Below are 72,089 nucleotides of genomic sequence, written 5' to 3' on the forward strand. Positions count from 1 at the left end.
AGTTGCTATAACAACTCCCTGACTAGATTAACACGTTCGTACGTGGATTAAACTTGTAACTAATACGTACACAAACAACAAACAGAAATTGGGGCTTCCCCACTGTTCCATGATATTGGAATAGGGCAAACCTTCAAGATCAAAAGTTCACAAAGAAAAGTTTTCAACTATCAACAAGTCACCACGTGTTTGGAACTTTCAGACAAGAACAACGTAACATAGGGGCTACGTAAATACGGGATTATAGACTACATACATGACAAAGTTATTAAAAATAAAAAAAGGACCCAAAGATAACTATAAATGACATCGTGGAATCCCCCGCATTAATAAACGAATCCATTCCATTACAGCATCAAATCCCAAGTACCGTACTGCACTTTGTGTATCAGTACCGTACCCTAGGCTATTATAATATACAGTCCCGGGTGAAAAAAAGGATTTAAACTGGATATACTCCCTGCGGTTTTGGCTAAAAAATTATGAAGTCGTTAAAATTAATATACCAAAATGGGGTCAAATACATAAGGGTAAGATTTTGTACATGGGAACCTTCACAATCATCAATTGAAGGAAGAATTAATAACGAAAATGTCAGAATAACTTTTTGAGTCCCGCAACGTGCTGAGCCCAAATTAGAACGTGAAAAGTTGATTCGTTAATATATAGATCTAGGCCAGTACGTTAAGTGATAAGATATTATTAAAACTAAGAACACAGGAACTAGAAATAAACGTGTTTTCTTTTCTGTATTTCAAATAGTAACACGTAGGCCTAGATATTTTTATTATGTCCGGGAATACTACCGAATCGAATGTAACAACCGGTTGCTTTCCCACTACCGGTAGAATATACACATTGCACTGTGATCGGGACAGTCGATACCAGTACAATTAAAAACAATAAAAATGTAAATCTGAAATAAGCTTACCGAGAGAATAAGTCTTGTAGTCAATCGGTTTCCGTATTTCCTCTTTTCCCGGTTGAACGTTAAACTCTTCACCCCATCCGATAAATTTGACGGTGAGGTGATCGTTCTCGACCTTCCAAGTTCGTCTACGGCTTGTACCTTTTCTCCGGTCTGGAACATTTTGATGGATGATTTTTTAATTTCTTCTACGGACACATCTTTTATGATTCCATAAATATCTGTTTGGAAAAACAAATCGTTTAATCGCTTTTGATAGCTAAATAAAGAATATATACGTTATCATATAGTATTGCACCATACAAATTTAGAATGAAATTGTAATTTATGAGATGTTAAAGTTATTTTGGTAAGACAAAGAAAGAAACTTCGCGGAATAATATCTCTAGAAAAAGTTTACCTATACCGTAGTAAGTTACGTAATGGGGAATATGTGCCACTCGAGCATGGTTAATTCCATTAGGGAAACAGTCCCCTTACACCGAAGGTGCAAAATTTTCCACTTGGCTATACCCCACATGGTTGAGCAGGTTTTGTAGGATGAGCAAGATAAGAATGACCACAAGATCAGATCGCTTATGCGAACTAATTTAATTAAACCAGTTTCACAGGACATAAGGGATTATATGCACTTCAATGAGCAATCAAGACAGTATTGAGTGTATAGTTGAAATGATATTGACTTCTTAACATGTACTGTGTTGAGTGGAAGACTTGCATTTAAAACTCATCTCTGTACATGTCAAGACCTCAACTATCTTGTAACTATGTTTCTATGTAATATATATCTTTAGTTTGTTTTGTTACTCCTCTGTGGCCCAGCCACCTTCGGTATCATGGCATCGCGCCGTGATTCCAAAATTGTTAAGTTAACCTTCACCGGTTCCACCGGTGCAAGTTTTTAGTATTTTAAAGTGTAAGGGTGTTGTTGTGCCTGGAGAGGTTGGTGCGTTGCAAGCTCTCCAGGGTCGTAATACTTATGATGTACGTTTTACAAGTGACGTGACCCGGCAGAAGGGTGTCACGTTGCTGAGTGGGGTTGAAGGTTTGACAGTTACTCCATACGAGCGTTCCGTATGGGTAACTGTCATCCACGTAGGACTAGAGGTGCGTCAGGAACTTGTCGCAACTGTTTTAGGTCGGTTTGGGGCTGTCAAGGCCATCAAAATGTGCTCCTACGCACAGGCCCCTGGGGTGTTGAACGGGCACCGACAGGTTCGGATCGACCTCAAGCAGGACATTCCCTCCTTCCTTTTTATTGCCGGGCATAAAGCTCACGTGCGTTACCCCGGTCAGCCCCGTACCTGCTTCAGGTGTGGGGAGACCGGGCACGAAGCCAAGGGCTGCCCAAACAAAAAGTGTGGGCGCTGCCTTCGTCTTGGGCATGATACCTCTGCTTGCCCAAGCGAAGTTGTGTGCTCACTCTGTGGGAAGGAGGGGCATGTTTATCGCGCTTGTCCCTCTTATGTCTTTATGACAAAGAGTGGGGGTCAATCAAAGGCGCCAAGTTCTGGCGCACCTACTGCCTCGGAGGAAGCTCCACGCGTAGTTGCAGACCCCAACCCCGTGCCCGCACCGAGAAAGTCTCCACCAGCTTCCCCTATCAACTCGTCCAGTTCCGTCCCCAGTCCGCCGCCGGTATCGCCAGATCCGGAGACTCTGTCCGACGGCGACTCCGGGGACTCGGTGGTCATCGGGTCTCCGGAGGCTCTGTCTGACAGCGACTCCGGGGGCTCGGTGATCGTCGAGCCAAAACGTGCCACTGGGACGAGCTGGTACGACGAGATGGGGGAACCCTCTCTAAAAAGGTCGGCCTCAAGCGACGACTCAGACGTCGTCTAGAGATCGCTTGAAGCTTACAGAATCGTCGTCGGCGTAGTTTTGCGTCATTGCCCTCTCATGGCCCATACTTTTTCAGTTGCCACTTTCAACGTCAATGGCATGAGGGATCATCGCAAGCGCAGTCGCATTTTCCAATATTGTATTTCAATGGAAGTCGACTGCGTTTGCCTGCAGGAAACACATATTTTGGAAGAAGATGTCCCTCTATGGGCTTATGAGTGGGGTGGTGGGCTGCATGCTTCGTTTGGTTCGTCTTCATCCTGTGGCACTGTCATCCCTCTGTCACCTCGTCAGGCGGGTTTTGCCACTAGGGTGGAGACGGATCACGAGGGCCGATTGGTTTGCATTCTATTCAAGTATCCACAGGGTAACATCTCCCTTTGCAATGTGTATGCTCCCAATCGGCCTTCTGCTAGACGAGAATTTTTTAACACGCTACCTTCCTTTGTTCCTGGTAGTGCACCATGTGTCATGGTCGGAGACTTTAACTGTGTCCCAGACTCGGGTCTTGACAGACTCGGGCTTCTGTGTCTGCTAGTCCTGACGCTGGGATCACAGAATTGGACAGATTCACTTCGGCACACCATTTAGCCGATGTCTGGAGGCATATGCACCCGTGTAGTACGGTGTATACGTGGATGAGGCCTAACGGAGAAGATGCCTCCAGGATAGATCGAGTGTATGCGCCCGTAAGTTTTAAATTTTCGGGTTGCGAGACGCTCAGCTGTCCGCTCTCTGACCATGACACTGTAGTGCTTTTTACGTGACCCGTCATACGGGATACAAAACGTCACGGCCAAACGGCACTACCAAACCATCCCATTCTTACAAACGAACCTCAGGTCAAAGCGAGCCAAAAAAAGTACATACGCTCACCGACCTGCAGAGACAAAACGCCCAACCCCCCCCCACTGAAATATTAAAAAACTAGAAAAGGACGACCAGCACGCAGCGAAACAAAACACCCTTCCCCAGCACACCACCGTCCAAAAAAGGCAGCCCTAGATAAACGGCGAAAATCGCCTTCGACCTGAAGGCGAATGTCAGACTTCACCGCTTCCAGGACTGCCTGCCAACTGGCAAATTTCCCCCTAAAAACAACATCACATCTATTCCTCCAAATAAGTTTTTTTACAACAGAACAAACATAAATAATACGCTGCAACACAGCAACGGAACAAACTGGAGGATCTAATCCATACAAAACAAAACCCTGTCCTACCGACCAGGAACGGTCTCCCGTTAAACGGTCGGTCCAGGACTGAAACCACTCCCACAAGTTCAAAACAAAGGGGCAATGCCAAAAAACATGGGCAGTACTCTCTAAGCTGTCACAGCCGGTCCTCGGGCACAGTCCATCACCCAATCGCCAGTGATACCTTTTCAGATTGGTCACCAAGGCACCGTGTGCAATTCTCCATGCAAGGTCACGGAGCCTGCAACCATTCAGCCTTGAATGCACCGAACGCCATACTTCGACAGGATGACGTCCCTGTACAAAAATTGCATTCAAGGCCCTATCCCGCAACGAACTGTGAACGAGGGCCGGCTGTGACATGTCAACAGGGGGCAACTCAATCAGAGCGGAGCAAATGACACGCACCACCCTGTTTGGAGTACTACTATGCGGTTCTCTGTTGCTAAACAGCGCCGGGACCCATCGACGCAGGTGCAAACCGCCCCAAAAACGTACAAAATATGAACAAGGCAACCCTGGGTCAGTTACCGCTACAAACAACTGCTTAAATAACAAACAAGTTAACTTACTTCCCAGATGAACCACCCCTAACCCACCCTTCTCCAGTTTTTGGTACATTACCGCCCTTTTGACAAGCTCTGTACCACCCGACCAAATAAATGAAAATATCGCTCTCCAACCGCACCAGGACGCGACGCGGAATTGGATACACCGCGCCCGGGTACCACAAGATGGGCGAAACAAAACGATTAACTACGGTGACTTTCCCTAGGATCGAAAGCCAGCGGGTGCCAAAGGTTTCGAGCCTGCTCTCAAATACCTCAGCCCTCTCGCTCCAGGTGACATCACCAGGTGCATCGTAGCCGAACCATATACCATTAATTTTGATATTCTGATCCGACCACGACGCACCGAATGGTAAGTCTCTGTATCTCCAGCTACCAAGACGAAGGCCCTTTGTCTTTTCTGGATTCAACTTCGCCCCGGTAGCTCTCTCAAAAATAGATAAATCCTGCGAGAGTGCGCGAAAGGAGCCCAGACTCGAAACAACACATGTCACGTCATCTGCATATTGAGCGCATTTCACTTTGGCACCCCCTGGCACAACGAATGGAACAAGTCTGGACTCCCTTTCCAAAAGACGAGAGAGGGACTCGCTAAACAAAACCTAAAGTAATGGAGACAGAGGGCACCCCTGGCGCACCCCCCTCTCCACGTTAAAAACCTCCGAACAAAACCCATTTACGATAACAGAACTGAAACTTTCTTGATACAAAACAGAAATCCATTTACGAAAATTTGGGTGCAACTGAAACGTCTCTAATACATTCATTAAAAAAACCGCGATCCACCATGTCAAAGGCCTTCTGCTGGTCCAGAGACACCAATGCACATGGCAGATCACGCTCAATAACAAAGTCGGTCAAGTCGCGCATCAACCACAAGTTCTGCTGGATGCAATGACCCTTCACTGCACAAGTCTGGAGATCACCCACAAGATGCGGCATAGCCAGTGCAAGGCGGTTGCACAAAGCCTTAGCCAGCAACTTGTAGTCCACATTTAACAAGGTGATCGGACGCTTGTTACGGGGATCCAAGGGGTCACCAGACTTGGGCAGCAAAGTAATCATGCCCAGACGTTGACTTTGGTTTAACAGTCCGTTTTGGAAGGCGTCCTCGAAGACGGCTCTGATGTCGGGTCCTATTATTGCCCAGAAGGTTCGGTAGAACTCCCTCGGAAGCCCGTCCGAACCCGGGGACTTGCCATTCTTCATCTTCGAAAGCGCCTTCCAAAGCTCAACAGTGGTTATTTCGCCCCCCAAAATATCATTGACATCGTGGGGAACGGTTTTTGAGATTCCCCTCAATAAATCGGCCTGTACCGACAAGTCGACATTGCCACGCGTAAACAAACTCGAATAGTACTCTTTATATACGCGGACAATGCCTTGAGGGTCACTAACCACGGTCCCATCAGTAGCGCGTACAGACGGGACGCGTCTGTCACCTGCCGATGAGCTAACGGACTGGTAAAACCTCAGTGAAGGGCGCTCCTCGGCTTCCACCGCTTCGACACGGGCCCTGACGCGGGCACTGTGGTACTTTTCATCGAGATAAGTCTGCAAAGCGATGACTGCCGAAGGGTCGCCAAACTTCACCTCCGCGCACAGCTTCGAGAATTTGTCTCTTCGACGCCGTGCGCGGGTCACGCAATACTGAACTGCGTAGCGTTTGATGCGCAACTTGACCTCATCCCACCATTGGGATGTAGAAGCAAAGGCCGGCTTCAATGTTTGCCATCCTTTGTACCTGGTCTCGAAACCTTGGCGGAACTCACGGCATTGTCCGCGTATACAAGGATTATTATTTGAGTCTGTTTACGCGTGGCAGTGTCGACTTGTCGGCACAGGCCGATTTATTGAGGGGAATCTCAAAAACCGTTCCCCACGATGTCAATGATATTTTGGGGGGCGGAATAACTACTGTTGAGCTTTGGAAGGCGCTTTCGAAGATGAAGAATGGCAAGTCCCCGGGTTCGGAAGGGCTTCCGAGGGAGTTCTACCGAACCTTCTGGGCAATAATAGGACCCGACCTCAGAGCCGTCTTCGAGGACGCCTTCCAAAACGGACTGTTAAACCAAAGTCAACGTCTGGGCATGATTACTTTGCTGCCCAAGTCTGGTGACCCCTTGGACCCTCATAACAAGCGTCCAATCACCTTCTTAAATGTAGACTACAAGTTGTTGGCTAAGGCTTTGTGCAACCGCCTTGCACTGGCTATGCCGCATCTTGTGGGTGATCTCCAGACTTGTGCAGTGAAGGGTCATTGCATCCAGCAGAACTTGTAGTTGATGCGCGACTTGACCGACTTTGTTATTGAACGAGATCTGCCATGTGCATTGGTGTCTCTGGACCAGCAGAAGGCCTTTGACATGGTGGATCGGGGGTTTTTAATGAATGTATTGGAGACGTTTCACTTGCACCCGGTTTTCGTAAATGGATTTCTGTTTTGTATCAAGAAAGTTTCAGTTCTGTTATCGTAAATGGGTTTTGTTCGGAGGTTTTTAACGTGGAGAGGGGGGTGCGCCAGGGGTGCCCTCTGTCTCCATTACTTTATGTTTTGTTTAGCGAGTCCCTGTCTCGTCTTTTGGAAAGGGACTCAAGACTTGTTCCATTCGTTGTGCCAGGGGGTGCCAAAGTGAAGTGCGTTCAATATGCAGATGACGTCACGTGTGTTATTTCGAGTCTGGGCTCCTTTCGTGCCCTCTCGCAGGATTTATCTATCTTTGAGAGAGCTACCGGGGCGAAGTTGAATCCGGAAAAGACAAAGGGCCTTCGCCTTGGCAGCTGGAGATACAGAGACTTACCATTCGGTGCATCGTGGTCGGATCAAAATATCAAAATTAATGGTATATGGTTCGGCTGTGATGCACCTTGTGATGTCACCTGGAACGAGAGGGCTGAGGTACTTGAGAGCAGGCTCGAAACCTTTGGCACCCGCTGGCTTTCGATCCTAGGGAAAGTCACCGTAATTAATCGTTTTGTTTCGCCCATCTTGTGGTACCCGGGCGTGGTGTATCCAATTCCGCGTCGCGTCCTGGTGCGGTTGGAGAGAGCGATATTTTCATTTATTTGGTCGGGTGGTACAGAGCTTGTCAAAAGGGCGGTAATGTACCAAAAACTGGAGAAGGGTGGGTTAGGGGTGGTTCATCTGGGAAGTAAATTGACCTTTTTGATATTTAAGCAGTTGTTTGTAGCGGTAACTGACCCAGGGTTGCCTTGTTCATATTTTGTACGTTTTTCGGGCGGTTTGCACCTGCGTCGATGGGTCCCGGCGCTGTTTAGCAACAGAGAACCGCATAGTAGTACTCCAAACAGGGTGGTGCGTGTCATTTGCTCCGCTCTGATTGAGTTGCCCCCTGTTGACCTGTCACAGCCGGCCCTCGTTCACAGTTCGTTGCGGGATAGGGCCTTGAATGCAATTTTTGTCCAGGGACGTCAGTCTGCCGAAGTATGGCGTTCGGTGCATTCAAGGCTGAATGGTGGCAGGCTCCGTGATCTTGCATGGAGAATTGCACACGGTGCCTTGGTGACCAACCTAAAAAGATACCATTGGCGATTGGGTGATGGACTGTGCCCGAGGACCGGCTGTGACAGCTTAGAGAGTACCGCTCATGTTTTTTGGCATTGTTGCTTTGTAGTTAACTTATGGGAGTGGTTCCAGACCTGGACCGACCGTGTTACGGGAGACCGTTCATGGTCGGTAGGACAGGGCTTTATTTTATATGGGGTAGACCCTCCAGTTTGTTCGGTTGCTGTTTTGCATCGCATTATTTCTGTTTGCTCTATTGTGAAAAAACATGTTTGGCGGAATAGATGTGATGTGGTTTTTAGGGGGAAATTTGCCAGTTGGCAGGCAGTCCTGGAGGCGGTGAAGTCTGATATTCGCCTTGAGATTGAAGGGGATTTTCGCCGTTTATCTGGGGCTGCCTTTTTTGGACGCTGGTGTGCTGGGGAGGGGTTTTTCGTTTCGCTCCGTACTGGTCGTCCTTTTGTGGTTTTTTGAATGTTTGAGTGGGGGGTTGGGCGTTTTGTCTCTGCAGGTCGGCGGGCGTATGTTTTATTGGCTCGCTTGACCTGAGTTTCGTTTTTCAGAATGGGATGTTTCGGTAGTGCCGTTTGGCCGTCACGTTTTATATCCCGCATGGCGGGTCACGTAAAAAGCACAAGTATTGTCAACAGCTCTAGGCAATATTCGTGATACTGACAACTCAGAACTCATTTTTTTTTAAGATAAATGTTAAATCAGAATTTCATGATGTAAAGGGGGGAAAGCTCTTCAGACTAGAAGAGGTAATCTCATTCTTTTAGAGAGAAAAGAATATCCAATTAATATATATTAAGACTAAATTTATACGTGCCAGTTTGCTCTCTCGCAATTGAAAAAGATCCAGGGGTATGAAAACTTTGGAAAGTCTTAAACTTTTCAGCAGTTAAGCTAAATCTACCATATGTCATCCTCTAGCAAATATTGCGCCAAAACAATCCGTTATCTCTAAGTATTCAGTAGTCATATGTGTTCTTAAGCAGTATTACAGAACGTTGTAACCTTTATTTTCCATGTTCTTTTTTTTTTAATTCTTTTTAAGAAGGTTCCTCCTCAATAAATACATACTCACTGAAGAAGTTGAATTTATAAAACTTGTTCTGTATCATTGGTTGGAGTATTTCTTTTTTACATTGCATATTGATTTTGGATAGCCGCTAGGCGAATGTGTCGCATTGCCACTTGCATTCTTTTTGTGGGTGACATCCGACTCATGAAGTCTGTCCTTCAAAATTCCGTTTTCCCTCCTTAAAAACTCTAGCTTGGTTTCTACATCATCACTCCCATCATCACGATCATCGGAATGTGCCAAGTCTCCATCTTGGCAGCTGCCACGTTGACTCAGGAGAAGCTCTATTATGTCCTGACCTGCTGCAGACTTGGCCTTTTTGGAGGGGTTGACATTTTTCTGTAAAATAATAACATTTACACTATTACTAGCCATGCTACATGATTGCTGGGGTACTGTTGTTGAGCGCAGCATACTTTTACTCTGGAATGCAAATCTTAAGTTGATCTTTGGAGAAACGTTACAAAAAAAAGGGTCCAACGGACTGGACCAAACTTAAAGCCAGGATTGTGTGATTGGGAAGTTGAAATATTTTTTTTTTGGGGGGGGGCAGGGGGGCCAGATAAGTGGGTGACTACTCTTGCTTAAACAATCACACCACTTAACTAAATATGTAAATAGTGAATGAAAGGGTTATAGTTGATACCTGAGAGACTGATTGCTCTCGTGGTTCCTCCTCTCTCATGTCCCACGTAAAATCATCTGGCAGCTGTTTCCTCTTCACCGCCCGATGGCCTCGACCTTTGGGTGAATCTGTACAGCTTGATAGAGCCGGCTCAATCTGTCTCATCTGTCTCTCCATATCTTCTTGTCCTGATGAAAACATTAAGGACAGTATATAATTATACAGGCTAGCATACGGTACCTTTAAAACAAAGTTCCCACATATACCGTTCTTCCAGTTTAGGCCTAGCCCAAATATACACAACTTCATATACTAATTGGGCCTCTGGAAGATCTTACAAATTGTTTGGGTTAATGAAAACAATATACAGCTTAGGCCTACCGATATCCCCCCCCCCCCTATTGCCTCAGTTTCACCAACCTACAACACAACTAATTACAATCCATATTCATGTGCCATAATTTAATAATTTTTAGTAATCACTAGTTACAAAGAAATTAGGCTAGAAGTGTAGCCTAACCATGTTCGATGATACAGTTCAAGTACTGTAGGCCAGGCCTAGCAGTACAAGCCTATATGTAAACCCATACGCCATATGGACCTAGTTTGTATATAGGCGTACCCAACTTTAATTAATCGAATACGTTGGGTTGAACCAGTATTATCATACAGCCTAGCATACAAAACATAGAGCCATAATATTTTTTTATAATTTAAAAAAGAAATTCGCTAGGCCGCACATTCCCAATATACCCAGGCTAGGCCTGTAAATTATAGGCACATAGGCTAGGCCTATATTGGGAATATGCGTTAGGGTTATTGAAGTGATAGCCTAACGTATCGCTATAGCTATTAATTTCAGTATTATACTAGAGGTAGTCAGGCTTAAATCAAAATATGACACTTCTGAATGGAATTTCAGATTTATTTCACCTGACTCTGAAATGATACAAAATTATTTCGATGTACTTACCACCTACAAACAGAACTTTTGCTGGCAAAAGCTTGTTGTAACGAGCTGTCACTTTATCTCCGGTCTTGCACTTATCATCGAGGCTGAAAACATCCTTGCCTTTGTCACTTTGCCACTGGATAATAACGTGAGACATTTCAATTGACATATTCACTTTTCTCTTTTTACAAAATTACTAAGGAATAATAGTCAATAAATAATAAATAATAATAATAATAATAAATAGGCTATAACTCATTTGGTTTTCGCGCTCGATGCCTAACCACAAATAGGGAGGTTCTATTTTTTGGAGGGTACTAACCGTAGTAATATACTTTTGAATGATTTTTATTGGTATTTTGTCAGAGGTATTTCAGTGTATTTTATATAGAAATAATAGTAATTTACATGTTATTCTAAAACATGCAGCCAAAAAAGTTAATACAAACGTATATATTAAATATATAAGTATAAAAAACCCTATGTTCATATATATAATTCTGTGGTCAAGCTATGCTCCGCGTCGGTACGCGTTTGGATATAATCAGATCATTCATACCCATGTGTCATAGCGATATAGCGGACTCTGGTGCACCAAAGTTAACGATAATACAACTTACAAGACTGATATCCGTTTAAATTAATTATACTTGATGGGTGACGTTTAAGACTGATTCTAAGTATGAGTAATCGGCCAAGACGATATAAAAGGTCAGAATTGATCCACTCCTAGCCTACAACACGTTGTATTGCCATTAGCGTAGCCTATTGTCAAACTATCATACTGTAGTTACTCATTAGGCTTAGGCTAATGTTACTTTGTTGTACATATTAAATTAATGGCGGTGTAGGATCGTAATACCAAGCCAGTTAACGTACGGGACATTGCGCACATAGCACAAGAAATCACAGGTGGTAAACTTGTATGCTTATTGCGTGATTGATCAACATTGGGACAAATTTTTAAATATTCCCGGAAAATGTGAAATCAGTATAGCCTAGACTTATAGTATAGGCCTAACCTATTAATACTATAGGCTATAGCGTAGTAGTAGCTAGTTATATAGGCCTAGCCATAGGCTGATTCAGGTTCAAGTTTGTACAGTAGCCAAGGCTTATCAACTCTTGCACAATGAACCAAATACAAATGAACAAAATATGCATTTGCAACTAGCTTAAGGCCATGTCTAAAATTTAACAGTCTTGTGAAATTAGGCAGCTAGACTAGGACAGTGGGTGCATTATATGATTATTCTGGAACTCAATTGTTAGACATACTCAAAGACCGATGTCCCTCAAAGTGCACATTAGGTGCCACAAAGGGTCCATCACGGTCAGTCAAAATGTATCTGATGTAGATGAAAGGTGTGCAATGTGTATCAAATTCACTTGGCAAGGGGTACGTCAATGTCCAGCTTTTTTTTATATTGACGCACCTATTCCGGGGGTGCGTTATGTGATAGGTGCATTATTCTGGAACTTATTGATGATAATATGATTTTGAAAAAGGAAAATTTAGGGCGACTCGATAAAGTACTGTGAAGTGGTACTGAAATGGGTGTTCTGGCATTTGCCACACAGACCTATATGACAAGTAAAGAGGATCAGAGAGGTTGGATATGTTCCTTGCGGTGTATATATATAAAGTACACTAGGTCTAGACTAGTGAGTTTGTTACTAATATTGTTCGATAAGTATTTTAACATGCAGCATGTTTTGGTACTTAAGAATGCAGCCTAATTCATTCATATACCTGTGTTTCACTTCAACAGATACCTCGAGGAAATTGGAGTTGAGATACCTAAAAGAACAAGAAACCGATGGAAAGCTGCTGCCGATGGCATTCCTAATCTTCATGTAAGTTTTTCTTAAACAGTATTACAATTAAGGGGGAGCAAAACTTAAAAAGAACTTTTCCTTTAAATCCTATGTACCGTTTTGAGATATAGACAGTTGAAGTATAATTGTATTTTCTACCATAAACAGACTTGATGCAAACAGGTATGATGTCATAAATGCACACTCACCAAAAAAGTTTTGTTTTTCATTTCTCAATCTGTTGTTTTAACCTTGATAGGCTAGGGTTGACTGTTTGCCTGAGGGTGATGTGAACATTCTGACATAACAATGCCTGTGGCAAAGTCACAGTATGGTTACATCAAATTATTGAGTGGAAAATCAGCTGCAAATCGTAAAGAAAAACAAAACTTTTCTTTGTGAAAACATGTGAATCGATGACATCACAACTGTTTGCCCAAGTTCACTTTTGGTGCTGGTGGTAACAACTTTAGCTGTCCATCTCGGAAATAAATTTGAATATAATTAAGGCCCATTCACATATCAACATTCAAATTTCTTCTGGATTATCCTTTTAATTTGTGATTCAATAAGTATAGTCATACGTCTGTAATTGAAAACACAAATATTTTTAGGATAAATATAAAAGAAATCTTCAACCCTGTTTAGTCTGTAAATTAATAGTGATGAATCTTTCCAGCTCAATAAATGACAGCCTTGAAAGTATATTGCAGGGCTACTTGATCTCCCATGAATGGCTTTAGAGATTATAAAGAGTTTGCATCATCCTGTTTTATTTCTTCTCAAAGACTGAAGTATATGCAATTGTGATGGTATGTATATGTGTAAGTGGCGTCTTGGCTTCTAAACATATCTCAAGAAAGCAAACGTTTGTTAAACTTCAAACTTGCTGATGAGGTAATGCAGTTCACAAATTAACCTTTGTTTTATAGTACAGAACTGTTAACATCCTGCTCAATCCGCTTACAGAAACAACTCCAATATATACAGTGATGGCGATTTGTTTCAAATATTGGGGGGGGGGGAGACATTTCCTTGTGTACATGCGCGTATCCATGAATTTGTAACCGGGTAGCGCGAAGTACTATCAAAGCGGAGCGCGACCATTGGTTGGTGCGCAGCGTACAAGATAATTTCTGTTTTTGATAGCCCCCCCCCCAGTTCACCAGAAACGGCACTTCTCGGGCTTGAAAATTACCAACCAGATGTACATTGTTGCCTGAGAACCAATTTTTTACCAATAGTTTTTTCCATCCATAACTATCTTCAAGAGTGTCACAAATCATGTTCGACCTCATCGCATCTCCTGTGAATCGTTGTTTTATAGGTTATTACTACGTTACAGTCCACAATACCGGTCAGCCCCACTGTTCAAGGTTCTAAGCCCATTATTTGTTCAGAATTTGAATAACAAATTCACTTAAAAACATACCCATAATGTTGCACAAAATTTCATCTATGAGACACCAATACAGAAAAACCCCCTTCAACCCCTAACAGACTGGCCAAAACTGCATGAGTCGAGGGAAGTATGATGAAGAATGTTGATCAGGGAATTTTGAAAAATTCAGACAAAGTTAATTTATTGGTGTACAAATATTAAAACCTCTTATAAAGGCTACTCTAAAACTTTGATATCATAAAAAAAATACAACAAATATTCTCGAGGGGGTCTTCCCCTTCGCTCCCCCCCCCCTTGGCTACGCGCCTGCGGTAAGAAATCTTGTTGGTAACAGGCCATATGAAAATGATGATCACAAACTGGCAACACTTTGCACCAGGTCGCAACTAAGGACCTTCAATTGTGCCAAATTATCTCAAAAGGGAGGGGGACATCTCATGAGTGACAACATGCATGAGTGACAACATGAGTGACAACATGACAAAAAATACGGTCACAGAAACGACCACCAAGAGTCATTTACTTCATGCAGCATGTGTTGGATGGACGTTTAGCCACCGCCAAATATGATTTGGATTAATAATCTCACGCATTATTTTCTATTTATAACAACACAAAAAACTATCCCCAAATATTGGGGATATTAGATACTATATTCCCCCCACGTAAAGTATTGGGGGGGGGCATGTACTGACATAATCAAGTGGCAAACTCTGCAATATTAATATGTATTTCTGCCAGCTTTATACCTGACCTATTAGAATAACAATGATGAGAAGGTCTCTATGGTGCAAATTACACGTTTCGAAGTCCAGTATTTCATATGGAATGTGTATAACATTTTGTATTTTACATTGTTTTACATTGCATATGGGCAAGTTCTGAATAAAAATAACATGAAATTGAATTTCTTCTTTCCATGCAGCATGTTCTTATTGAGGAAAATGGTGGTGTCCCACCTGAAGAGTGTGTGCCACTTTATGATGGAGCCATACATTATGATGGAGCCATATGACAGAGCCACTGAGTTCATTGGCAATTCTGGCCTTCGCTTTACGTCACATCTTAACAAAAGTGGCTGTTCGCGATCTCCTGCAGCTGATCAATATTCATCTACCAGTAAGCTGCCTTCCCGAGACATTCTATCTATTTGGAAATTGTTTTTATGAAAGGACAGAGGAAGTTGAATTTCATACTTATTGTAAGGCTTGCTTGATCTACCTTGGTATGGACAGTATTCTGTCCTGCACAGTTTGTGGCAAAAACAACATAATGAAGTCGGATCTAGTTGGATGGTTTCTATTTCATTAACTTGCCCTTATCCACGCAATTACGAGATATAATGGAAACCCCAGCACTGACCCAGCATTTTCTAAACAAGGAACAAATTGAAGTCATTTGGAACTGCGATGGCATGCCTGCTTTCCAGTCGGGTAAAGGTAGTGTGTGGCCGATCCAGTGTTTGGTGAAAGCACTACCACCAAATATTCGAAAGAAATACATTCTGATCAGTGGACTTTGGTTTGGTACAAGCAAACCACAATTCTCGACTTTCTTGAAGCCTTTTGTGGATGAATTTCATAATCTTGCGGAGGATGGAGTGAGATTTACCGATGCTACAACTGGTGTAGAACACAACACAAAAGTGTTTGCTACTTTGTGTGCTTGTGACTCTGTTGCAAGATGCCAGCTACAGGGCATAACACAGTTCAATGGACATTTTGGATGTTCATGGTGCCTCCATGAAGGCGAAGTTGTCCCAAAAGGTGGTGGTCATGTTATGACATACCCCTATGACTTTCCACCTCCAGAGCAAAGGTCTCAGAGGGGTATGGAAGACCAAGCCATTCGGTTAGGTTCTGGTAAGCCACAGGATGAAGGAGTCAAGGAAATATCCCCATTGTTGGTACTGCCACGATTTGATATAGTTAGAGGCTTTCCTGTGGACTACATGCACGCCGTTTGTGAAGGGGTGGGTCAGCATTTATTGAATCTGTGGTTTGACCGAACACACCATAACGAGGAATGGTTCATCGGCGACAGTCTGAGTACAGTTGATGAGAGGATAGAAAACATCAGCCCACCTAATGACGTTACTCGCCTCCCGAGATCACCATCTCAAAGAGCTCACTGGAAGGCTTCCGAGTTCAGATCATGGATCTTATTTTACTCACTTCCCGTTCTTAAAGGAGTCCTTCCCTCCGCATATCTTGCTCACATGTTATTGTTAGTACATGCTATTTGGATGTTGTTACAAGACAGTGTAAAGGAACATGAAATTTCCTTGTGTGAAATTATCCTTGTTAAGTTTGTGTTACAAATGAAGGAGTTGTATGGTGCCCACAACATGTCATACAATGTTCATCTCTTACTTCATTTAGCTGATACTGTTAGGAATTGTGGTCCTCTTTGGAGCAACTCCTGCTTTCCATTCGAAGGGTATAATCGTAAAATAAAGAGTCTTTTTCATGGCACACGATATATACAGGCTGAGATTGCTCAAAACTTTACATTACTGCACGTTTTGCGTAATAGGGTTGAACGACTCCCTGCCAATACCCCACCAGCAGTTTTGAAATGTGTAGAAGGGCTTTTAAGAGGTTACCCTATCATAGTTAAGGCAGTTTCTTTAACATGTCAGAATTTCCATGTGTTGCTAGTAGGGAACCCATGTAATTATGAACCATCGCCTACCATCAGAATCCTCTTGGAAGCCTATTTCTCTGATTCCATTGAAAAACTTGAATTACATAAATTTTCTAGTGTCATATTGGATGGTCAGATCTTCAGTCAATAAAACAACTGGTAGAAGGAAGAATTGTTACGTTGCATATGGTTCAAATCAAGTTGGTGAAATAAGAGCCATTGTCAGGATAAGAGGTCAAGAGGGCATGAAGGTTGTGTTTGTGATATCTGAGAAAAGAGTTAAAGAATGCAACTTTGGAAGTGATCAGCAAACTGGTGCAAAAGCTAGCCATATATGTCAAATATCAGATTATAGGCAAGAGGTCCTTGTTGTTAAGTTAATAACTGTTAAAGTCATGAAATGTGTAACAGCTAACTTTGATAATAAAATATATTGTATGAAACTGCCTAATAGAATAGAGTTGGATTGAATATTTGTAATCACTTCAGGACATTGTCATCATGTTATCCTATGGAACAAAAACAAAAGTGTTAAGTGGCTTAATTTTAGTCATGGTCAATTGAACAAAAGTTTGGTTGAACATCAAGACTCATTTGAAAAATGTGAACCTTATGTGTATATCTCTCATTCCAGTTACTGATTCCTGTATTCAGAAATTTAGGTTAAAGAGTCTTTATTCCTCCTCTTGCAAGTAACCTAACAGTGTTTTCATGTTATCTGTTACCATTATATTACTTACTGACATTTTTCATCATGCCCAAGAATCGGTTACAAAATTAGGGCACTGATTGCATATACATTGTTGGCAGTTCTTTTGCCATGATGTAGCAGTAGTTTTTGATAAACTTATAGTACAATTTGGTTTGATAACCAAACAAACCCTACATGCCCCTTAATATTAGCCATTATACTATCTGTTATAAGGATAACGAAGTACTTGAAAAGGTCCAGAGGAGGGCTACTAGGATGATTAGTTCCATAAAAAGAGTGTTCCTTATAATAGGCGGTTACAACTGTTGAATCTCACCACACTGGAGCTAAGGAGGTAACATGGGGACTTGATCCAGGTTTTCAAGATTGTGTATGGTTTCGACAATTTATCCTTTACCGACTTTTTCATGTTTGCTAAAAGTAGTTGTCTCCAAAAGTCACATAGTAGGATTAATATTTGGCATAATTGTTTTTCTTATAGGGTTGTGAATTATGAGAATGGTTTGCCTGAGAAAGTTGTACTTGCAAGTAGTGTCAACGGGTTTAAGAATGCTTTGGACAAGCACTTTAAGCATTGTAATCGGGTCTGAGTGTTTGTGTCTTCAGTTTTTTTCCTCTCTCTATAGGGTCCTTCATGGGGACTTAAGTGCCCCTCCTGATCCTTTTTTTTCTACTAAACTAAACTAAGGTTGCATTTTGTAATAATAACAATGTAATAGCAATAACAACATTTGTAATAGAACTATTGATGAGGTTTGACTTTGTTTATACTGATAGTGTTGCAAGATTAGTACCAGGCTTGTTGGATTTGTTAGCGCCTTGAAATGTCACTCCATAAATTGTGTGTACCCCAATTACCATGTAATCATTTTAACCAGGGTTGCATATTCTTTATGGAGAGTGGTACATAATAAATGATCATCAAAATTAACAAAAATATGTCTTCTTTCTTTGTGTAAGTTAGCAGAAGTTAACACTGTTATTACATTTTTTTATTCACGATTGCTGTACATATTGTTTATTGCTGCTGTGGTAACTAGAATTTGCATGCTTTCATGTTGCGGGAATTTGTTACTTCCCGTGGGGAAATGACAATTCCTGTGGGATTTTGTATCCTTTCCTGTAGGGAATAACCATTTCCTGTTGGGAAATGCTGAATCCCTTAGGGAAATGGTAATTTCCTTAAGGAATTTGCCATTTCCCTAGGGAAACCTATGTTTTTTTTTTGTAAGGGTTACTTCACGTACAGGCATCCGTGGTTTTCTTGACAGCGGCAGTAGCCTGTGTACAGTGTATACGCTTTACACTGTGTACGCCAGGGGTTAACGCTAAAGTATACCCGTAGGCTGCATTGCATGCAACCCGCCAATAACAGTTTCGACTAAGATGTGTAGTATCTGTTCCCTCTCGATGCAAGGGGACTGGGCTTGAGATCGGGTCAGTCGTTCGGTAGTTTGGTTTTCGTGCCCAGGGTCTTTCCTTGTTGACTTTTCGTTAAAAAAGTACCGTTAACACGAAAACGTTTAACCAACAACTTCAGGCAAGGTGCACGAGATTAGTCAATAAAGTTTGGTGGTGTTAACATCGTTGATATTATAACGTTGTTCATACCCATATTCCAATACTATAGTCTACACTAGCTTCTAGCCTAAAACTTGTAAGGCCTAGCCTACGTTCGGCTGTAGCCTAGGGCCATAGTCCTAACACTACCTTAGCATTGGGTCAAGGGTAAACTGGTCTGTAGTTTGAGCTACAAATTAATACCTGCCAGAGAAATTAGATTTGAAGTAGGTCAGCTTAACTTCTTAGCCTACTGTGCATGTATGTATCATATATGGCCTTAGATTGTGCTGGACAATAATGTTACTGTACTTTGCCCTATATTATGACCAGATACTGTAGCATGGTGGGCTCATAATTCACGCACTTAAGGATTTGATGAATGATATCTATGAAGGAAAAATCCAAATTACTCTACTGTATGTGTTTTCATATGTGTAGTTCCTGAGAAATGTTCTGATCTCAAAATATTTAAGGTTCTGTGCTTATGCACCGTACAATTGAGCAGAATTTGACCACAAAATGTCTGGCGTGTGAAGTTCTTTCATACCCCTAAATTGACACATTCGTCGATAAGCTAACTGTAGTGTAGGCCTTAGTATACATCCATTGACTTTAGATGCTGTTTGCTATGCTCTGAGCCTGTAAGCTCAGACAGGTCAGGTCCCAGAGAGTAGTGTTATCATATTGAGGTAATGTTGGGTATTTTTGGGGTGTAAGATTTCCAAATGGCCAAACAACGTGCAAAACTGGGGGGTGGGTGTTAAAAGCTTAAAAAATACCACAATTTGGTCAGCAAATACCTCAAATGGATTAAAACTCATGAAATATGTAATTCTGCTTGACTGCAAATAGTTTAGGTGGCCTGCTGTATCGTTGCTAGTAATAATTTAAGGTGCGTCAATTACGGGGGTGCGTCAATTATGAAGCCTTTACTATACTGTACAGTAGCTATGCCTAGATTATTAGAGACTGAAGTCACCATGCAAATGTAACTTACAAGTAGCCTGTATTGAATAAGACATGCTATAATTGCTAGAACTTTTCAAAAAGTTCTTGGCAGTCTTTTCTCTCCAAAATATTCTCAGACATTCTAAACACCACTGTACTGTAAGATGTCTGAACATCCCAGTGATGGTATCAATAAAAACAGTTAAAGGATATAATACTTTCAAATCTAGCTTCAAATTTGGGCCAATGCAGAATACCTTTAATGTAAGTCTTTCAAGTGATGCATTGTGTTTCTTTTGTGTTATTTATAAGAAGCCAAAATTTGTACAAAATAACAATGCCATACGTCCAAAAGGTTATTGAGTCAGTACAGTTCGACAATGTAACTGTTACAAAAGCAGAGTGCACCTAATTAAAAGTTAACATCCTCCAAAAATCTATATAACACGAAAATTTGATAAAGCCTTCTATCCCCTCCCTTGCATATAAGTAATTTAGTTAAGTTCTTTTTACTGTAGATCCATAAGTAGTGGCAAGTGGACTAAATGTGCAATATTCAGTGTTAAAGATCTCAGCTCTGTATTGGCCAAAATATTTTCAAGAGAAGTGTACAATAAAAATTGAAATAATGTACATCTACACACTGACCATTTCATATTTATTTGATTGGCACTGTTAATGTTTTCTCAGACAAATTTGATGATCAACATTCTCAAGATGAATGACAACAGCCCACTATCCAAGGGAATAACACTGTACGATGTAGCTGCCATGCAGTGAAAAAGTCAATGTTGGAACGGTAGCAATCATAGCTACAGCACAGATGCCATCTGGGACAGACTGATGTGGTGACCTACTGCATCATTGACAGCAAAATGGAAGATATTTTCTGAATTAACCAAAAAGTAAGTTAATATTTGTAGGTTTGACATCGTATAAACTTGATACCATAGGACTCTATTATCTCAAATACGAGTAACATCTCAGGTAATTTATTCAAAAGTTATGGAATGAAGATACAAACAATCAGAAGGGATGAAAACTTTTGTATGATCTGGTTAATGTGGTGGTATCTTTTCCTCTATCTCCATAATATTTAACTACACTAGAGCTATATCCAATCACTGGTTTTCCACTCTTAAAGGTCCATGCAGGACAACACTAAATTGTCAGGTTAGGTGCACATAAAATGTACACGTATATTTAACTTTTTCAATCTTTACAATTGGTAAAGCTTAAATGACTTGCAACTTTTAAAAGCACTTGCTATGGTAGGGAGCTGTTTCAGCTCCAATTGAATGCATGGCTGCATAAATAAAATGTATAATGTTGTACACAACGCAAGATGAATCAAGAATTAATGGGCCCAAAATGGGATGGATAAACGAATTGAAATTTACAGTGAGAATAGTATATATGAAAGGTTGTGAGTTGATTAAAATATTGGCTGATTTACAGGAGATTTAGTTTTGTAAAGCAGTCCATTGTTTTCTTCATTTGCAGAGTGTCAGGTCATGTCAGGTCTATTCGGTAATTGCAAAACATTCCAAGCTATATTACGTGTTATAATTGGGACCAAATCAGCATATCTTTAAGAGAAAGCTTTTCTTTTTTTACCAACAGATGGATAGATCTACAGGCTGATACAGCAAAGGATATGCTCTAATTACAAATGCCAGGTAAGATTATCACACATTTTACAGTGGGGTGAATACAATTATCAACAAGGTTTTCATCATGCTGTACATAGTGGTATAGCTCCTTGTTGGGCTTATCAATTAAAAGCTTGCATAGAAGCCGATGCCAAAGCAAAGCAATATTATGTCCTGTAAATCGCGAAGTAGATTCACACGTCTCGTGTATATCCTCTTGGACACAGCACATCTTTCAATGGAGTTGTGAAGTTGCTGGGAATAGTTGTTGGATTGGTACAGTAATATAGTATTTGCTTCACATAGATGCAGAGCAGTAACAGAAAATTAACTAGTTCCAGGATATGTTACACCATATAAAAAATAGAGGAAATTAATATTATAAGCTTCAAGCAGACAGAACCAAGAGAATGCAGACCAGTCTTCATGGGAAGTCTTCTACATATTTAACTGTATAAATGGACTCATTATTTTGCAATGTACTTCTTGAAATGTTTTAGTTTGGTGACATTCTGGCACCACATGTTTTTGTAAGTATTAGGGAACATTTGCAGCTGCTTATCAAGAACATGGAACTTGTTATACAACTGAAGTGGTCCTGATGCTTAAGTGTTGAGGTTACTGGATATCTTGCAGCCTTGCCTTGCTTTAACTGTTCTTAAATGCATTTCTCATGTTTTGAGATGTTTTAATTTTGTATTCCAAGCAAGATCAGCAAGCCATAGTACAGTAATTTTCAACAACCACCACACAGATACTTGTGCAGGACTAAGGGCATTTGTTAAGCAGATTACTATTATAAAAATCTGTCAAACTGTTATCCCTCCAGGGGTACACTGCATTGTTTCTGAACCACAGTTTCACAATTCTACAAGTGGGGTTCAGGGGTTATGCTATGGGAAAAGTTTACAATATTAGGCCTGACTTAATTACTGAAAGCTTGTGGTCTTTTATTACACCAACAACCAGTTTACTCTTTAAAGAAAATTTAATTATTTCCCCTCAAGAGGGGAGTGAATACAGCAAAGGCACATGCAACTAGCACCAATGTCATGGAAACCTAGTGCAGCCCAATGAAACGTACTGTAAAACCACAACATTTGTAACTATAGGTATGAAATTGTGCAATCCAGGGGTATTATGTATAATTTTGTCCCTCCAAGCATGGAAACTCCATGATATTGTGGTAATTTGCATTGGTTACGGTATTAGATACATCCTATAATGGTAAGATAAATACTTGAGGTATAAGTTACTTCCCAAAATGTTTCTCATGTATGAGAGAGGTCAGTAAATTGCGTGACCGGACAAATACCCCCCGGACGTTTACCCCCCAGACAACCCCCGGACGACTACCACCCGGACAGATACCCCCCGGACAAATACCATCCCGGACAACTACCCCCCAGGACAACTACCACCCGGACAGATACCCCCCGGACAAGTACCCCCGAGGACAAACCCCCCCGGACAAGTACCCACCCGGACAACTACCCCCTCGGACGAATACCCCCTAGACAATTACCCCCCGGATAAATACCCCCGGACGAATATACCCCTGGACATATGCCGTTAACTATAGGAGACGGATGCAGCGACGGATACGCCCGTCTTTTTCGAGTTTAGTTTCCCGCGGGCCTGAACATATACCCTGGTCCCTCGGGCAACTCCGAGAACATATTTACAATTGGGTCAGGGTGACGGTTAAACTGGCACCACTAGGGTCGTCGTTTGCCCTGGCCCTTATAACCTCCCGATATTTAAAAAGATTCGAGCTTTTCATATATAAGCCCCAAAACTCCTGGATAGGGTTTGACAATGGACCGAGGCCCAGGGGTTGGGTTGGGAATTGCTCACTGCTGGTAGTAGCTATTAATTTACTATTTGTTATAGTGACACTATTCTGTATTATTATTCTCCGAACAATTCCGGCTTATTGCGACTTACCATTTTCAAGTTTTCTTCTGAGTAATTTTACTTGATGATTTGTTATGTTATGTTAGTTTTTGTATAGCGCTTTATATGGCACAGCCATCGCATAGCACTTTGAATCCCTGGTCATCAGGCTGGCTGCTGAGAATCCAGCGCACACACCTTAGTTACCTCACAGGTACCCATTTATACACCTGGATGGAGAGGGGCAGTTGAGATAAAAGTGCCTTGCCCAAGGACACAACATAACAGTATTGTATATAAAACAAAAGCATTAGCCACTCGGCCTCCACGCTCCTCTTGTTTTGCTTATTCTAAGCTATTTTCCTGTGAGTGCACGCCATTTTAGGATGGGAGGAGCAGAAGGGAGGGGCGGGGCAAGCACAACCACGTCCACCCCTCTAGTTTGGTGTGCATAATTATCCATAACCCCCCCCCCATTCATTGTTTCATGGACCGCTGGGCTTTCATAGTCAAACCCGGTTACGGTGTAGCCCGTTATTTCAGCAGAATTGCCTGTAAGGTTTCATAATATATAGTATGTACGATTGTATGAAACATAAGTAAAGAAAGAGGCTTGAGACCACGACGTCATTACCATTTGAAAAAAAACCTATTCTCTGGTCATTCTGTTTGCAAAAAGAATGATGATAATCTAATCAATCAATTTAATTTTCCCTAGAAATAATAATTCTACATTCCAACTATAAACAGATTAGTGATTGCTACATTGCCCACAAATTGCCACCCATAAGCCAAAAAATAATAGGTTTTCCTTGTAATAATTTTTACCAAGGCCGGTAGGGGCTGGCGCTTACCCGGGATTTTTCATGGGGTGTCCCTTGACCTTTAAGAGATTTTCTACTGTACGAAAGTGTGCTTAGATGCCAAATGGTGTAATATGTTACCCTTCTAAGGCAAGACTATACTAACATCATTGGCGCCGCCAGGAGTTTCTGGTAAATTTGGGGGATTTGGGGCATCCAAATTCATGGTGATGTCACATATACACAATCAGCATTGAGCGTGTGTTTTTATTAACTACACCTCAAGGTCCCCACCCCTACTAAAAAGTCTCCTAAGGTCTTCGCTTCTTCACGCCTCCATTTTGTGTGTTTGTGACGCTGGTCCCACAGGTTCAATTCCCATTTCGAGTATGGCTGTCAAAAGCTGTAAATTTTTTTTTTCAATTTCCGGTGCAGTCCAATAGCTGTACTGCAGTTGTTGTTGATTCCATTGTAGTGGATTAACTGTGATTCGGGTTAACTGTGTCATTAGTTAGGTTCGACAAGGCTTTCCTGCAGTGGCGACGGACAGGTTGCTACCTACTCTCTCAGCATTCCGGAAAGTGGCTAAAGGCTGAGAATTGACTCACGTCTGTCGGATTGGGACATTAAATGACGACCCCGGGAACAGGATGATATTGTAATAGTTACAGACCTGCCTCTCTATGGCGGGCCATCAGTCTCATATCATGGGAGATCGACTTATACCGATTTAAATCGACATATACCAGTTTCCTTCGACTTATACCAGTTTCCAGCAGCTGGAATTGACTTCTACCGATTTAAATCGACATACACCAGTTTCATTCTACATATCATCGATTTAAATCGACATATACCAGTTTCCTTCGACTTATACCAGTTTCCAGCAGCTGGAATTGACTTCTACCGATTTAAATCGACATACACCAGTTTCATTCTACATATCATCGATTTAAATCGACATATACCAGTTTCCTTCGACTTATACCAGTTTCCAGCAGCTGGAATTGACTTCTACCGATTTAAATCGACATACACCAGTTTCATTCTACATATCATCGATTTAAATCGACATATACCAGTTTCATTCGACTTATACCAGTTTCCAGCAGCTGGAATTGACTTCTACCGATTGAAATCGACAAACACCAGTTTCATTCTACATATCATCGATTTAAATCGACATATACCAGTTTCATTCGACTTATACCAGTTTCCAGCAGCTGGAATTGACTTCTACCGATTGAAATCGACAAACACCAGTTTCATTCTACATATCATCGATTTAAATCGACATATACCAGTTTCATTCTTCATATCATCGATTTATTTAATTATCATCGATTTAAATCGATGAAAAGTCAAAAAAATCGATGATATGTCGAAGTAAATCGATGATATGTAGAATGAAAATGGTATATGTCGATTTAATTTCACATATACCAGTTTCATTCTACATATCATCGATTTACTTCGACATATACCAGTTTACTTCGACATATCATCGATTTATTTTACTTATCATCGATTTAAATCGATTTATGTCGATTTAATTTGACATATACCAGTTTCATTCTACATATCATCAATTTACTTCGACATATACCAGTTTACTTCGACATATCATCGATTTATTTTAAGTAAAATAAATCGATGATATGTACAATGAAACTGGTATATGTCGATTTAAATCGATGATATGTAGAATGAAACTGGTATATGTCGATTTAAATCGCTAGAAGTCAATTCCAGCTGCTGGAAACTGGTATAAGTCGAAGGAAACTGGTATATGTCGATTTAAATCGGTATAAGTCGATCTCCCATGATTTCAGACTGATGGCCCGCCATACCTCTCTTGTACTCTGAGCTCTGTGCGAAACTCCAAGGAAGATTAAATCACAAACGAGACAAGTCGACAAGGGGCCCCGGTATATAAACACAAAATTAGTATACACGCAAGTCTGGTATATGTAAATTCGTTATACACACAAAATTACTTGCGCGACGTCGCTCCATGGAACTGCTACTCCCTGGACGCACCAATAGAAACAAATTGAGGCATGTGCAATAAAGCTTCCTATGTAAAATGTTATGTTATTAACAATGTTATATTTTTAATCTTAGTTGCTACAAAATACCGATACTGTATCTGCTTATAGGCAGGGAAGTACCTAGGACTGGTAGGATTGGGGTTGTAGGGTTCGTAGGGTCGATTAGGGTTAGTCTTTAAAGCCCATAAATTTCGACTGCGGCACAAGCTCGATTACGCACGAAACGCAAATTTTTTTTCAGCCGTATTATCGTGTCCGATCTTACGGTCATATGACGTCATGTTGAAATACAAAGAGAAGGTAGGCTAAACAAACAAAGTTAGAGACATCAGTTGTCATAAAAATGATTAAATCAGACTTGCAACTTGTAATACATGCATGACATCATATGCATTCTTACTTTCTATTGCAATCTTTAACTCTCATTTAAACTCAATATTCACAGAAGCCTGGAGTGCCACTGTTCCACAATTATTCGCTGTTGTTGGAGCGAAAAGAGACTGGGGATAGGAGAACTTTGTCATGTGTTTTTTTTTTTTGTTGATATCACTGGCATGTAACGTTATTCTCAAATGAGATCTAGATCTACATACATTCTACATACAATACGCGTTCTTCGCATTACGTGCAAAATGCGCTTTTCCCTTATACTCCTCCCCACGACCGTCACCATTTCCCAATTTCCACTCTGTTTGTAAATCAGACACGCACGCATGATTTCGCCATGGGGGTCGGATTCACGATACTGATCTGTATCCTGTGTGAGGAGTCTTATAGGGGAGGGGTGGCCCCTTTATTTTCAATATTTATTTATATGATGGTCGTCCGAACCATTCGACCCCCCCCCCGGCGTATGGGCCTGCATATATCTCATTTTTCGAAATGCCCTTGGATGCACATCGGAGCAATCAGTTACACATCCATGTACTAAAATAGTTTTTGATCGCTCGTTCTTTTCACAATCGCTTTTGCGATCCCAACATTTCTGATGGTATTATTTCCTCTGTCCCCCGCTTGCTACGCCAGTGGTCCCTTTCGCAGTATAATTACTACATGCATTTTTTTATTGTCAGATGCTTTAACGTTTCATATAAGAATAATAATCTGATATACCAGATTAAAAAAATTTTCTTTCAGGCCCTAATGGGCTTTCGTACTACGGAGTTCACCAGCTAAAGGTCCGCTTGGTTAACGGACTCGTGGGGGGGGGGGGGGCTGGGGCGTATTCTGGTTTAGTTCGGGTAGTAACCTGGGTGAGGTATCTGTGCCGGTGTATTTGTGCGGGTAGAGTTTTCCCGGAGGTAATTGCTGGGGGTGGGGTTAATTGTCCTCGGGGGTATTTTTCCTCGTGGGTGTATGTCCGGGGGTAGTTGTACCGGGGGTAGTTGTCTGGGGGGTACTTATCCTCGGGGGTGATTGTCCGGGGGGTATTTGTCCGGGGGGTAGTTGTCCTCGGAGGTATTCGTTCTCGGGGTTTTTTGTCCGGGGGGGTGATTGTCCGGGGGGATGAGTCCGGGGGTATTTGTCCGGCAACCGTAAATTGAGGTCATGAAATAGTGCAAGTATCCTGGTTTATGTGAAATAAATCTTGTGGAAAATATAAATTGGGATTGAAAATGCAATCCACTGCTTGAATATGATTGTAGAATTTTTATTGTGTCTCGTCTTTTAATATCATGATATTTTAATATCATGATCTTTTAATATCATGATCCACTACTGTATGTGTTTGGTAATAAGCCAGATTTGTGGGTAGAAGTTGAAAAAACAAATCATCAACAATTTTGTATGAATTTTAAGCAATCACATTCACTGCCTATATCTCTGTTTATGTTTTGGGTCAGCAAGACAGTATACTGTACAGTAGGGTACAGAAAGGGACACTTTTTGTTGTATTTCTCATCAATTGAAAATTGTTCGTTGTTTGACTGATTGTAGCAGTATTCCTCTGAGGAGTGAAGAAAATTTAACATACAGTCAACAGTTACAACTGCTCATGCATTTATACATTACTTCAATTATATTCGGATGCAATTCATGTAATATTCACTGTCGATTTTAGTTAAAACTGCCAGTACACCATTAGTTCCTGAGCCATAATTGTTTTGCTTTAAAAATGTGGCTTTCAGTGTATAGTATTCTGTCATCATTCCCTGAACAGGCTTTACCCAATGGTAACATATCAAAATGTCTGTAACATATCAAAATGACTTGCCTCAGTGCTGACAATTTTCAACTATTTCCATGGTTCCAACATGGATGTTAAAGATGGACAAACAACATTTGAGCTTTCTTTAACGTTTGGTTCATGCTGACATTAATACTGTTTTTGGTCCAATGCTAATTAATAGGGTGACAGGACAAAACCCCCCAGACAAAATCCCCCTAGGACAAAATCAACCTGGCCAAAATCTCCCCAAGCCAAAATCTCCCCAAGGTATAAAAAATCCCATCAATTCTTTACAAAAATGCGTCATCCCGGTCCCCGTGGTCCCGGTATCGTCATCCGGTACCGTCATCTGGTACCGTCATCTGGTACCCTCACCGGTATCTCCATTGGTACTCTCAATGGTACTCTCAGTGGTTCCCGGACCAGTACCTCGGCCATACCCCGACCGGTACCCTAATAGTGAGCCTGACAGTTACCCCCACCGGTTCCCCCCACCTGACCAGTACCCTGGACTGTACCCCGGCCAGTACCCCGGCAGGTACCTCGACCGGTACCCCGACCAGTCATATGACCAGTACCTTGACTGGTACCCTCACAGGTACCCTAACAGGAGCCCTCACAGTTACGCTCGCCAGTACCCTCACTGGTACCCTGACCAATCCCCTGACCGGTACCCTAACCAGTGCAATGCCCCATGCCTTGCCTGTCACACCTGGGCCATCCCTGGTTGTTGCAGGCAGGCTTTTGTATGGGTCAGGGGGATATTGTCTGGGGGATTTTGTCCTACAACTCCTAAATAGCACTGAAAACGGATAATGGTACCAGACGGTACCTGTACGTTGTCTGCTAGATTCATACGATGTCAAAAGGCTAGAACATGCAATGTAATACTGTTATCAGTCCTGAGTAGGTATATGCCACACTCATCTCATATCAGTCTTTGTTTCTAATGTCATAACAGGCAGTGGCGGAGCGTCCATACAGTCAGAGGGGGGGGGGGCGGACTCAAATGAAAAGCTGGCGCCCTTTCAGCTTTTCACCACTCTTTACTTATTCGCGATTGTTGACTTTTTTATTGCGCTCTCATCTACCTATTGACATTTGTGACATTTGGTTGGCGATGACACCTATACCTAAAGGGTCATTTCCGGCGATATAGGAGTATCTTTACTCAAAAGATTTATGTACGCCCTGCGCCAACCTTTGGTGGCGCTCGGCTTAGATAAAGTCCAAAGCGCCCATACAGACCATTCTCGCCCCTCTGACCAATACCCCTAGCTCCGCCACTGGCTCCCAATCTTCCTCCCCGTCAATCCGTCTAGTATCCCCCCAACCGAACCTCGTTTGTGAAAGTAATATCTAATGATTAGAGACACTTATTCTAATGCTAAATCAGCAAAGAGTAAGCAATAATGATTTTATCACTAAGATTTTTGGTAATTTCTCAGTTACACCGTCATTTAATTTCTCACTCAATCCTACACTCCCTGATACTCTTCCATCCCAATGTAGGAAACTTCATCGTTACACGCAGCACGCAACGATCATTGTTCTACTTAATTGATCCTTACTGAATCTTTCAACTTAAAAGCATATTTTTTTCCAAATAGATTAGTGAAAGTTACACAGTTTTAAGTAAGAAATTAGAAGAACGTAGTTGCAAATACTTTCAAATATTTGCAATAAGACGATTGTCACTTTTATACACTGAAAAGAAGAATTATCAACAAAAACAAGAAATTACTCAGATAAAAACAGTGAAATTAAATGTTGACTATCAACCAGTGTATTTCATTAAAAAACAACACACTCAATAAATTACAACAATGATTATACAGAGGTAAAAATATGAAACGTTAAGATCGTAACATGTAGCTATGTAATGTACACTTGTATCAACATTATTTTCAAGTATTGTCAATTGGGAAGGCTAACATCAGTGAAACCAGCAGATTTAACAAGACGAACACATATGTTGTTCACTAGACACATTTTTGTGTAACTTTTTGTCTTAAATTCTTTAATTGAAGCATGTAGTCACAAATGTGGTGGCCTGTCATAATTTAGTGATGAAATTATACACATTCCCACAGACATATGTAACACAACAAGGAATAATTCATTTCAAGGGATCAGTACACCCTGAAAGATATGTATTTATGAAATAATGACATCAAAGATGAACTCCACTTAAATTGTTCAATTCTGACTTGATAGCAAGAAATTTGCTAAATGATGAAATCGTAATTTAAAAATATATTACAATAAATAGCAAAGCTTTCAGCTGGGTCTGGTGCACCCTTCACAGTCGATCAAAAGGCACAAAACTAAAATCTGTTATAACTTATTTGAGTAAGTACAGGAGACGGAGGTTCACTTCGAAGGCACCAAACTCAATTTTGTATTAGGTTATTTGCATTAATTAATACTTTTAAAAAGTTAATATCGTTTTAAATTACTTGCACGGTTCACCAGACGTCTATGAGAGGTTCGCTAGTGAACCCTTCAAAGGCAAAAAAGTTAATATTGTTTTAAATTACTTGCACTAAGATCACCAGAAGTCTATGAGAGGTTCGCTAGTGAACCCTTCAAAGGCAAAAAAGTTAATACTGATATAGATTATTTGCATCAAGTTCACCAGAAGTCTATGAGAGGTTCGCTAGTGAACCCTTCAAAGGCAAAATAGTCAATACTGATTTAGATTATTTGCACTAAGTTCACCAGAAGTCTATGAGAGGTTCGCTAGTGAACCCTTCAAAGGCAAAAAAGTTAATACTGATTTAGAATATTTGCACTAAGTTCACCAGAAGTCTTCGAGAGGTTCGCTAGTGAACCCTTCAAAGGCAAAATAGTCAATACTGATTTAGATTATTTGCACTAAGTTCACCAGAAGTCTATGAGAGGTTCGCTAGTGAACCCTTCAAAGGCAAAAAAGTTAATACTGATATAGATTATTTGCATCAAGTTCACCAGAAGTCTATGAGAGGTTCGCTAGTGAACCCTTCAAAGGCAAAATAGTCAATACTGATTTAGATTATTTGCACTAAGATCACCAGAAGTCTATGAGAGGTTCGCTAGTGAACCCTTCAAAGGCAAAAAAGTTAATACTGATTTAGAATATTTGCACTAAGTTCACCAGAAGTCTTCGAGAGGTTCGCTAGTGAACCCTTCAAAGGCAAAATAGTCAATACTGATTTAGATTATTTGCACTAAGTTCACCAGAAGTCTATGAGAGGTTCGCTAGTGAACCCTTCAAAGGCAAAAAAGTTAATACTGATATAGATTATTTGCATCAAGTTCACCAGAAGTCTATGAGAGGTTCGCTAGTGAACCCTTCAAAGGCAAAATAGTCAATACTGATTTAGATTATTTGCACTAAGATCACCAGAAGTCTATGAGAGGTTCGCTAGTGAACCCTTCAAAGGCAAAATAGTCAATACTGATTTAGATTATTTGCACTTAGTTCACCAGAAGTCTATGAGAGGTTCGCTAGTGAACCCTTCAAAGGCAAAGAAGTTAATACTGATTTAGATTATTTGCATCAAGTTCACCAGAAGTCTATGAGAGGTTCGCTAGTGAACCCTTCAAAGGCAAAGAAGTTAATAATGATTTACATTATTTGCACTAAGTTCACCAGAAGTCTATGAGAGGTTCGCTAGTGAACCCTTCAAAGGCAAAAAAGTTAATAATGATTTAGATTATTTGCACTAAGATCACCAGAAGTCTATGAGAGGTTCGCTAGTGAACCCTTCAAAGGCAAAAACGGTTAATACTGATTTAGATTATTTGCACTAAGATCACCAGAAGTCTAAAGCTAATGAACCATAAAAAGGCAAAAAAGTTAATACTGTTTTAAATTATTGCTAATGAACCATAGAAAGACATAAACTCAATTCTGTTATATACTTGGGCATGGTACACAAGGACAAAGGCTTCATACACCAGTAGACAATGTGAGGTTTAGTGTTTCTACATTGTCCTCATCAACACTGTCCTCATCTTCTGCTATCTCATTGTCCTTTGGTCCAACTTCACAGATTTGGGTGCTGAGCCGCATAGTGATGGCTTCTAGCATCTTCTTGTTGCTCTCCAATCCAACAACATTTCTGCCTTCTTTGAGGGCTGCTAAGCATCCAGTACCTGAAAAAACAATAAACAAATAAATCAAAATTAAACTTCCTTATTCATATGTATCATAATACTTCCTGTCAATTGGCAAACACAACAAGTGTAAGTTGCAATGTAAATAGAGGTCAATATTACCTGTGCCACTGCACACATCCAAAATCCATTCCTTGGGATAAGTGAGTGCAGAAACCAATTCCTGGAATAGTCCAATAGGCTTCTGATTTTTGTCAATAGGGACACCGTCATGAAAAAATGCAAGGTCCTTCTGTACTATAATACAATTGCGGTGATGTCCAGCTTTCCAGGAAACTGGCCTCTTCAGCCCCCTCATTGCAATTGTAATGGACCCAACACAGTCAATGAGTTGATTTTGATTGCCTGCCGAACAAACAAAGCTATCCGTGTTAATGGGAAAAATATGGTAACCTAAAGCCTTTGCACGATATTTTCTTTCAAGCAGTAAATTCTAAGATTGAAACTAGGAAATATGATCACACATATTCGTTGGAGGAGTACAGCTGGTAAAAATCCATAAATACAGAAGTCACCTTGTTAACACAAAATTTCTCGCATGTTGCACAACATGCCAATTTGAAGGAATAGTCTGAAAAATTTTCAAACAACATAGCTAGTTGCAATCATCCTAACAAAATAACAGTATTTAGCAGAATTTGCATCAACAGAATTTCTTTCTTTTTTATTTTTGAAGCAGAAAGTTACTGGCTACAGAGGAGCAGCTTGTTTAAATAATTCAAAAGCTGCATGTAAAATATACTTACTATTACTATGGTCATCCACCATGTAGAATGCTGATACAGGCTCATTAAAATGCCTGGTTTCCACAATGGCCTTTTCTACATCACACATGTCTCGCACAGGGCTTATCACTGCAAGCGTGAAGTTGTCTATACCATAGTGTATATTGACAGATGTAATTGCATTGGCAAGTGTCTTTACATCTGTCCATTGCCAATCCTAGAACAAGAAAAACAGAATATAAAAAAGGGAAATATTATAATTAATCTCTCCTAATTACAGTTTTAATAGTGGGGAGGTGGATCACAAGGCTTAAGCAATGAGCATTATTGATAGTCATACAACAAAACATTTATCTTTGATGTAGTTGTCTGTGATCTCTCAACTTGCCCTCCTTCTTAATATGTTGTATTTAAAAGGTTTCCACAATCTGACCCAAAGGACCTACGAAAAAACATAAGGCTTTTTTTTTCTCAAAGTGAAACACTATACACACCAAATATGAGATCTTTCCAAGCTTCCATTCTTGAGATATCTGTTTACAAGGTTTCCTTTTAACCCCTGCTGACAGCAAATGATATCTGACCGCCAACAAAAGCAATAGGCTTCTTGAACGCAAAACATTACATGTACATACCACTTACAAGATCAGTCCAAGCCTCCAATCTCCAACCTAAGCTTGGAGAAGCACCATTGCAACAATTTAGTCTTATCTGCAAATACTGCTCAAATTGAAACCATATGTATACTAAATGTTACCTGTGGTTTGTCCAAGATGACCAAGGTTGCTCCAGTAAAACATGGAACTTCTTCCAGCAGTGTCTCACTATCCAGTTCCCGGGCATCACACAGCAGTGGATAGCAAACAGCTCCATTGATGCTTTTAAAACACTGAAGTTCCATGCTGGCTTCTAGCTTCAGCTGCTGGCAGAAAGACTTCAACTCAGGAGGTGTTGACCGCAGGTTGAATCTGCAAAAATGCTCCAAGGCCTCCCTGGTTGCTGCCCTTGGATACTGCTGCGTAGCCTCTTCCCAGCTCTTTATACCCATTAGGTCTACAAACATCCTCTGGACTGACTGCAACTTCACCAGTAATTTTGTCTCCTTCTGTAAATCTGGTAGAGTCATTGTACCATCCCTGACCTCTGACAGCACCTGTTTAGCAGCAGTTGATGGCAGTGATGGCAGCGATACCAAAACATAGGGTTTCATATCTGGACCATTTGTTATGTCTTTGTATGACAGGTTCTGCCCCTTTAGTCTACCGTTAGCATGTTGACATAGAACCTCCTGGAGCAGATGATATGTCTCTTCCTCCAGTGTTGCAAGCTTTATCAAAAGCTTGATAACACCCTTTGTTTCTTCCTGCATAACAAACAAATGCAAGTCATATCACAAGTGGACATTTGTAAACCCAGATAACAAGCACCAGAGTCTTGGCCACTCTGCCCATCATGACTTTCAATAACAATTCAATATCTATCTCATCAATTTCACTGAAAAAATGCACTGAAAATGCAAAAATTGTTTTTTTTTTCACCGAAAAAAACACATATGAAAGAGCATGATCCACACAAAATCACCAAACTTGTCATAAATAGGGAAATAACAAGCACAACAAGAATTCAATTGTGCACTAACTTGTGCTGACTGGAAATTTGATATATAAATATATTAATAGATTTATATATCGAAATTAATTAAACAAAACAGTGTATAGAAGCTTTTCTAGTGTCCTACGTATGTTAGAAACAGTAAGGTAAATTTGCCAGCAAGACTTACTGGACTAAAAATTGCCGTCACAGTAGTACGCCACTGCTCATTCTCCATCCCAGATGTCTCAAAAATATTCCGACAGAGCTGTATCTGTAAGACAGAGGAACAGAACAATGTGAATTAATAGAAAAGTACACACTTGTATGGACATCCAGGTAGGGACAAGAACAACCACAATGACCACCCCAGGACTTGAACACTTGAACGTGCAATCTGCAGAAAACAAGCCCAGAGTCTTGCCTAAAAATTGGTTGGGATTCACAAAATTGGCGAGTCACAGGGTCATTAGAAACTGTTAAAAGGTCATCAAAACTCAACTGATAAATTACCTTTTCCTTTAATGACATGCTGTGTCTAAATTCTCCCACTTTATTGTGTCTGTTTGCAAGCCAAAGGATAGCCTCTTCACTCAATGTGTTGCTGTAAATAGAGCACAGTCTAGTCTTGAAAACATCTTGACCAGGGTACATCTGACTGAGTCGCTCAGCAGCAGAATAGTTGTGACAGCCTCCAATAACTTTGTAATGGAAACCATTTGCCTGTTGAAGAACAAAATAATGTCAAAACAATTACAGCAATGATTTGGTTTGTTGAATTGTGATTTGTAAGTCTTTGTTTATAATTTAATCAATAACTGGTCAAACTTAGTATGGACTCATCAAATGTGTCCATACACTTTGATATGGTGACTTACATTTGTTTCCTTAAAATGAGTGATGTCATCAAGGGTGTCGATGATGACACAGAGAGGTTGATAAAAATGCCCAGGAAACTCAACCATCTTGTCCATCAGCTCAGTCACAAAAGCCTCCCGAATTTCTCTCAGCTGGATGCCTAACGTCAGATGGGCTGTTTGGATTCTGGCAGAACCTGAATAAATTAAGTTAGAAGGAAACTTTTGTGATTTGAAAAATAAAAACTCTGGAGCATAAGAGACACATACCCTGGCAGTCAATTGCACATATCATTTTGTATTAACAGCCCTAAAACCTTGTTATTCCTCCTGACTAAATGAGCAACTTGCTGAGATCTCTCAGGTTATTTTCCCTCACAGGAATTTTTTCCATACAGGTTGCAAACAGTAACACGGCGAATTAGACAGGAATGTAAACAGTTTATTGTCCATGCAAGTGCACGACCTCTTACCTTAAAAAAAAACTGCTTATTTTGACCTCAGCAGTATTGTCATGGAAATTGATGTAAAGGAAAAATTGCACTTGACAACTGTTTAAATACAAATTCCTCTGGTGCGTCAGGCCATGTTGAAGTTTGGGGAAACTTACCCAAGTACGCTTCCTTCACTTCTTCTATGATTTTGAGATCTGCAGACATCTCCAACTTTTTCTTCTTAAACAAAACAGGGAGGTCATCAATGGAAGCACTATTTGTTCTCTTTGTCTGTCTAGTGGGTGCTCTAGCTGGAGTGCTGTAAAAGAACCATCAATATTATACATTACAACACCTGTGATTGTGACAGATTATTCACATTTCTACAACCCCTATTTATGGGTTATTTACAATCTGCCCCTGTGATTGGTTAATACAGGGTCATGTGACCCTTCCTAACTATCAGATCTACTTAATAAGTATGCAAATGCCCTTAGTTAACACACCAGGTTTGAGGAGACTTGAAACAGTCTGTGCTAGCTGTATAGTAGTATCTGTCCTGCCAATGACAAATCATACACCAGCGTGGCAAAAGCTGACAATAATTTGCCCTAAGTTGTGTATACATACAAAGGGTGCCATGTAGACATTTTATGAGGATAAAAGATGACCGAATGTCACAGCGAGGTAAATTTTCCCCAGGGCGTGGTAATAAAACTGATTAATCAAATTGCAAGCCTACATGGATCCTAATGTATAGTAATCATTAAATGGTTTGAATTGCACATTAATATCAGATAATTTTGTTAAAAGTCTACATTAATTCTATTCTTCATGTGTGGATACTCACCTATGTACTACTGAGTCCCCTATCTCTGGGACCTCACTTCCTGAAAGTTCCCACTCAAAAGTAGACATCGGATTCACTACCGTATCATCTTCTCTATGAACTTGAACGATGGTGTAGGAAGATTGCAATGACCCTACCAAGTCATTCAGCTTTTCACTAAATTTATTCTTATTTGAGAGGAGGGGTTGAAACTGACGTGAAAATTCAGAAGAATTCCAGGAGAAGGCATTCAGTTGAAAGGCTCGTGGATTGTCAATTCTATCCGTGAAGAAAATCTGAAAAGAAATGTGAACGTGTTAAAAACTATTCTAGTTGATTGTGTGTAATTAGCCATACTCAGGGACTGGTAGATAGATCCAGAGGGGGGGGGGGGGGGAGCGGGGAGGGCTTTAGCCTCCTCACCATGTTTTGGTCATCATCAGTCTTATGAACAATAAAAAAAATTGCTAGAAGTACGTAGGGATGTTAATTTACCAATCCATGACCTCCCACACCCCCACTTGCATGCAGGCTACAGGTCGTCTACACAAATCAACCTGTAGTGGCTATATTTCAAAAAGTTGGTTTAATTGTTTATAAAAAACTCTGACAGACTGTATGCTATAAATTGTTAGAAGTTCTCAAAGTGCTATCTTGGTGGTCTTAATTCTTCAAATTGTTCTGAGACATCCTGAATGCACAAACATAATGACTGAATGACAAAGTAAGAAAAATTTCCTCAACGGTGTGTAGCAAATTAGGGAACGCTATATAGGCCTATGCAAGGCAAAATTAATTTAGTTAGCCCACCACGCTACTAAACCAAAACAAATTGAAGCACCTCTAGTATTTAACTGGCGTACACTAAACATACATCAACTAATTACCCCCCCCCCCCATCCCCTCTCCCAACTGACTCCTGCGATACTCTAACTGTTTCAGACCCCTGTAATAGGGGTACAGCCTACAGGTTATAGATAACGAGTGGTGGTATACTGTAGGCTAAGATATTGTCGATAAAGAAGTAGCCTTTGTCACTACATAACAGTATCACCAGCACTAGTACTACATTAATAATAGCATAGGATATTGAGTTGAAATGGCACAGGTGAACGTAGCAACTTAGTGAAACATTGAAACGTAAACATTATGATTCTAAAAACATGAGTTAATAAAGCAATCGTATTAATATTACGGCCTAAATTATGTTATATTGTATTGGCACTGGTATCAATAGGCTACTTACTCCCAATCTCATGTCACCTAACCCCGGAAAAAGTTGTTCTAAAGATAATCTGTGGTTGTACTCACAATAATGTAAATTTAGACGATAACGCATTTATACACACTTCATTACCTAACTTATCCCTATGGTCTTTATCCCTATAAGAAAAATTTCCTCAACAGTGTGTAGCAAATTAGGGAAACGCTAGATAGGCCTATACAAGGCAAAATTAATTTAATTAGTGCTAAATTTGAAAACCACATTACTAAACCAAAACAAATTAACCCACCTCTAGTGTTTAATAACAGTATCACCAGCACTAGTAGCATGGTGGGCTCATAATTGACGCACTTAAGGATTGGATTGACGATGTCGGTCAACATAAAATCAAAATCACTCAACTGCATGCACTTTTCATATGTGTAGTTCATCAGAAATGTAATGATCTCAAAATATTTATTGTTCTGTGCCTACGCAACGTACAATTGAGAAGAATTTGACCACAAAATGTCTGCTGTGTCAAGTTCTTTCATACCCCTAAATTGACACATTCGTCGATAACCTAACTGTAGTGTAGGCCTAAGTATACATCCATTGACTTTGGATGCTGTTTGCTATGCTCTGAACCTCTAAGCTTAGACAGGTCAGGTCCCAGAGAGTAGTGGTATCATATTGAAGTAATTTTGGTTATTTTTAGGGAGTACTGTAAGATTTCCAAATGTCAAAAATATGTGTTAAACTGGGGGGAGGGTGTTAAAAGGGTAAAAAATACCACAATTTGGTCAGCAAATAGCTGAAATGGATTAAAATTCATGAAAATATGTAATTCTGCTTGACTGCAAAAAGTTTAGGTTGCCCTCTATATCGTTGCTAGTAATAATTGAAGGTGCGTCAATTACGGGGGTGCGTCAATTATGAAGCCTTTACTATACTACATTAATAATAGCATAGGATATTGAGTTGAAATAGCACAGGTGAACGTAGCAACTTCATGAAACATTGAAACGTAAACATTATGGTTCTAAAAACATGAGTTAATAAAGCAATCGTATTAATATTACGCCCTAAATTATGTTATATTGTATCGGCACTGGTATCAATAGGCTACTTACTCCCAATCTCATATACGCCTAACCCCGGAAAAAGTTGTACTAAAGATTATCTGTGGTTGTTCTCGCAATCATGTAAATTTAGACGATAAAGCATTTATACACACTTCATTACCTAACTTATCCCTATTGGTCTTTATCCCTATAAGAAAAATTTCCTCAACAGTGTGTAGCAAATTAGGGAAACGCTAGATAGGCCTATACAAGGCAAAATTAATTTAATTAGTGCTAAATTTGAAAACCATGTTACTAAACCAAAACGAATTAACCCACCTCTAGGGTTTAACTGACGTACACTAAACATACATCAACTAATTACCCTCCCCAACCCCTCTCCTAACTGACTCCTGCGATACTCTAACTGTTTTAGACCCCTGTAATAGGGGTACAGCCTACAGGTTATAGATAACGAGTGGTGGTATAGGCTAAGATATTGTCGATAAAGAAGTAGCCTTTGTCACTACATTTATAATGTTAGTATCACCAGAACTAGTACTACATTAATAATAGCATAGGATATTGAGTTGAAATGCCACAGGTGAACGTAGCCACTTCATGAAACATTGAAACGTAAACATTATGGTTCTAAAAACATGAGTTAATAAAGCAATCGTTTTAATATTACGGCCTAAATTATGTTATATTGTATCGGCACTGATATCGATAGGCTACTTACTCCCAATCTCATATACGCTTAAACCCCGGAAAAAGTTGTACTAAAGATTATCTGTGGTTGTACTCGCAATAATGTAAATTTAGACGATAACGCATTTATACACACTACATTACCTAACTTATCCCTATGGTTCATGGAACGCGTAAAACTTTTCTTGCTAACGCTTGTCAGTACCTATGGTCAGTACACAGTTTCTACTTTGCTGTAACATAATACGCAGGGCATTTTCGTCATATCTTGACTTGCCTAATGAGACTGATCTATTATATATATATCTCTTTTCTTGTTGTTACAAACAGTCAGAGCCACAGCGGTATATACACATTAAATGGAATTTTGAAGAAAAAAAACTCACCTTCAACATTTGTCCATCCTTTTCGTAAGGTTCGCAACTAGCGACTCCACTGTATTTCCTTTTCGGAGTCTGGTTATGTCTCAGAGGTTCGGGACCAGTGTTTCCTTGAACTCGGATGACGATTTCTCCCCCAGTTTCGGTCTCCATCCACCATTTTCTTGCCTTAGTCATAGTGATGTGTAACGTGCTGATTTCTGCGATTGCTATGATTATTCTAAATTTATTTGACTCTTTAAATGCGAGCTAGACAACAATAAGATTTGTTAACCCGGACACTAAGCGCTGTGGTTATGCGGTGATATCCGTGATATTCGGAGTGGACAAATTCCCCGCCAAAAAGGTGGATGCTGATTGGCGGTAGTAAAAGAGCAATGAGAAGCTAAGATGGCAAGCCCAGACAGACTAATTGTTTTTTTTCTCTTTCCTTCCCAGTCCCTCCCGTTTTGCAAGGTAAATATATATATATATATATATATCTATATATATATATATATATATATATATATATATATATATAGATAGATATATATATATATATATATCTATATAGATATATATATATATATATATATCTATATATATATATATATATATATATAGATATATATATATATATATATAGATATATATATATATATATATATATATATATATATATATATATATATATATATATATATATATATATATATATATATATATATATATATATATATAGGCTACTGTTCTTGATTTTCCAACTCATTACGATTTTCGATTATATATAGGCCTACACACACATATATATATATATATATACATATATATATATATATTTATATATAAACGAGGGCTCCATTCCCCTCATGCGAAGAAAATGCACACATTTTTTTTTTTAAAGAGATCCATCTTTAGTTATTGGTGTTTCTTCATGGTATCAGTTGTTACTGGAAATATCAAAACAAATATATGTACAAATTAAATAGATAATTCCCTTGTTTGGAATGGGCCCGACACTTATTAAGGAACGCATATACGGTCACACAATAATTATCCAATGTACTCACATCAATATTCGTATGTGCCTGGATCTGTTTGTAATTATCGCATTGTTTGCAAGAAAATTGAATTCATAATGATTCATAATGGAAAAGCAGCAACAACATTTTCATATTTTCTGTAACATTGGTCTAATTGTAAGCTTGCGGCTCATTTTGATTCCATTAAATGAGCCCCACAATTACAGCGTATCACATGCGAAGCATCGGTGGCCTCTTCCACACACTGTACGACATACAGGATGCATGATCAGTATCCCTGGTCCTGTAGCTCCCCACCCTCGCCCCTACCGGGATTCTTTCCCGTGTACTATAACTACAAAGCTAGACATGGCAATTAGCTGTTCATTGTCTATTATTGATCGATCCATGATGTCGGGATTAATTTCTGTATTCACGCGCCGTGTGATGGCCCTATTCACGTTATAATCCCTGGATGAAAGGTAACGCTTGTTATATCTTTACAATCTTAAAAGAGTTCGCAGAGTACAAAAGCTTTTTCTACCGAAGGTGTAAATCAAAGCGGTGCCACGTTCAATAGACAAGATAGTTTATTGTACCATGGAGCTTAAATCTGTGTTTAGCTCCATGATACTACAAACAATAGAAGTTATACCCTGACCATGTACAAACCGTTCACCGCTGTGAGGGTAATACTTCCATGTTGTAAGAATATCCACAGCTATGGATATACAAAGAGATATGGCTAGGGGCTGTACATGGGTTCTGCATTCAAGACTTGCTCCATTGGGCAGTTATTAACAAAATATATTCTTTTATCTAATTTTATTTTGAAAATATCTTTTTTCTAATTAGTACGTCGGCTATATGCAACTAAGGAATAACATAAAAACGTCCAGATAACTGTTTTGATGTGGCCTAACTGTATGGGGTTACGGGATGACTTTCATAAATTCACCGCACGTACACCCAGAGAGATGCTTTCATTCTCGATTTTCAGGGTAAACTTTGCTGTCTATAAAAACTTGAATTGCGTGTTACATAAGCTGTAGGTACGCTGCAAAGGTAGATATGTGTCGTTCACTACTCTATGAAGCTCCGCAACTACACGACTTCATTTAAATTGACTTGAACGTAAGGAATGCACGAAGGAACGCAAAACCCGGAAGAATTAGTTCGACTTACGCTTAGTGTAACATACGGGCTCGCAAAATAATTTCTTGTGGCAATTTTTTAAATATTTTCCCCCTTACACATGATCGATTAGGATGCATGAAACATGCTTCCCGATTCTGGTCTCCGATCTATTATTAACCACGGTCTTTGGGATTGAAGGAGGGACGGGATTTAAGGAATTGTGTAGACCATCAGCCCATAACAAAAAAAGTGGGAGGTACTACCCCCACCCCTGGAATTTTCTCCCCTATTTCCAACATATACATGGACCACAGAGATAATTTTGAAGTGGGAGGGCTGATCATATATCGGTACAATGGGTTCATATAGTACACTTCTATTATTTTTTAAGAATAAAAAGCCCCACCAAGTATGGGTGAAAAGATGGACCAAATTCAATGGTAAAAAGAGTGGGAGGGGACACAAGTCACCCTTGCCCCCCCCATTCTCCGTCTCCATGCTCCCTGATATAACAAAGTGCACTTTAGTTTAACAAAATATCTCGGACCGTGCATGATTGCCTTTTCAACCGGTTGAACGAAGAAAAGTCACACTTGACTTCATGGCGCATATAGGCTACGTGAAGGCACGTTTTGTGTTATCGATACAGTGTAACATTGGGTATGCGGGTGTCGCACCAGAATTAATAGTTCAACTGACTTACACTAAACTTTTCACTTCACAAGGCCGCTAGAGCATAGATACACTTAGACCATCAGCAGTTCAATTCATTCTCTTCAACATCCAAGAAATGACTCAGAAAATGCCAATACACTAGGTCAAATGACCGGTGATGTGGCCGCTTTCTAGTCACTTCGCCCCACAACCATTTCGCCCAACTGCCATTTCGCCCAACCAGCCTGGTCATTTCGCCCAACCAGCCTGGTCATTTCGCCCAACCAGCATGGTCATTTCGCCCAACCATCATAGTCATTTCGCCCAACCAGCATGGTCATTTCGCCCAACCGTGTTGGTCATTTCGCCCAACCTTTTTTTTACTAATATTCAGTCAGAATAATATTACTTTTTCTATTCCACTAGTTCAATTTGATTTATTTGGGGTTAGGTTACTTCGTAATAGGTAAATAAAAAAGTGAGGTCCGCTCGATATCGATCGGAGTCTGAGCAGTTATTTCGGGTATAATGGGAGGATTACACTACTTTAGGCCTTTACGCATACAATGGAAGTTATATTATTATACAAACACAGGGGAATCGGTCTTCATAAAAACCTATCAAACCTAACCCCTAAATCACTGATCCATCCTACTGACTAACAAGTCCCGAAAGTTTCCTTATTAAATTGAAAAAAAATTATAAAACCCGTCCGTAATATTGAATTACTATATTTAATCAATATAACCACTTTATCAATGTAACCACATATGTAATCACATATGTAATCAATTTAACCACGACTTCAAGTTTCCTTAATACTCGGTTCGTATCCAGTAACGTTAACAATTCCCGAACGTTTACTATATCAAACCTAACCCCTAAAACACTGATCCATCCTCAAGATTCCTTAATATTCGGTTCGCATCCTGTAACGTTAAAAATTCCCGAACGTTTCCTTACTAAAGTTATACAAAGTAAAGACTTCACGTTTCCTAAATATTCCTTAATATTCGAACGTTTACTATCAAACCTAACCCCTAACACACTGATCAATCCTTAAGTTTCCTTAATATTCGGTTCGTATCCTGTAACGTTAATAATTCCCGAACGCCTCCTTTTGAAATATCATATTTAATCAAGGTTGGGCGAAATGACCAGACTGGTTGGGCGAAATGACCAGGCTGGTTGGGCGAAATGACCAGGCTGGTTGGGCGAAATGGTAAGGTTGGGCGAAATGGCAGTTGGGCGAAATGGTTGTTGGGCGAAGTGTCCTGCTTCCATGTGGCCGAGTGGATATAAAGGCTGTGGCATTTGAAGCAATGAGGCTTAGCAATCTGGAGGTTTGGGGTTGGCCGGGTCCAGTGGGGCAGGAGCCGGGGCACGGGGGGAAAGTGCCCCCATCCCACTTTTTTTCCAAAAAGCAAAATGTGCCCTACTGGCAAATAAAATGTCCCCTTTTGATGAAGAACTGTCTTTTGGATTCTTAAGCCTTTGCTAATTTTAATATATTATTTCAATTATCATTTCTTTTTGTAGCACAGTTAACAATAAACAATCTCAATAAATAAAACATCATGTTTGCAGCTCATTCTACTAGCATATTATTCTATACTAAACCTGGTCTGTCAGCTTAATCCTTTTATGTTGCGGTGTGTATCGGTTTTTATAGCATAACGAGTGGCGGTTGTGGAATGAGAAAGTGCCCCTCTGATATGTGGACTCCCCACTATTTGGAAGCTTCCTACCACCTGGCCGGGTCATAGTAAGGTGGGTTCTCATCCAAGAGCAAGAATACAGTTTTCCCATATTAAATGACTTTCTAAATGAAAAAATTCCATAATTGAGCTAAAAATGTTTAATTGGAAGCCACTCAACGTGTAAGTTGTAATCTATAAGCCCTTACGGGCTTCTCCCACATTCGTGGTCGCTTATATGGCGGGCCATCAGTCTGAAAACGTGGGGAATCGACATATACCGATTTAAATCGACATATACCAATTTCCTTCGACTTATACCATGCAGTTTCTAGCAGCTTAAATTGACTTCTACCGATTTAAATCGACATATACCAGTTTAATTCGACATATACCAATTTAAATCGATGATGAGTAAAACAAATCGATGATATGTCAAATTAAATCGGTATATGTCATTTAAATCGACATATACCAATTTAATTCGACTTATACAAGTTTAAATCCACATATACCGGTTATAATCGACATATACCTATTTAAATCGATGATATGTAAAATAAATCGATAGAAGTCAATTTCATTGGACTTATACCAGTTTCTAGCAACTCAAATTGACATATACCTATTTAAATCGATATATCATCGATTTAGCTAATTAACATATTCCGAATCCCGATTTCGGTGATGATTAATATCGGTGGAGGTACATCACGTGCAGTCACCTGACAAGGCGCGCGAAATCGATGATATGTCGATTTCATTAGGTAGAAGCCGAATTAAATTGGTATATGCCGATTTAATATGACATATACCGGATTTAATTTGAAACAGTGAATAAATAGGTGTCGTCTCCATTTTGTCGGAAAATTACACCAACAGAATATGAAAAATGTCAATAGGTATATGAGAGCGCAATAAAATAGTCAATAATCGCGAATAAGTAATAAGTAGTGCTGAAAAGGGCGCCAGCAGTCCATTTGAGTCCGTCAGGGGGGGGGCATCCGCCCCCTGACTGTATAGATGGACGCTCCGTCACCAAGTAAGGGGATGTTTGAGAACTGGCTGAAATGAGGCAAGTCATTGGCCTAAGACGAAGTTGTGTTACGCTTACCGGTACTCACACTCACTGCTTCCACTTTTCACGGGGCGTGAAGACGCGGTTGGGGTGACAATGTGGTCTATAGCCAGGGGACGGGCCGAGGGTCCCCCAGCATTTACTAAAATTATTACACCTATATAGTATACGTGTGCATCGGACAGATCGACAAATAGGCATTGAAAAATGGGCAGATGCACGTTTCGGAGCCTTGGTAAATATTGGGGGGGCTTATCACGCATTTTCCCCCTCAACTTTTTCATTGGGGGGGCTGAGCCCCCCAAGCCCCCCCCCGGTTCCGCCGCCACTGGCCATTATGTGAAACTGTATAATAACTTGACAAATCGTCTTTCAAAGATATGAGACCCAGGCTTTGCTTGGCGACTATGTTGATCAAAGCAGATGGGGGTTATTAAGCCAGCAGGCCAACAGAAGAGAGAAATTTGCAAGTTGACATTTTCATATTTTTTTCAAGAATTTGTGGAGCTCCCCATAGGCTACCAAGTATGGCATGTTCTCTGAAAAACATATCTCTCCCTCTACCCCTTCTTCACCCTATATGTGCGTAAAATGCATTTAACAGTTGTTATACCGTTGATATCAAATAGAGGGCGCCCTCTATTATAGCCTATTAAACCAGAAAATTGAAGCCTTCTTCATAATTGGTTATATGATGACCAAAACAGGGCATATTTGAAACCTGATGTTTTCTATACAGTGTTCAAAATTGTAAATAGCCTCATTTGGATAAAGTTTGGAAACCATTTACACGTGGCTAAATGTAGGACTTAAAGTTTTCTTCCATTACATATCATACTTAAGAGGGTAACATATTCATGCAAGTAAACAAACTATCTGTCTGAGTTACATGGAAGCAAAATTCACTGAAGAAACAGGTCATGTATTTATTAAAGACCTAGAAAAGTAAGGCAAAGTGCATGCACGAAAGTATTTTTGCAGCAGATAAATGTCATAAACAATGGCATATACCAACTGTCAAGATCCACAAGAAGAATTCAGAGCTTGAACCACTACAACCATTAACACATTCATCCCCTCACACACCCATTAGAAAATGCGCCCTTTAAAGAACCATTTTGCGTTTTGTCGCCGTTTTGCACGTTTTGATATGGTCATCGGGTTGTTTAAATATATGAATCACAAAACAGCATTCTTATTAAGATATTAGCCAAGTTTTCCCAACGAGAAAAACAAATGTGAAAATTGTAAATTTTGCCACTTTTGTGCCACTTGAAGTAAGATTTGAATAAATAAGCTTGTAATCAGTGGCGTAGGAAGGTACTTTTGAGTGGGGAGGGGGCCTGAAGACTGATGGCCGGCCTGGGGGGTCTAAGGGGAGGGGGTGTCCCCCTCCCCTTTGGATTTTTTTTGCATTTCCAGGTGGCCTCAGATGCAATTTGGTGCAATATAGCACACTACAACACCCACTCCATTTTGTAAACTTAATTTTGTATTTTCACCTGGCCTTAGATGCAATTTGGTGCTCCAAATGAGACTTTTTTCTCATTTGGAAATGAAAAAGGGGTTTTTTGACTTGCGAAGCGGGGGGCGGAATGATACTTCCGCCCCTCCACATTTTTCACGGGGGGAGGGGGCTGGCGCCCCCAGCCCCCCGGTTCCTACGCCCTTGCTTGTAATGTCTGTCGTTATGGCATCGTGGAGTCAGTTAGGTTGAGAAAAATCATAGAAAAGGACGCAAACTTTGCGTCCTTTTTTGAAAGCTGCTTTAGTACCACAAGAGTTTATCTGCCTCTGGCATTTCAATAGTGGTAGATTACGGGAATATTGAGCCGTGCAAGTGACTTTTCCAAGCTCGGCTCCTTTAATAGTCATGCAAATTAATTACGTAACACACATGCTAATGCAGACTAATAACCTTGAAAGGTGCAGAAGTGACCGGTGGCGAGAAATGAACGACAGTCGTACTAAAGATTTTCAAATCCACCCTTCCCTACTTTGGTATATATAGCCCATTAGTACTATATTGCAGCTGCCTGACTGTGTTGATTAGCTAATTTGAATAACTGAGTTTGTAACAGTTCGGTACCCCCTTCTGCCAGTCCATTCCTCCCATGGTCAAGTAAGCTAGCATTCACAAATCACAACTGTCACTCGTAGCATATGAATGAGTGACCATTTCCCCTTTAAAAGACTAAGCTATATGTGTAATGTAGGGCAGTTGCTCTACACCACGGTACAACCTCTCACGGCTACTTTTTCTAAAGAAAAGTCACCCGGGAAAGAACCTGGGCACGAAAAAATAAACAAACAACGCACCGACTAATCCGCTCTCAATCTTAGCCCCCTTGTGCATCGAGACTGTGACTAGTAATTGGTATTATGTTATCTATGTGTATAGTATATGATAACGTAACGAGTGCCTATACAATTACTCAACCAGCTATACAGCCCAATTGTTCTGTCTGGTGCAGTCAGGCATGACTAAACACTTCAAAGAGTGGCCGCTCTTTCATGTTGTAGCATCCCTTCGACTTGCGGTGATTTTTTACTAAGGTAGTAGTGCATATCCGGTCGATATAATAATAACAAAGTTGTCTTCTCAAAGACGAGGGGCTCAGTCGTAATTTTACCACCATAAACTAGGCACAAGCTTGTACACAAGTACCACTACGCTATCGTGTAATGGAGTAGTACTGTAGGCTAGTACAAAGTGCTAGAGGTAGTAGTTACGCGATGGATCGTTTCATACTTTTCATAGCCGGTCTAAGTACATGATACGGCAGTGTAAGTTGTAACACTAACAGTCAGGCTACAAGTTTGTTGATTCATGATGAATGACTCTTTAGAAACAATAATCGACGGCTACTCAACAGATTCGGAAGAAAGCGATTTGTTTACAAATGGAGTGGAACATAACTTGAGCACACAAACAATAATTGATGGTTATTCATCAGACTCAGGTCAGTCCGATTAAGACAGCACAGTTACAGGTAACACTAGTAGGAAGGAAAGTGGGTTAGCATTGGGACTACATGGAGAAACAACATGTGAACTTCATCTGTACTTATCAGAATCAGACTCGGATTCTGAAGATGAGGGTTGTACAAATACATTTTTACCACAACAAGCACCTCAGCTTCTGCAAAGTAGTACTATTAATTTGCCAAGTCGGAAAAGGAAGTTGTATGACGCACAGAGGATGGCATCAAAATTCGACCCGGGTCCAATGCTTAAAGAGAAATGTTGTCACAACAATTGCATGAGTACCTTGTCAGTTAATGACCTTTCTTCATGTCATAAGGAGATGTTGACCAGAAATGAGTCTTTACAAAAACAGTATATTTTGTCAGAACTAAGTAAACATACCACCTTAATAAGATGAAGCAACAATATTAGGCCTACATTGTTTCACAAGTTTGTTGTAGGTGGGAAACTTGTTTGTGAACAAGCATGGTGTATAGCCCACAGTGTAAGCAAGTGGAGATTCCAAGATTGCTTAAAAAGATACAAAGCTGGAAAATTGACATTGCAACATCTGAATAAAGGGAAGAGAAGAATGTGCCACAGAACCATCAAGTCATTGGCATGGATGAGTGACTTATTTAAGAGAATGGGTGATTACATGCCCCATAAGACATTGGTGCACCTTCCTCACACTTGGACAAAAAGGCTGGTATATGAAAGAATGACGAGGGAACTAGTGACGCAAAATGAACTTCCTGGAGGATTCATATCCTATGAGCATTTTACTCGCATATGGCAGGAAAAGCTACCACAGTTCACCATTCCTAATGTGAGTATGATTTTTGTAGTGTATGATGGTACTTGATGCTATGGACATATTATTTCTCGAAACAATTAAAATGCAGCAGATTGCTCTGTTCTTGAGGATTGTTTGATATTATAACATGAAGACATTAAAATAATTAATAAATTCTTCAAGTCTTGACAGTTAACCAGGCTAGTTAAGTTTCCCTAATTTTGCACATCCCCACTTACTGTATACATGTTATACATACGCATAAACTAGCCATTGAAGGACAAAATATTTTCCTTAACTGGTATTATTTTACATAAAATTTACATGCAATTTATAAGTGGCACAGAAAAACTTGACAAAGATTTGTTAGTTGCAACAGATCCAGCTCAGTATCGCTGTTTCTTTGCAAATGGTGATCATGCCAAGGTAGGGTACACGTGAAGGTCAGGTTTGCTACTATTTATGTAGATAAGCTGTGCTCAGGAAACCTATTAACTGTGGGACATAGTACAAGTACATTTGGTAAACAGTGCACTAGTGTATGATTTATTATGTATTTTTCATTAATCAGAAAATTTAACATGCAGCTGAGTTTGTCAAGTAGTATGTAAAATCATTGCATATCTGATATTATAAAGTGAACCTCATGGTTACATTTGTTTTAAACATTTCTCTCAGTCTACAGATTTCTCCAAGTGCACCACTTGCACACAACTTCAGGAAGCCTATGAGAAGTCCTCCAGTGAAGACCAAAGGCAAAAAATTTCTGGGTTAAAGGCATCCCATGATAAATTTGTAGAGTAAGTTCTTTTTAACAGTATTTTTTTTTTTTCTGGCGCTTAATTCATAAATATTGTTGAAAATTGTTGCCGTCATCTAAAAGGGGTTGCTTACATAAATGGAGCAGCATCAGTATTAAGAGGGATTTGACCCATAGTAGTGCCTAGCTCGATTTCCATATCCTCTAGTCTGGCAAAATATGGTCTAAATATGTGTTTTTCTCAGTGATTTAGAACTGCTTATTTTTGTGAATTGAGTCATGTTTCTAGTCAATGCTGGATTTTTCCTTGCAAATTATGTGTGCATGCCTGTTACATGAACTGCTCATGCTGGGATTGGACTTTTGTACCAAGGTCTATGATTTAACCAATGTAAGAACTATGGCCTCTTGTGAGCAGCATAGAGGTTTCATAACAGCTCTGTAAGGAGCAAATTCGGCATCCTTTGTAATTTTCTACCAGTCTTACTTGGTTTCCATCCTTTTATGCTTCTGCACAGAGCTGAGAGAAGAGCTTATCATCTAGCTCGTGAGAGGGCCAGACGGGAACCACATGAGATGACTTGCATGATCATTGATGGGATGGACCAAAGCAAGACAGATATCCCACATCTCATCGTGAAGGACAAGGATAGTGCTAGTTTGGCACGACTACCAGTGCATTTCACAGGTAAATGAGAGACAACAGAATCATAGTCTCTTTACTTGAACTCCTGTCATGTTTTCAGATTTTGCATTGTGTGATGTAGAAAATGAAAGGTTGAAATTTGATGTATTAAAATGCTAATATTTTAATTGTTACAGGTGTTCTTCTACACACATCAACAGCTGAAGGAAAAATGCCATTTGTTTTTCATGATGTGAAGCACATTCCCCATGATAGCAACCTCACCATATACTGTTTGACGGAAGCTTTGAAGGCAGCACAAGATTACCTGGGCAAAGTGCTATTTTTACAAATGGACAACTGTTTTAGAGAAAACAAAAATAAGTTTGTCTTGTCCTTTGCAGCCCTCCTTGTGGAAAGAGACATCTTTGAAGAGGTAAGCTACAGCATCCAAATTCCTGATAAATTCTTGGACATTGGCTCAGAGCCAGGAGTGGCCATGGGTTGTTGTTGTTGCTGAGATGGGAAGCTTGATGGGTGTAGATGGGGGAGGCAAATTGTTAACTTTAATGCATAAATACAATATGGTTACAAATCCTTTGGTTATATTGCTGAAAGCAGTCATATAACCTATGCAGTCAAGTTGCTGTGTTTATATATGGGTATGTCATGCCCAAGTATGTAAACATTATATCCCAAGATATGTAGCAATAGTATATTTACTATCTTAATGTATCACATTGAATGAAACAGCCAATTAGTGGTTATTTAGTTTGTTGCACACCCTTACTAAAAGGTTGGTCAAGTTCTTAAAAATACAAGCATAATGATCTTTGTGTTCCTGCAATAGTAACAATTATGTTTTCTACTTGCAGGTTTATATTCATTTTCTCCCTGTTGGACATACACACGAAGACGTGGATCAGATGTTTTCCTGCGTGGCACGTCATTTGAATCATACCAATGTGTATACACTGGAAGGTGAGTTCTTTTCTTTGAAGATTGTTTGGTGAATGGTTAATTTTTTCTTCAAGGAAAAAGCAAAATTATGTGAAATTATCTGCTTTGACATGTTTAAATCTCAAATTTTCATTTTCATTGCTCAATATAGCCAGCAGCATACTAATCTGGTGGTAGGTTGGCACTGATTCCTTTTACTAATAACACATAATAACTTCAAAGGTTAGCACAAGAAAACATTATTTTGCACCAAAGTGGAATAGACAACCATTTCTTCAAGTGCAAGGGGCTTCACTTTCTCTTGCCCCATACCCCATTGACCTCCACCCACTTGCAAATTAGGAAAAATAATGATAGCTTCACTAAATAATAAGAATTACCCAGTTTGAAGCTTAAAGATAGCATGTGCACCTTAAATAACAAATAAATGTTTGAGGGCACCCCCTCCCTTATGACCCCTCCCTGTAATGGCATCCGTCTTGCAGGGGGAAAAGTAAGGATATTCAATGTACGTGCCAAATATTCAGTGGTTTATCTATACAAGGACTTTTGGCAAATTGATAAAGTAGTGATTTTGAATGACAACCACAAATGCTTTATTGTTCATATTTTCAAAATAATTGTGTTTTTACATACAGAAATAAACAGTACATTTACTTATGTTAACAGACTTGGAAATTGAGACAGCTAAGAGCTTCACCCCACACATTGACGTTCGTGCTGTGACTGCCATCCCAAATGTGAAATCTGTGCTGGATAAGCATTTGTATGGACATTTTGCAAACCACAGCAAACCTCACTGGTTTCGTTTTAGAAAGGTCCAGCAAAGGTGTTACATGCACTATAAAAAATGGGAGTCCAGTCAGTGGAAACCAGAAGAGTGTGAAGAACTTCCTCATGGACTTCTTTGTCTGAAGGTACAGTAATTGCTTCCTACTTACTACAAAATGGCACATTTGTAGATCTTAATGGTCTGGACAGCAACATTAACACTTCAGTTCAAATTCTAAGACTTTTTTTTTTACCTACATTTTCATCCTTATAGAAGATAACAGTTACTAGATCTATTCAAAGTGTCAAGTTAACTTGATTGTTATGCTTAGAAGTTAATGAGTGATGGTTTAGCAACTTTTATCTAAATTCTGACACAGGATGTTCCAGACCTATCACAATCTATGGAGTGGGTAGAACCCAATTTAGACAAATTAGATCTTCCCAAGTTGGTGAAGGAGCTGCCGAAGAACTATTGCCACAGACTACCACCTTCAGCAGAAGAATGGTGGGTGAACTTCATGGCTAATGTGTCTTCAACCTATGATCAGGTATGTAATAACTGTCCAAAAGTATTGCCTAAGTATGCTTATAAAGCATAAATTAGGTGATACATTGATACACAGGTGTGGTGTAGGAGAAATGGTTGTGAAAACCATCTACCCAATAAGAACTTCATTCCATAATAATGAACCCATATATTGTAGTATTAAATTAAATTTGCTCGTTTATTCTCTGCAGCTTCCATTGACTCAACCATGGAACCTGTCTGCCCTGCTGAAGACCTTTGGGCAAGACAGAGTCACACCAACTGAAAGTTCAGCTTTTGACGCTATAATAAGCAACGTGGATGCCAGCTGCCCTGAAGTGAGTACTTTGGATTATTCAAGCAGATTTATTGTCCAATTTTACCATACATATTCTCAAAAGTAGATCTGAAAATAAGTTTGGCATTTCAATGTTTAAAAACCATTTATGAAACTGGGTTGGGGTTGGGGGTTAGGGCTTCAACTTCCAACAAGGGAATTATTGATCAATGCCATGTATATTTATGAGGGGCATGGACTTTTTCTCTTTTTACTGTAAGGCATCCTTAAAAATTACCCTATGAATGGAATCAATGAACAGCAGCAAGCTGGAATAATGAACGTTTAGTTTGTCTGTTCTACTAACTATAGTACATATAGCAGTTCAGGTTTACTAAGTAACAGTAGTGTAATTTTTTTCTTCTACCTTCTAGATTTTTATAGGGGACCAAGGTAGGCCACATAAAAGAGTGGCACTGATGGACAGCTATGCCTCTGTTGAAAGTGGAGTTTTGGTGGCTGTCCACTGTGAGGAAAAGGAAGGTAGGCCTTTCATTGGTGAGGTCATTGAGAGAAATGATGAGAATGTCCTTGTACAGTGGATGAAAGGGAGCTACTCTGGAGCATGGCAATTCTGGGTAGCTGGTACAAGCAAACAGCCCTCACCATACACATCTTGTTTACCTGTCTCTTCACTTATTTTATGGGATTTCACTTTGACCAAGGGGAGGAAACTGAAGAAATTGACAGTAGAGACATTGAAAGCCAGTTATAGAGAGCTAGATGCAGGGACTGCATCATAAACGAGGGCAAATGTATAGTACAATAGGCGTAGTATTAAAATGTTATATATCTATGAAGGGTTTACCAGCGAACCTCTCATAGCCCACTAGTGTTATAACTGGAGTGTATTTTTTGCACAGTTTACTATTAAAATGTTATATATCTATGAAGGGTTTACCAGCGAACCTCTCATAGCCCACTAGTGTTATAACTGGAGTGTATTTTTTGTACAGTTTACTATTAAAATGTTATATATCTATGAAGGGTTTACCAGCGAACCTCTCATAGCCCACTAGTGTTTTAACTGGAGTATATTTTTTGTACAATTTATTATTAAAATGTTATATATCTATGAAGGGTTTACCAGCGAACCTCTCATAGCCCACTAGTGTTTTAACTGGAGTGTATTTTTTGTACAATTTACTATTAAAATGTTATATATCTATGAAGGGTTTACCAGCGAACCTCTCATAGCCCACTAGTGTTATAACTGGAGTGTATTTTTTGTACAGTTTACTATTAAAATGTTATATATCTATGAAGGGTTTACCAGCGAACCTCTCATAGCCCACTAGTGTTTTAACTGGAGTGTATTTTTTGTACAATTTACTATTAAAATGTTATATATCTATGAAGGGTTTACCAGCGAACCTCTCATAGCCCACAAGTATTATAACTGGAGTGTATTTTTTGTACAATTTACTATTAAAATGTTATATATCTATGAAGGGTTTACCAGCGAACCTCTCATAGCCCACTAGTGTTTTAACTGGAGTATATTTTTTGTACAATTTATTATTAAAATGTTATATATCTATGAAGGGTTTACCAGCGAATCTCTCATAGCCCACAAGTATTATAACTGGAGTGTATTTTTTGTACAGTTTACTATTAAAATGTTATATATCTATGAAGGGTTTACCAGCGAACCTCTCATAGCCCACTAGTGTTTTAACTGGAGTGTATTTTTTGTACAATTTATTATTAAAATGTTATATATCTATGAAGGGTTTACCAGCGAACCTCTCATAGCCCACTAGTGTTTTAACTGGAGTATATTTTTTGTACAATTTATTATTAAAATGTTATATATCTATGAAGGGTTTACCAGCGAATCTCTCATAGCCCACAAGTATTATAACTGGAGTGTATTTTTTGTACAGTTTACTATTAAAATGTTATATATCTATGAAGGGTTTACCAGCGAACCTCTCATAGCCCACTAGTGTTTTAACTGGAGTGTATTTTTTGTACAGTTTACTATTAAAATGTTATATATCTATGAAGGGTTTACCAGCGAACCTCTCATAGCCCACTAGTGTTTTAACTGGAGTGTATTTTTTGTACAGTTTACTATTAAAATGTTATATATCTATGAAGGGTTTACCAGCGAACCTCTCATAGCCCACTAGTGTTTTAACTGGAGTGTATTTTTTGTACAGTTTACTATTAAAATGTTATATATCTATGAAGGGTTTACCAGCGAACCTCTCATAGCCCACTAGTGTTTACTAGATTACAATTTTGTATATTCATTTCCATTGGCGCATAAATAATATAATTTTTTTCCTGTGAAAATGCTGAATTGTTCATTGCTGTAAATAAATATTTACTTTGTAAACACAAAACATTTGTCATGATTTTTATTTCAAGTATTTTCAGATTTTCGTTCAAGGGACAAATTTTTCCAACAGTCTTCATATTTATATTGTATTATCTCATTATCTTTATTTGGTGTTTATAAGAGACAATTTATTCAGGTTTTTGATGAAATTCGCTAGTGAATTGGAGTAGAGTACACTGAAATGCTGGTTAGTACATTAAAATTAACTTTGCCAAAACCGTCTTAGCTGACATTTCTTTTTCTTTTTTAAATATTTGAAATTTAGAATCTTCCCTTATCTTCCGGAAATGTTGTATTTGTTTTCAGAAAAAGTTCAGATGACCAATTTTTCAATATTATCTTGTGTAGGTGATTTTCATTAAAATATCAGAAAATGCTTAAATGCAATAAATTGGAAGTATTTGCAACCACGTTGAAGGCATCTCCTTGTTAAAGCATTGTATTATCGGCGTATAGTCTTCCGATGAGCGTAACTTAGGGTGGAAAGAAATCAGTGAGAGCAGGCAGTAATAATATAAACTTACATATATATATTTTCAAATCTCTTATTGAACGAATTATCAGCCCCCTGGTTACATCCTGCCCTACCCTTCTTCACCTCACACACTCCGCTCTATAGGGTTAAAAGAAATCAGCGAGAGCAGGCAGTAATGAAATTTACGTATATTAATGAATTTTTTTTTAAATCTCATTTAGGACAAATTATTAGGTCCCCCTGGTAACATCATTTCCCCCCCCCCCATTCTCCCCTTTCCTTCCTCACAATCACCGCTTCTCTTACACCTAATATATCAGATATCCTCGCAAAGCGTGATGATGTAGGTCCCTCATTTATCTAATGCATGGGAGGACCTCGAAACTTTCTTCCTTATCCGCATATTCCAAGCTTTCTCCAATAAAAGAGTTATAGTACTACCTATTACCCATATTTTTAAAAATAACCTTCCTCCTCATAAAACGTGATGATCTATGTCTCTCATTAATCTAAAGCATGGATGAACTACCATCTTTAAGCATATTACAAAGTTTTTTCCACAAAAGAGCTACAGAACCTACTACACACAAATTATGTTAATGTCACTAAACGGCATCCGTAGGGACATCGTTTTTTGGTCCGCATTTAACTTTCCATCATATCTTTAATCTGCTTTGTCTCGCTGAGATATAAAAAAATAAATTTTCCGTACGTTTTCACGGTAGGCCCCACTGTTCAAGGTCAATGCACGACTATAACATTAGGTCCACTAAGTGCGGATATTGGTCTCCATTTGCCACTATTGCAGTAAACCCAAACGAGCAACGTATCTACGGTGTCTCTTAAAAGAATATTATTAACAAATTGGAAAACAATTTTGAGTCTCTTTAGTGTCATTTGAAAAGTATTTCTGATAACATTACGTACAGAATTTTTTTATATGAGAAAGCTACATATGAGGAACATGACAATGACCGTGATAAAACCAATTTCAAGATTACTAGCGATCAATTCGCTCAATTTGTTTAAAAAAATGGTTGAAAATGATATGAATTCCTCCTCATTCTTTTTATTTCAGCATGTTGAACGCTTGCGATGACATGTCCTTACGAATCATTGCAGACGCTCACCCAATCCGTTCAAAAATACCGCCCCTCTCCTCCCTTCTCCTCCCTTCTCTTCCTACACTGAGTCCCAGCAGTGGCGGAGCGTCAATACAGTCAGGGGCGGATGCCCCCCCCCCCTAACGGACTCAAATGGACTGCTGGCGCCCTTTTCAGCTATTTATCACTTTTTTACTGATTCGCGATTATTGACTTTTTTATGGCGCTCTCATCTAACTATTGACATTTGTCACATTTTTGTCGGCGATGACACCTATTTATTCTTCGTTTATCTGCAAATAAGCAAGGCCCGGAAAGGGTCATTTCCGGCAATATAGGGAGTATCTTTACTGAAAATATTTTTGTACGCTCTGCGCCAACCTTTGGTGGCGTTCCGCTTAGATAAAGTCGAAAGCGTCCATACAGACCATTGTCACCCCCTCTGACCAATACCCCTAGCTCCGCCACGAAAACAGGACTGACTTTCCATGTGTTATTGGTAGGAAATTGCAGGAATTATTGGAATCCTCAATGAAAACTATACGTAGATAGTCTTGTTTGGGTGGGGATTGACTTGTGTAGGTGTTAGACAAAAATGTAGATATGCTTTCTTTATTCTTGTGGAAAGCCGCTTTCACTTTGATATCAGATAAACCTGTGGTACATGCAGCGACCTAGCCAGGATTGTTTCAGTGGAGGGGGTGGGCGCTTGGAGGGGGGGGGCTTCAGCAATTCCTGGGAGGGCGTCTTGTTACTACCTGAGTGGAGTGCCACCATGGGTTGGCGCTCAGCGTACGGGAAATTTTCAGCTATAAAGACCTCCTAGATCGTTGGAAATGACACTTCCCAGGCCTTGTAAGCTGCTGTAAAGTTTCAAAACCACCTTTATTTTGAGATCCCCATGTCTTGATATGGTCATCAAATAGTTTAGAGAACAGAAGAAAAAAGACAATCTGGTAAGTTGCTTTGAAATATCATGACATATCTCGGCCTATGCGCTATGTCACGTCAGGGTTTTCAGCAACTATACCCTACTGCCGGTCCGCGGTCGAAGAGTCCTTCATGAGTGGTCATCATGGAGATTCGATACCATGCAGACCAATGAATGATATATTTTTCGCACATGTCATTTTTTCGACACCCAAAATCCCAGTGGGAGGGCGACTTAGGGGCGACAAGCTTTCATGGGGCTGTCGCCCCACCCCCCCCCCCCCCGTGGCTACGCCACTGGGTACATGGTGCCGAAGCACATATCTTCAAAGTACTGTCTCCAACTTTCAATTGTTTGAAGCTACTATGCGACCAGAAAGAAGTACTGAAGATGAAGTTGCAGATCTGAAAGGACCAGTAATTTTACTAGGAAACCTTTCGACCACACCTTTCAAGTAGGATAGGATTACACAGTATTTGAATTCTTCATCGATCGGCTTAAATTCTTAGCTTTATTCGTTGTATATCCATCTCTAGATAACACATCCCAGGTTCTACAAGGCTTTGAATTAAGTTAGATGAAACTCTATAGACCAATCTTGCACGGTTTAAAAAAATGGGTCCTTACATAGTTGGCATGATTCAAATTCATCCAGTGCAAATTCATCCAGATGCAAATTCATCAATATTGGTCGAGAACTTGCTAGAACATTCAGTAGGTATATTCAAATTTACACAGTTGGCAATGAGGTGCCACATTAATCTCATATCAGACGACAGGGAGATGGGTTCAAGAAATCTCCCAAACCTTTACATCTATGTTACCCTAACCTACAGCGAAAGTTTAGTATAATGAATGAAATTCATACTTCAACCAAAGCTAGTCATGTTTGTCAATAATAGCAATAACTGGAATTTTGCATCAAAGGAAAACCCTATTTCGCACCAGGCAAGTCATAACAGTAAGCTGTTTGAATTAGCATCTTCAGATCGAATATGGGGTTCGCTGAGTTAGTGAGCAATATTTTACAAGGACCAACCAATGAACACAATTTTAACATAAGAGGCAGAGATAAGACACTATAGCAGAAATCATTGTCTTATTTCTGTTTATTACTGATAAATGCAAATATTTTCATTAACAATCAATATGAAATTTCATGTTACTTTCAAAAATATATAAACAAAGCAACTTCTACAACTTCAGTTCATTCACATTCATGCTATCAGCTAGAAAATTTACCATGAGACACATTTTCTATAAAGCATTGATGTCAATACCACTGACATAACTTGTGCTATTCAAATGGATAAAGGGCTTGGTCAAATCATAAGGCTCTGCCCCATATATTGCACATGTACAAAAAGGGTTACTGCTGTACATGCAATACTTTTTGGATGGGAGAGAGAGGGGGGGGGGGGGAGATGTGGTAACAGACCACATCTTTTAATTTGTCATTTTTCTTTTGAACATATGCAAATGCTAGAAATGAAAGCACTTGGACATTTCTGAAAGAGATAGGCAGTTGTTGCCCTTGCAGTGCTTTGAAGTCTGCACCACTGTAAATATTGTTGAAAGAGTGGAGTTCTGCAAATCTCTTGATAGTCAAGTAATAAATTTTTCTTCTACTGTTTCTTAAACAGCTCCTAGCAGTAGTATGTATTTACACGACATTGTATCTCAGGTTCATTATGTAACCGGTGTTTTGCATTTTGTATAACGGTACTGAATTTCAAGTCGATTATATTTATCAATGAATATAGCAATGTTTTGGGTAAAAGCAATCCATTTGAACTTCATGTTTTCCTTGCATTGTTTGCTGCTTGTTCCTATGTAGATTCGAAAGGGAAATATAGATAAATGCTCAATACCTCAAACAACATTATTTAACCTTCTTTCCCACAAAAAATGTTCTGTCCCAGTTTCTGTAAACTAATCAGATAAATGGAGGGGCGGGGGGGGGGGTTGGACAGGTTGGGAAACTAAATATTTGACAGATGTTGTATTTGATAATAAAATTCACCTCCCAAGAAAGTAATACAGTCCTTAAAGTGTCATTTTATGAAGGACCTACAGTATGTAACGATAGCAGAATTGGTTATTGCCTCCTGCTGAAATGCCCAATAAAGACTCGCAGTATTGGAATGTTCATCAGGTTCCCCATTTTATAGAAACATCTGTGTTTATTGAAACTTTCCTAGGATGTTGCCAACAAGATGCAGTTGAAGTCTACCGTACCTTGTTGTCAAAGGTGGAGCTCACAAAAAGTCATATCAACTAGTCTTATTCAAGCAGTGGCAAAATATGGGAAAAAAGAAAAGCAAAATATGGTACAATTTTGTTCATATTATTTTGAACTACTTATCCCAACACCCTACCCTCCTTTAAAGACTTTTGCAAGCTTGTAAACCAGTTACAGCACTCATGCAACATGATATGACAAAGGTTCATATGCCAGAACATGAAAGTAGCATATTTGGAGTAAATTTGTTAAAAGAATGATGAAGTTAATACACTGCAATATTGAATGGGGCCCAAAAGAGCTTAAGAAGTATTTTGAGGTACATTACTTGTTCTGATAAATATATGAATTGCCCTAAGATTCAGCTATTAAAGCAGCTACTAGTCAGATACTAGATAGTATGGGATCATGAAGGTTTCCAAATTTTACCTATATTGCCCTCAAATAACCCTTTGACTTGACTAAACGCATTAGCGTGAACTCAGCACATGATACACCTGCATACAAACTTCCAATCATCATTCCAATATTGAATTATCATGTTAACAGGGCTTTCAGTTTCAGATATCTAGTTATCTCACATGGGCTTCTCCTATACTAAACAAATAATATAGAATAGTACTCAATGTCAGAAACCTATGTGCACTACATATGACTACCAACTTTTCCTTATTGAGTTAGATGCTCTATGTTACTGAAAATTACAGTATAAATATAAAATTACTAAAATCATTCAGAAAATACTTGAACAGAAAGAAAAACTATTATAAACACTTCTGTTGATACCGACCTCAGCGTAAACAATTTCGAGACCAACAACATATGGTATAATAACTATTACCTAACATTTCTTCCTTCTACTCTGCAATTTTACTGCAAAATTGATACTGGCAAATGTAACATGGCAACAATAACAATAATTCACAAATGATGATGACATCACAAAAAGTAGCAACCATGACAATGATGATGATTTGAAAATATTAATGAGCAATCCTAAATGTAACTAGAATATCACTTTTAGTTGACCAGGGTTCTCACAAGCCCGTTTTAACGTGGCTGTGGTCGTGGTTTGAATATGATTTTGCCTCTCCCTGCATGGTTTGAAAGTTGAGCACCCGGTCTGAACATTTATGAACCAGGAAGAGCTTGCTGCCAGTTATATGGTGGGAAAAAATTAAAGCATGGGGTAAATTTCCTCCTGGGTGCATAATTATCATAACAGTTGAAGAATTTTTACCAAAGGTGATCATATTTGAATATCTGGAGGCGGCTCGGCTCGGACTTGAAGGGTCTTGGATTTGGCTCATACCAAGTGGGCTCGGACTTGGCTCAGACTCTGGCTAATTGGACTCGACTACAGCTCTGCCATAAATATGAAAAGATAATGGATTGTTAATAATTTATTATATGATGTTGAGAAGGTAGAGACTTAGAGAGTTAACTCCTAAATGTAATGGATAGCATTAAACTCTTTCTTTCAGTAACAAAAGGATTCTCAAATACAGTTAGCAACATTACAGCTGGAATAATGGATCACCAATACGATGCAGCGAAGAAAGGGAGTTTAATAAAGAGCATCCCTCAATGTAATGACAAGGATGAAACTCTTAGTTTCACTAACAAAAGGATACCACATGCAGTACCAACAAGAGGGATGCCCATTATATTGAGGGTCCACTAGACTTCAGGTTTGCTAGACCCAACACCCCCATTGTGGGAAGCATTATTGAGCGTCTAGTTAGCATTTATTGGGTAACTGAAGTATTCAAGGACCTTGATGTATTCCCTCCCAGCAGTTTTATAACAGTTATGAACCAGGAAGAGCTTGCTGCCACTTATCTGGTCCGAAAAAAATTATAGCATGAGGTAAATTTCCTCCTGGGTGCATAGTTATCATAACAGTTGAAGAATTTTCACCAAAGGTGATCTTTGGTGAAAAATTGATACTTACTGATGACAAACTACTTGTCGATCTGATCTGTTCGGCTTTTCCGTCCGTAAAGTACCTCTAATTCCAATATCGTGCGTTGGGCCCAATTCCGCGAAAGCACGTTGTACACTCGTTGACAAAATGGCCGACAACTTGTAAGAAGCGCGGTCTTGTGGAACGCGAGAAAGGCAACAATGATAAACAGCGAATAGGCGATAACATTTGGTATCTGGAGTCGGCTCAGAATTGAGGGGTCTTGGATTTGGCTCAGACCAAGTGGACTCGGACTTGGATCGGACTCTGGCTAATTGGACTCGACTACAGCTCTGCCATAAATATAAAGAGATAATAGATTGTTAATAATTTATTATATCATGTTGTGAAGGTAGAGACTTAGAGAGTACTCCTAAAACTCTTCGTTTCACTAACAAAAGGATTCTCAAATACAGTACTAGCAACATTACAACTAGAATAATTCATTACCAATACGCTACAGTGAAGTAAGGGAGTTTAATAAAGTGCATCCCTCAATGTAATGACTAGGATGAAACTCTTAGTTTCACTAACAAAAGTACACCACATGCAGTACCAACAGGGGGGGGGGGGGAAGGATGCCCATTACATTGAGGGTCCACTAGATTTAAGGTTTGCCAGACCCAACATCCCCATTGTGGGAAGCATTATTGAGCATCTAGTTAGCATTTATTGGGTAACTGAAGTATTGAAGGACATTGGTGTCTCCTCTCCCAGCAGTATAACAACTTGAATAATGGATTGGTGAAACAATGTTTTATTTGGGAGGAACATGAATAATAGTTAATGCAATGAATATGATTAAAATCTTTGATTTTTCTAACGAAAATTATTTTCAAATACAGCAACATAACAATTTGTATGAATGGATTATTAATAATGTATTTTATGATGCTGTGAAGGAAGAAAATTCATTAACAAATGTAATTTGTATGCATGTCATATACCTGTCCAGAAACTAAAAAGAAAAATTCAAACTCATAGAATGCACCGTACCTGGCTCCAAGCAATGACATATAAATCTAGTCCTCATTGAATATACAGGAGTTGTTTGTCCAATTTTAATCGAAAGCCTTTCCTTTCATTGAAAATTTTGATCTTCAGTCAAAATATTCTTCTGTCTGCACATTTTATTGATGACAGTACTTCCTTCTCTTGTGGAGAAATTCCATCAACTCTTGTTAACCTACAACAAACCGAAACAACATTTCAATCATATGTCCAAGTTTTACTGAAGTACATTCCATGTAAATATTTTGTAAAAGCCTCACATTTTGATATTGACATTGTTGCCAAAGGTACAAATCAACACAACATAATCAAGGTTAAAATGTGATGGTGTGTTAACACCTCAAGTCTTTGCTTGACAATCCTACCTACAATTCATTCCAGCCTGCCAGATTTACAGTACATTTGGTTTTCAAAGACTACACATAAAGTCATTTCAATTCTGATAACATTCTGTGATGGTGGAAGTAGCAAAGTAAAAAAAAAAGGTTTGGCAGTGGACTTGGTGGGAAGTGGAAAGTCTTTCTTACATTACTTTGTTAGCCCGTTGCCCTAGATCGTTTACAGTTTTTTAAAATAAACACAAAATTTTCATCATCTTTGTTCGTGTTGAAACTTAGTGCAGTAAATTTCTATTATGTATAGTGTGGGCTGATCAGACTTAGAGAATATTAAAGGCAAGACTTTAGGGATTTAAAATATATCTCACAGTCAATACTTACTGAATATTAAAGACAACTGGGGATGTTTGCAATATATGCTTGTGGGAGCTCCTTATTTCCATATAAGCCATTTCTCGCTGCATCCCATGGTCAGTATGAACCAGCAGCTGAAGGTTACAGTATTTTGATATCCTGTGTCGACCTTCAAATTGCAGCCCTGTACTTCTTGCGATAAAGTGGAGCATATCTGCTGTGGTGTTCGCATTCTGCATCCATGCATTCCTCAAATTGTGCCAAATTTAAGCTATCTTTTCTGACAAGAGAATGAACATAAATAAGTCCAGATAATTGTTTCATAAATTGCAAGTGGAAGTCTTGACAGTGCAGTTCCTTATTTGATGTCAATACTTAGTGTACATGTTGTCCAATATTCACGTCACTTTAGTTAATTTAGCTATCACTTTTTTTCATGGAAACCGCATATGCAACAATTGAGAAAAATGCCACGCTACTAAGTTTGAATATTGATCTATTATTTGGTATGTAAGTGGTACCCAGGAATTTAGCATGCAATCACTTCAAGAGATTGACTTGGTATTCATGCATGGTTCAATGCCTCATCCCGCATGCAGTTCATTTACTTAAAAATTACATGCACCCTAGACTATGTATACCGGTACATTTAGTCACCCAACATATCATTTGGGGTTTAAGCTCAGGACTACTCGTGTACTTTGGCATTATGACTGAGTTCATTTTTATCTCAATACATTACATGTATAGAGATATTGCAACAGTAAGTGGGACTCTCTCTTCTCTTAACAAATTTTCAGCGTCTTCAAACAAAGTCTTTTTCTCTGGAATTTCCAAAGCAAGAATATATCATATAGACCAACAAAAGTTACTATATTTTATTCCAGAATTGTATCTCATTCTGTGACTTTTTCACCGATTTATGTCCAAATCGGGCCAATTTGGACTGAAAACACACTTTGCCAGACCTGTTTTGCACACGCTCCAAAACTTATGTTTTATGAAAGAGAATAGAATACAACTGTCTTTCAACAGTGGTATCGTCTAAGATAGGGTCCTATGTATTATATATGTTATTAAAATTTTAAACTTTCATTTGTTGTTTACAGGTAGGTATTACTAAGAATTTTACTAGCTGTATATGACATTTAATGGCTTTTATTTGCTTTATTCGATGTTTAAATGATTTTTCTTTCTTAAAACAACACTGACCTGCCGCCCTACTTTTAGTAAAAAGGTCCGTTTTTGATGATTAAGCCCCGCCCCAAGTCTGTTTTGTAGCAGATTGGCTATGACTCATAACAGCTACATGTTAGATATACGAAAATGGATACCCTCGCGAACAATTTTCTGTTCTGTAGTTAGGTACGCGAGGTGTTAGTGTATTGCATGCTAATTACATTCGGTGCCAGGGGGTGCCAAAGTGAAATGCGCTCAATATGCAGATGACGTGACATGTGTTGTTTCGAGTCTGGGCTCCTTTCGCGCACTCTCGCAGGATTTATCTATTTTTGAGAGAGCTACCGGGGCGAAGTTGAATCCAGAAAAGACAAAGGGCCTTCGTCTTGGTAGCTGGAGATACAGAGACTTACCATTCGGTGCGTCGTGGTCGGATCAGAATATCAAAATTAATAGTATATGGTTCGGCTACGATGCACCTGGTGATGTCACCTGGAGCGAGAGGGCTGAGGTATTTGAGAGCAGGCTCGAAACCTTTGGCACCCGCTGGCTTTCGATCCTAGGGAAAGTCACCGTAGTTAATCGTTTTGTTTCGCCCATCTTGTGGTACCCGGGCGCGGTGTATCCAATTCCGCGTCGCGTCCTAGTGCGGTTGGAGAGAGCGATATTTTCATTTATTTGGTCGGGTGGTACAGAGCTTGTCAAAAGGGCGGTAATGTACCAAAAACTGGAGAAGGGTGGGTTAGGGGTGGTTCATCTGGGAAGTAAGTTAACTTGTTTGTTATTTAAGCAGTTGTTTGTAGCGGTAACTCACCCAGGGTTGCCTTGTTCATATTTTGTACGTTTTTGGGGCGGTTTGCACCTGCGTCGATGGGTCCCGGCGCTGTTTAGCAACAGAGAACCGCATAGTAGTACTCCAAACAGGGTGGTGCGTGTCATTTGCTCCGCTCTGATTGAGTTGCCTCCTGTTGACCTGTCACAGCCGGCCCTCGTTCATAGTTCGTTGCGGGATAGGGCCTTGAATGCAATTTTTGTACAGGGACGTCATCCTGTCGAAGTATGGCGTTCGGTGCATTCAAGGCTGAATGGTTGCAGGCTCCGTGACCTTGCATGGAGAATTGCACACGGTGCCTTGGTGACCAATCTGAAAAGGTATCACTGGCGATTGGGTGATGGACTGTGCCCGAGGACCGGCTGTGACAGCTTAGAGAGTACTGCCCATGTTTTTTGGCATTGCCCCTTTGTTTTGAACTTGTGGGAGTGGTTTCAGTCCTGGACCGACCGTTTAACGGGAGACCGTTCCTGGTCGGTAGGACAGGGTTTTGTCTTGTATGGATTAGATCCTCCAGTTTGTTCCGTTGCTGTGTTGCAGCGTATTATTTATGTTTGTTCTGTTGTAAAAAAACTTATTTGGAGGAATAGATGTGATGTTGTTTTTAGGGGGAAATTTGCCAGTTGGCAGGCAGTCCTGGAGGCGGTGAAGTCTGACATTCGCCTTCAGGTTGAATGCGATTTTCGCCGTTTATATAGGGCTGCCTTTTTTGGACGGTGGTGTGCTGGGGAAGGGTGTTTTGTTTCGCTGCGTGCTGGTCGTTCTTTTGTAGTTTTTTAATATTTCAGTGGGGGGTTGGGCGTTTTGTCTCTGCAGGTCGGTGAGCGTATGTACTTTTTTTGGCTCGCTTGACCTGAGGTTCGTTTGTAAGAATGGGATGGTTTGGTAGTGCCGTTTGGCCGTGACGTTTTGTATCCCGTATGACGGGTCACGTAAAAAGCACATTCTGTACTGCTGAATTGTACGTAGTGCATTTAATTTATATTAGGCCTTCGTTTTTGTAACATCCATTTAAGGATAGTACTGGTGTTCAGGTAGCTTTTCAGAGCAAGGGCCATGATAAGTTTGTTTGATTGCCCTTCATGTATTTTGTATAATTACGTATACACATTCTTGTATTTCTGAAGGCTACTTACTGTAGGCCTAGTGCATTTAAAATATATATATATATATATATATATATAAGTTTTTATATGCAAGTGATGGGTGGCCTCCTCTTCCCCTAATAGCCACCTCAGTTCCTCTCCATTTTTTTATTTTATTTTAATTCTTTGTACATTTGATGTCAAACATTACAGGTTCAAAAGAAAGCTAAACATACTTCTTATAACCTTATACATCTTATATCCTTATAAATAAATCATAACCCTATACAAGCTTTAAAGTCTTATCAAAGTTGTGATGCTATGGCCGGCTCCTCTTTTATACGTACCCACCAAACAAACTTACCCTGGTCCTTCCTAGGAAAAGCTGTCTGAACACCAGTACAATGCTAATGTGGCTATCACTGAAAGCCTAATAGGCATATATATATAGCTAATGTGGCTATCACTGAAAGCCTAATAGGCATATATATATATATATATATATATATATGCCTATTAGGCTTTCAGTGATAGCCACATTAGCATTGTACTGGTGTTCAGACAGCTTTTCCTAGGAAGGACCAGGGTAAGTTTGTTTGATGGGTACGTATAAAAGAGGAGCCGGCCATAGCATCACAACTTTGATAAGACTTTAAAGCTTGTATAGGGTTATGATTTATTTATAAGGATATAAGATGTATAAGGTTATAAGAAGTATGTTTAGCTTTCTTTTGAACCTGTAATGTTTGACATCAAATGTACAAAGAATTAAAATAAAATAAAAAAATGGAGAGGAACTGAGGTGGCTATTAGGGGAAGAGGAGGCCACCCATCACTTGCATATAAAAACTTGTAATCTTCTTTTACATTATTTTGTCCAAGTCATAAATCCATGAAATATATTCATGTCCGAAAAATTGAGATGGAAAAACCTGGGTTGTTTTGATATCTAGAAGTAGACAGTTTTGATGGTAGTCACCACTACAGTCTACAGTAACATACAGTAGGTCAATAGGCCTAGCTCTCAAGGCAGGCATCAAGAATATGGTCGAGTTGTTCGCCTCTTCTAATTTGGCTGTTGTCATTGACGTCAAACTATATGACCAAAAAGTCCAACAGAGACTGACCTAGGATGAAGGATACCACATAAAAAACAAGTTCTTAAATATGACATTACTAAACCTTGCAACGTCGTTCTTTCGACTAACAGGCAATGAGCGCTAAAGGCAAGACTAGCAGGATAAAGTGTAACCTGCAGAGACTATTCGTGGCAAAGTAGCAAAAATGCAAGTTATATATTTGTTGTACCATGATTGTTATTGATAATTGTAGAGACAGAGCAAAGATTTAAAATTAGGAATCAAAATTAAAACTTCCAGTATTGAGATACTGCATCATTGATGCTCTTGTTAATGTTTGGTTTCAATGATGTTGAAACTTTCCACTCACGATGGCATATGTGTGCGTGTGCGTTGGTGGGAGTACTGTGTTTGTGATCCTAGCTTGTAAACACAGTTTCTCGTGACACTAAGCTTTATTGGACAGATCTCAAAGTTGGTACAATTTTCTCAAAATTGACGAGTTGCAGAAATTGATGCATTGACGAGATCCGTTATTTCGTGAAAACGTCAATTTTCTGAATTTTGTCATCTTGTCGAGATGGTAGTAAGTATGCAACTCGTCAATTTGCAGAGAATTGATGCATTGACGAGATCCGTTATCGCGTCAAAACGTCAATTTTATGAATTTTGAGACGTTACCATCTCGTGAACTCGTCAATTTGCAGATTTGTCAAGTTGGTAACTCGTCAATGCAATGTCCCTTCTACGCTTCCGTATCACAAGTACAAGAAGCCTATTGTTTTTGGTGATGGTAAAATTTCACAATTTGAAGCATGGATAGATCTATTTATTGGTATGTCTAGGCCAGTGGTTGAGTCAACAGGGCAAACTTGTGAAAACCTTATGTAAACCGTACATCTCAAGCCAGGGTACACTAGCTTGCAGAGATATATAATGTTTAGTATCATGTTATATCGCTACCGAAAGCTTTCAGTGGTCTTTTTAGATCCCCAACTGTCACTTTAAAAAAGTTGTTTATCACAGTTGTCAATAGTTTTTGGCTGTATACATACTATTAAGATACAATAAGTTGAACATGCAGCCTACACATATACAGTAGCCTATACGTCAGATTGACAAATTCATAAAATAAAATTTATTACATAATGGAAACCATGTGCAGTGCAGTTTGCATAATGGTGATCTCTTTATATGTACACCCAACCAGCTAGTATCGGATCATAGCAACATGTAACGACATGTATGCATTTAAGTATTTTGTCACACAGCACAGTGCTAACATCATACAAGGGAGTTGTTATTGTTCCATAACAACTCTGATAATAATAGCCTGTTTGTGCAGGGACTTGTTATGGAACAACTCCCTGGTTTGTGCTTTGGACATGAGAACTATCTAGTGCCTGTTGAACATTAGTCTTGTGCATTTTCATGTAACTTACTAACACCAAATTACTGCAAACACATGGTCATTTTAAAAAGTATTAAAACTGAATACAATAAAGAGCTTTTATTTGGACATGATACCCAATATGAAACTACTTTTGTTGCACATATGTATGGTGGTTTTTATCATAAATTATCTTTATAGGAGCCATGATTTTTTTTTATTTGTTTATGAAATAGGTCTGGAAAACCTGATTGAAATTTAACTTCTGTGATTGTACTAATATGTGAGACCATTGATTAACCTAATTAATAGCTTTTAAAGATGAAGAAACTGATAACATTGGAACAATTTCATAACTCATTAGTGTGAGCAAGTGAGAACCCAATGCAAGGTTTAATGAGGTACTGTTTAGTTCCTTAAAATGCATAGCTGGTGGTTTTCGACATCCTCTACCGTAATTTGATCAAATAATGTTACCTTTTCATTGAATTTTTACACTTGTATCTTTCCATTGATCTGTGTGAAGGCATTGTGGGACTTTCATGAAAACTTATGATGAAGCTATTACTTATTACTGCATTATTAACACTACCCCCATCATAATGTTAATATGAAAATGCCTAAATTAATTAGCCACGATTGCCTTGTTAATCTCATATGCATACTCAATTGTTTACCTTCAGCCGTGATTCACCCCATAGGTGCAGGAAAAGTAAACTCCACCAAAAAATTGTTGTACACTCAATTCTGAAGCAGAACCAATGACACACAACTACTACGCACATTGCTAAGTGATGCACACTATCACATACAGTACTGTACAGAGGATATATTGTGGACATGAATATTGTAGAGAGACGGCAAATCTTTCCACATTTTTAACTTTTGTAACTCGTTTATGAAATATGGAATCTATCAGGCCCTTTCTTTAACTGCAGTGTTTTTGTGGAGTTGTAACTTTCTGAAGGCCTTATTTTATGGCAGAGAGATTGAGACATACCAAAATGTTAAATGTATTTAATTTGCATTGCAAGAATGCAAGTTCTTTCATACCCGTAAATTGAAGCATTTGTCGATAAGCTACTGTAGTGAAGGCCTAAGCAAACATCCATTATCTTTGGTTGCTGTTATGCTCTGAGCCTTAGAACGTCAGAAAGGTCAGGTCCCAGAGATTAGTGGTATTATATTGAGGTAATTTTGGTTATTTTTAGGAAGTAACATTTCCAAATGCCCCAAAACATGCAAAAACACAATTTCATCAGCATATGCCTGAAATGGATTGAAACTCATAAAATATGTAACTGCTTGACTGCAAAAAAGTTATGGTTGCCTGTTGTAACGTTGCTAGTACTAGTAGTTGTAATATTTGGAGGTGCGGCAATTATAAAGCCTTTATCACCAGGCTGCAAAATTTGTAGGTTGGTCAGTCTGTTACAAGTATAAACTTTAATTGATTTATCACATTTTAATATTGCTAGTATCTGTAATACTAATGGTGGGGCTTATTCGCAGGGCAGTCCTGCAAATAGCCGGACACAAACATCTTATTCGCAGGGCTGCCCTGCGAATAGCCTGACACATACACCTTATTTACAGGGGTGCCTTGCGAATAGCCACACACATACACCTTTCACACATACACATTTCCCGCCCATGTAGGCTCGTTGTTCAACGTGTTTGGAGGGGTTTGGAGGGTTACTTGTACATGTTTGTATGCGATTCTGCTTCCTTACAAAAACAACATTTCAAATCGTGTTTTCAAGAGGCAATATCGTATTATCATATTTCACTAGTTTCATCGTACTAAATACTAAATCGTATTGTTTGGCATCTCTGGAAGTGGCTAAGACTATTTGGGCCCAAAAGGTTGGCTTCTTAAAGGCCCCTAAACTGACTGGTATCAATAGCAACACCGGCTTTTCAAGCCCCTCAAATATGGCTTAAGTAGAACCTATATTTGACTTTACGATTGGCATAATGAGGACCCCAAAAGCCTCTTAGAAATGTTATAAATCTGGGACCCTTTACATATGTTATTTGATGTCCCTGAAATTGGCTTTTGCCTCATACACATTTTGAAATTGATATCAGTATGGGGAGGCCAA

At 39.4% G+C, this 72,089-nt stretch overlaps 4 protein-coding genes and 1 long non-coding RNA gene across 8 annotated transcripts; 2 read left to right on the top strand and 3 right to left on the bottom strand.

Moving 5' to 3' along the window:
• Positions 1-9,180: 9,180 nt before the first annotated feature.
• Positions 9,181-10,878, bottom strand: LOC139984497 (uncharacterized). The gene is made up of 3 exons (XM_071998411.1): positions 10,743-10,878; positions 9,791-9,957; positions 9,181-9,483 (listed from the first exon to the last, which is right to left on the bottom strand). The coding sequence occupies exons 1-3, from the start codon at positions 10,876-10,878 to the stop codon at positions 9,181-9,183; spliced, it is 606 nt and encodes a 201-aa protein (XP_071854512.1).
• Positions 10,879-15,218: 4,340 nt separating this feature from the next.
• LOC139985208 (uncharacterized) lies at positions 15,219-18,360 on the top strand. The gene has a single exon (XM_071999472.1). The coding sequence runs from the start codon at positions 15,284-15,286 to the stop codon at positions 16,736-16,738; it is 1,455 nt and encodes a 484-aa protein (XP_071855573.1). The 5' UTR covers positions 15,219-15,283; the 3' UTR covers positions 16,739-18,360.
• Positions 18,361-31,521: 13,161 nt separating this feature from the next.
• Positions 31,522-40,789, bottom strand: LOC139984866 (uncharacterized). Of its 4 annotated transcripts, none has more exons than XM_071998971.1 (10): positions 40,344-40,789; positions 37,000-37,274; positions 36,326-36,468; positions 35,737-35,912; positions 35,372-35,581; positions 35,049-35,132; positions 34,026-34,631; positions 33,290-33,485; positions 32,646-32,888; positions 31,522-32,522 (listed from the first exon to the last, which is right to left on the bottom strand). In XM_071998971.1, exons 1-10 carry the CDS (start codon positions 40,512-40,514, stop codon positions 32,317-32,319), a joined length of 2,310 nt encoding a protein of 769 aa, XP_071855072.1. In that variant the 5' UTR covers positions 40,515-40,789; the 3' UTR covers positions 31,522-32,316. The 4 variants fall into 4 exon arrangements, with proteins under 4 accessions (XP_071855072.1, XP_071855076.1, XP_071855075.1 ...); XM_071998975.1 differs by having other exon boundaries at positions 31,523-32,522; positions 39,989-40,478; XM_071998974.1 differs by having other exon boundaries at positions 31,523-32,522; positions 39,316-40,478.
• An 8,170-nt stretch (positions 40,790-48,959) lies between these two features.
• Positions 48,960-54,832, top strand: LOC139984870 (uncharacterized). The gene is made up of 9 exons (XM_071998985.1): positions 48,960-49,703; positions 50,349-50,470; positions 50,949-51,118; positions 51,253-51,491; positions 51,931-52,036; positions 52,685-52,932; positions 53,167-53,337; positions 53,528-53,653; positions 54,027-54,832. Exons 1-9 carry the CDS (start codon positions 49,467-49,469, stop codon positions 54,393-54,395), a joined length of 1,788 nt encoding a protein of 595 aa, XP_071855086.1. The 5' UTR covers positions 48,960-49,466; the 3' UTR covers positions 54,396-54,832.
• LOC139984871 (uncharacterized) lies at positions 54,425-56,410 on the bottom strand. Its single transcript, XR_011799212.1, has 2 exons — positions 55,120-56,410; positions 54,425-55,026 (listed from the first exon to the last, which is right to left on the bottom strand). It is a non-coding gene; the product is annotated as an uncharacterized lncRNA (long non-coding RNA).
• Between the last annotated feature and the right edge of the window lie 15,679 nt (positions 56,411-72,089).

The sequence above is a fragment of the Apostichopus japonicus genome, chromosome 17 (assembly GCF_037975245.1).
Source record: "Apostichopus japonicus isolate 1M-3 chromosome 17, ASM3797524v1, whole genome shotgun sequence".
In the NCBI taxonomy this organism is placed as follows: Eukaryota; Metazoa; Echinodermata; class Holothuroidea; order Aspidochirotida; family Stichopodidae; genus Apostichopus; species Apostichopus japonicus.

What these genes read in the sequence shown, in the direction of transcription:
- LOC139984870 (XM_071998985.1), top strand. Translation starts at nt 49,467, where the DNA reads ATGTGCCACAGAACCATCAAGTCATTGGCATGGATGAGTGACTTATTT. An exon ending in CACAGTTCACCATTCCTAAT is followed by an intron (nt 49,704 to 50,348) that starts GTGAGTATGATT and finishes CATTTCTCTCAG; the next exon opens with TCTACAGATTTCTCCAAGTG. An exon ending in TGGATGCCAGCTGCCCTGAA is followed by an intron (nt 53,654 to 54,026) that starts GTGAGTACTTTG and finishes TCTACCTTCTAG; the next exon opens with ATTTTTATAGGGGACCAAGG.
- LOC139984497 (XM_071998411.1), bottom strand. Translation starts at nt 10,878, where the DNA reads ATGTCTCACGTTATTATCCAGTGGCAAAGTGACAAAGGCAAGGATGTT. An exon ending in AAAAGTTCTGTTTGTAGGTG is followed by an intron (nt 9,958 to 10,742) that starts GTAAGTACATCG and finishes TGTTTTCATCAG; the next exon opens with GACAAGAAGATATGGAGAGA. An exon ending in GAGAGCAATCAGTCTCTCAG is followed by an intron (nt 9,484 to 9,790) that starts GTATCAACTATA and finishes ATTATTTTACAG; the next exon opens with AAAAATGTCAACCCCTCCAA.
- LOC139985208 (XM_071999472.1), top strand. Translation starts at nt 15,284, where the DNA reads ATGGAAACCCCAGCACTGACCCAGCATTTTCTAAACAAGGAACAAATT.
- LOC139984866 (XM_071998971.1), bottom strand. Translation starts at nt 40,514, where the DNA reads ATGACTAAGGCAAGAAAATGGTGGATGGAGACCGAAACTGGGGGAGAA. An exon ending in AGTGAAGGAAGCGTACTTGG is followed by an intron (nt 35,913 to 36,325) that starts GTAAGTTTCCCC and finishes TAATTTATTCAG; the next exon opens with GTTCTGCCAGAATCCAAACA. An exon ending in TCATCTTGGACAAACCACAG is followed by an intron (nt 33,486 to 34,025) that starts GTAACATTTAGT and finishes TTCTTGTTCTAG; the next exon opens with GATTGGCAATGGACAGATGT.